Genomic DNA, 59,023 nt, shown 5'->3' on the forward strand with positions numbered 1-59,023 from the left:
GGCGAAATCCCAGGAAGAACTTAGATTTACCCTATGGGAGGTTGCTCACCACTATTTTCCAAAGATTTTGGAGTTGACTTGAGTGAGGAGGATCAAGACTTAACCGAAGATCCACCTCTAGATCGTAATGCAAGGCGAGGATGCGAATTGCGATGGATGCATATAGTGATGGGGAGCCATTGGTCCCAGCAGAGGGTCACGGGCCCGAGCCTCGGTACATGAGCCTCCTCCTCGCCCGGCCGTGCATGCGGCCTCTTCATCCAAGATCGCTCCTAGTGGGTCGACATTGATAGGATTCTTGCAGCTTTGGGCCGGATGAGCACCAAGATGGCTCAGGGGTTTGAAGGAGTGAACACTAGGCTCGATACATCGACGACGCATGGAGAGCTTCGAGCAGCAGATGGAGGACTTGCACTCCTACCTCCATGATGAGGGCACAGAGGATGAGCCCAAGAGTGATGATGAGATGGAGCAAGAGACCTCCGTCCATTCCCACCATGCTCTTTATGGACTCCTAGCTATTTATCTTACCATGTAGTAAATTTTTTTCTTTTTCTTGGTTGTAAGAATTTGAAGTTTACTAGCTCAATTGAATTTTTGTAATCACTCATTTGGCTTATGGAAAATGTATTCACAAATAAACGAAGGAATATATCTATAAATATATACACATGTCTTTCCTTCCATCGTTGTGCCTATCATTTGCTATTGTCTTGGCTTTCACCCTAAACTAGTCTCCCTAGCATTCACACACATTCCAATTATGCAGTGTTGGAAGCTTTTACCTTAGCAACCTATTGTGGAGAGTAAATCACAAATCCGATAGATTGTGCCGTGCGAGCATCTCGCCCGATACCACGCGTCACGCCCTATTCCGCATAAGGAATATAATATCATATAAAGGGTGACTAGGACGACGCGTGTCATCCTACTAAATCGCCCGGATCACCGACACGTGTCCCAACGCATACCATAACCAATATTAACACAATATAATATTAGAATGCGAAAAGAGGAATATTACATTCCAAGGATCGTAGAGTATTGCGAAGCGTATAAATCGAATAGTTACAAGATGTTCAAAGGCTAGATGATAAATACAAGAATTAGTTACATTTCCAATGACCATCTAATAACTATCAAAAAACGGTATAATAGTAAGTATTTCACCATAGGCCTTAGCCTCAAAAGTAATCAAAAAGGGATCGAGTCCCGAATATCCTCACGGCCCGTAGGCACAATCATCGCAAGGACACCCGCCGCCATGTTCCTCAAACACGGCCTCCGGTTCCTCCTCACCGATCTCATCGTATCCCGAGGGCTGAACTCCAAGTCCCGCGAGATATCCGTCACCGCATCATAATCCAAAAGTGTGCGCACGAGGGGTTAGCTCCACGAGCTGAGGGGATGGGGATGCACAAACACGCAATTCACATAGTCCAATGATGCATGCACATGTTAAGTCCATTTTTCCACCTAACAAACAACTAAGTCAATGGAATATGCATCTGTGACAACTCTGAGACACTGTGGGTCACTTAACTTATCGCCACAATGAAACCTCAATTGTCACATGGGACCTACGCCGATCGAAGCCTCCAAGACCACTCAGTGGCACCCCGATAACCAATACTACCATGATCGGCCTCTCCCACCTCCACGTAATCCGTGTATCGATTACCCAACACCTAAACCCCTGTTGGTAAGGGTCGTAGCATAAAGGTGTGAAATCCTAGCCACAATATACTACATGCAAGTCCTATCGCCCCGAGAGGTAATCCGGCGCATCAACTTTTCATCCGGTTTAGTGCCCGATTACAAGACGGCACGGCGCATACGATTCAACATGACATTCAACAAAATTTCTTCATAAATGTATATAGTGTTCGGGTTCTATGACCTGCACCCACCGCACCGAGACCCATCAAGGTACCACATTACCAATCAACATTATAACAATTGTATATAAGAGTATGCAATATGCGCAAACATGCTTATTAATTATAATGATTACATAATATATAATGCAATAATAATAACAAGCCCAAACGACCAAACCCACTCACAACGTATACGCCAAGCACCAAGATTATCGTTGTCGCCTCGATCAAGCAATAAGCCACAAAAGTGAATATATTAACCTATACAAAGAGTGAAATAAGGTTAAACGAACGAAGGGAAAGGATCCCCAAAAGGTCTCCCATAAACACTTAAGTATAAGGTTTCGAAACAAAGTGGTTGCAGGAGTGGTTTCATGCCAAAACTCGCAACCACATGTAAATCCTAGGAAACCGGGGTTCGGGACAGCTTTAGTCAAGGTCGGATGCGATGTGGTTTCGTAAAACTGAAACCGAGTGTAAACCGAGCTTCACAGGGCTCGTGACAATTTTAGTCAAGGTCGGATGCGGATGTGGTTTTAAAACTGAAATCGAGTGTAAATCCGACCTTCACAGGGGCTCGTGGACAATTTTGGTCAAGGTCGGATGGATGTGGTTTTAAAACTGAAACCAGTGTAAATCCGACCTTCACGTAATCCTTCTCGGAAGGTAATTTCAGGTGGTTTCTTGCAGTGCGAAACCACATGTAAACCCTCACACCTTCAGGTCCAAAATCCGAAGGATTTCCCTCCAAGGACCCCATTTTCAAGTGGTTTTAAAGCACAAGAACTTCTAGGGAACTCCAAGCTCATTAGGGTCCAACCTTAAATCTCTCAAATGGCAACGAGAACCCTTACATTAGAGCTCATAATGGAGTGAAATAACTCCACCATAGCTTGGGCTTTAATGCTCCATCGACTCCCTAGGTTCCAAGAGAGATCTAGGTCAATCTCTCCCATTACCCAACCCCTTTTAAAATCCAAAATAGAAGAAGGAAGAAGCTTCAATAGCTTACCTACCCCCAAGATGAGAGAGCTCCACGATTTATGGCCCAAGAGATGGGGTCTCCACCTTCCTCCAAGCCTCTTCACCTTCCTCTTCCTCTTTCTCTCCTCTTTCTCTCCTCCACGATTTAGGGTAGAAGAGAATGATGAAGGAGAAGTAATGTTCTCTCTCTCCTCATGGACTCATTTATAATAAATGGGTATTTGGGTACCTCTAGACAAATGGGTCATGAGGCCTAATGGGTCAACCCATTAGCCCTATGTGGGTAAGTGGATGGAATAACCCATCATTGGGTCAATAGGTTAAATGGGCCCGCCCACAACCTTAATTAGGGAAAAGCCCATTCTTAGATGGGTTCATAAGAGATGGGTATAAGTCCCCAATGTACTTCCTAAAGGTACGGGACCCGAACTTAAATTATTCCCTTCTCTCATGAAATAGCTCGAGCGGTTCAAGCCCGGACCCGCACTTCGAGGTTACCAAGGGAAGAATAATTAATAAGTCTTGAGGCTAGAACTTACTTTTCCCCGTCATGGTTTATTACCCATGACCCGAACAACTTCGCCACGGCAATGCTAAGCTCATCACCGAACGAATTATCCAACCGAGGTGACGGTCCAGGATGCTCTCTCCGAACTCCTCGCTTCCCGGCTGGTACTTGGAGGGTAGTCGACGAAGTCGCCACAACGAACTTTCCCCACCGGCGTTGAGGAATCTTTCCTCCACAGCAAACCGCGCCGTGGTCAACGATTTTGTAGCTAGGTTTGACCATCATGGAGAACAGGTCACCAGCATACATGGCAGCGGTATCTACACGTCACGAGAAGAAATGATATTTAATTATATCCCGAGGTACGGGTATAACAGGGATCCCCTTATTATGATCAGAAACAAATATGGGGGGATCCAACAATATATTCTTCACTCAACATGGACTATTCGATCTCTCTCCATCCAGAACATACGCTCCCTCCTCTGTTCCTGTTCACAACTAAAACTAGCATGCTTACCTCTCCTGAACCCTAAACCCATCTTCCACAAACCCTCTCAGAGACCCAGATCAAACACCCTTATTAATCACAAGTTTGGGATCCATTTTTTTATTTTATTTTATTTTATATTAATTATCATCAAGATATTTATCTTCTTTTTTGTTTATCATGTTTCATATTGTTATTAATTATTGATATGAGGTTCCCAGATCAACACTGAGAGGGGTTGAATCAGGGTCTAAAAATTCTTTCCACTTTTTGCTTCCAACCGTGCAACATTAAATGACATGTTAGCCTGAACTCAACTGCTTCCCACTAAGCTTGGTTGTGCAAATAAATACACACAATTCACATGCACACCTGCAGTGCAACCACTATGTGGCCAGGCATACTAGGTGTGCACCCCATCCTGCAGAACACAACATTTCTAAACAGATACAGAATAGAACACAAGATATACGTGGTTCGGCAAATTGCCTACATCCACGGAGTAATACCCTAACCAGAGTTTTGTATTTACTCAACACAGATTGTGAATTCAACTGCAACGACAGTTTGGGTGATGCAACACCTGCTTCCACCTAAGCACCCACTCAGGCTAGGGCACCTACCCTTCTTCCAGTCAAGCACCCACTTAACTGGTTACAATATATATGAATCAATAACAAAGTAAATGTAAGTCTCACCCCCTTACAACATATGCCATAGATTTATCAACAATATTCAATCTATGCAAAAATACAAAAGAACTTGCAAGTTTCGAAGTTATCCCCTTGACAATAGCACTTTGAGTGACTTCACAGAGATCTCCAGGTATCGCTGGAATCTTCAATTGACCTCACGATAGAGGAGACTTGAATCTTCAAGTATACTAGCATCCGTTCTTGTTTCCAGTTGATCTTTGAAAAGCTTCAAAACAACATCACCACTCAACAATCAATAATCTTGAGCTCTTCTTCTTCAATGGAGCACCACCACACACATCCTCTCTTCAATGAGCCTTCAAAACCATGCTCATCATGATTCATGGATTGATTTCAATGCATTCTTTAAAGGGAGGAGAGCTTCCACTAAAAGAATCTGAATTTTTCAATGAATAATCCCCTTCTCCTTTCGTTACAGACAGATAGATCTCTTCAAAATGAGAACACTACAATTTTGATGGATCAAAACGGCCATCGAATGAGGAGGTTATTGTATTTTTATTTTGACTAATGAGACGCTTTAGAATAGAATCTTTTGCACCTATGTATAGTGAGCTAGGGATGCATAGAATCAAAGGACCATGAGGATGTACAGATAAGTCATGATGACAACCATTAGATTGGCATTGGAAGATATGGCACAATAAAGTGCATCAATAAAATAAATATTTGGCCAATGGGAGCATCGGATCTGGAATCGCAATTGATACTTTGTAAGAAGAGGGCTTGACAAGTTTGCTCCTTGGGTCAGATGACCTTTTGTCATCTCTTATCATTCTTGTCATCGTTCAGCATAAAAACTGCACAGCCATAGATGATGTCGCCCAAGGAGGAATAGATGTTAGGCTCTTGATTTTGAATTTCACAAAAAAGAGGGTGCGACAAGCAAACTGAAGCTAGCATTTGAAATCTCCAATTTTGTTTCAATGTACGTGCCTAGCACAAGATCCATTCACTTTGCTTAGGTTTTAAAGAAAAGCAACGGAGCACATGGTGCTTGACTTTGGAAATTGGAATGTTGAATGGCCATTTAATACACCAATTTTTGGTAATTGCGAATAGACCTCTCACCTCATCTTCTAAGGCTTTTGTAGACCAAAGTTTTAATAAATTACAATAAAAAACCCCTGAGATACAAAAAGACTCAAAACGATCACAGAAGCTCCATAAAGAAATGGAAGCCAAAATTTGGCTAAGTATAGGAAGCCCTTTAAACTATGGACTTCAAAAGTATAGCAAATGCTGCCCCTTTAAGCAATGGACTTCAAAAGTGTAGCAAATGCTCCAATTGTTTTCTTCATCTACCTACACCTTTACCAGATCACATCATCTAAACCATTTCACTACCTGACCACCTGGCTGCCACCTCAGCCAGGTTAGGCATCCTTTGTGAGGTCCATAATATGTGGGATCCACCACCCAATTTCTCTCTCCAAATTACCATATTACCCATGAGTGATGCAAAAGGACTAAAATGTCCCTGAATACTTCCAAAACCTCCCAAAAAAACCTACGAACATGTTAGCACTTGGTTGCCAACAATGACAACCCATTACCACTCCTGCCAATAGACCAACAATCTCCCCCTTTGGAATTGTTGGCAACAACCATAAGTGTACTCTCAACAACCTCAAGTTTACTCTCTCTCTCTCCCTTTGACAACAAATACAAAGGGTAACTGAACTCCCCCTACAGGAAAGCTCTCCCTACATAGACTCAACCATAGGAGTGCCCACCGCATCTTCCTATCCTATGGAGAGTTGGTGTTCTATGCCCTCTTTCACCTACTCCCCATACACCTATACCTTCTACTGTGTAAGTCTTCTCTCCTTTGGAGTCACAATTCCAAGCCTTTCTCTTAGTCTCTCAAAACTATCTTTGGGAAGCGGCTTTGTGAAGATATCAGCCACTTGGTCTTCCGTGAGAACAAAATTCTAACCTCACTTCACCTTCCATTACCTTTTCTTTTAGAAAATGATATCTGATGTCAATATTCTTGGTCCTTGAATGCTGCATCGGATTCTTAGAGATGTTGATTGCACTCATGTTGTCACATTTGATAACCACATGTTCATCACTTTGAATGCCAAAATCAGAAATTTGTCTCTTCATCCAAATCACCTGAGTACAACTGGATGCAGTTGCTATGTACTCAGCCTCTGCTGTAGATAATGAGACTGAGTCCTGCTTCTTACTGTGCCAAGCAACCAAACTCTTCCCCAGGTAGAATGCGCGCACCTCCACTAGTGCTCTTCCTATTATTAATTAGATGGAATGGTGTGAGGATCGAGAGTGGTAGTTAGTTAGGGTAGTTATTATGTAGGAGGGTTTATCCTTATTTGTGGGATGATGGCACAGCATGCAGGCCCGGTCCCAAGGCTGACTCGGGATTCGTAACTCGGTGTTGAAAACCCCGGTTTTTATGTTTTTTGTATTTTTGGTCTCGGAAAGGTCAAGCATTTTCTTGATCGTTATCATATATATATTTTTTTTTAATTCTGTTAATTATTTAATCCATTATGTGATCTCTAGGATTAAGGTTATGGAATTCGATTTGTACACCGACACCCTGTTGTTGTTGTTGTTGTTGTTGCAGGAGTTTATGATGGCTGGTAACATTGCTGACTCGGCTGATACTCCTACTAACAACACCCATAGGCCAAAAGAGAAGCCGTACATATGGGTGAACATGTTATTTTTCAGTTTAGGATTTATATTGGTTGTTGTGATAGTGTTCCTCAGTTATTTGGATTTGACCAGTAATAGATAGGTATACATTTGCTTTTGAACCTAGATAGAACGCCTAATCCAGGAAACGCCTGAGGAAGTAAGCAGCTGATTAAAGAGAAACTAACTGGTGGTGAGGACCTCGAAACAAACTCTGCTGCAATATATATATTGTATCTTCATTTTTATTGTTTTTCTGAGTTGGGGGTGGGGATGTGATGATATATGTTCAACCAAATTTTAACCATTGAGGAGGAAAAGAACAATGTTGATTTTACCTACCTGCAGGGATAATTACTTTTACCACTTTGTGTAGTAGTTAATTACCTTTGGGGTTTGTAGTGTTTACTCTGATGGTTTTGTTTTAAAAAAAAAAAAAAAAAAAAGGAGAAAAAATTATCAAACTCTTGTTATTGATATCCATCTGGTTGTAATTCCAACATCAACATGGTTAGTAAAAAAGGGATATATAGTTTAAAGGATATATAATAACCCTTAATTAGAGAGCAGTTGCGGGCTTGCGGCCAAAGGAACCAAATACCCAACATTAAAATAAATCCATCACTCAACTTCATTAATAATCTCTTCCTTTATTTGGGAATAGGAACGGACAATACAAAGGACATCACATGAAGAATCATCTACCTGGTCAATTTGGTCCATGGTATTCTCTGTGGATTTAGTATAAAACCAACCAGACAAACACTACTTAGTGGCTAGCAGTACATATTGAACAGTGAAGGGGGCAATGTGTTAGAATTAATAAAATTATGGAGACTTTGTTAGATTTGTTAGTAAATGCTTTTAAAATTCATAATGGGTGAATGATATCATGGATTAATTAAGGGGTTCCATTTCTTTTCCTTGATCTCATGAGAAGGAAAATATGGGGGCAAAATAACAAAAAATAATGATATAACTCAACTTTCGGCCCATTTCTTTAGAAGAAGAAGAAGAAGAAGAAGTTCTACAAATTTAGTTTCTGTATCAATTGAAATAAGTATATTAATGTTTGTATGCAAAGTGTACATTCAAATAAAGATATCAACATATAATTTTGAACAATCCAAAGTTGATTATAAATTCATAGGTAATGCATATCTAATGTCTCAAATGCCTTAAAGAGCATTTCAGAGATGTTATTTTAAGTGAAAGCATTTTGTGCATCCAAATAAGCATATTTAATGCCCTTTTTGATTCGCTATGGTCAACGGATGTAATCTTCTCAATGAGATTCACATAAACAAATGCAAAAAATGGACAACATTGGATGACCCTACAAGTAAGTGGCTTATTATTATTGTGGTTAATTTGCCTTGTTGCTGCAGGATTTTCCTTCAGAGTCCATATTACTCAAACATAAAGATTTTATCAGATAAAAACAAGTTCTAACTAACCAAGAGAATGTATTGATGTCGGCAGTCTCATGGCGACCTGTCAATCTTCTCTCATTACCCTCTCCATAGGCCGAGATATGCTCCTTGGCTCCTTGTGTCACAGACCCAGCTTCTCAATACCCTTCTTTATCACTTCAATTCCACCATCCTTTCTCATTGACTTTGTGCTGATCAAAGTGAAATTCACAAACAAAATCAAGAAAATTCACTCAGAATTAAAAATAAATCTACACTTATACAAGCAGAACATTTGGAGCTAGCACATTCCTGTACACAAAATGGAAAAAATCATTTACTTGTAGTTAGTATGTGCACCAGCACCATTCCAGTCTCCCTAATTATCATATTGACAATTAAGATCAGAATCAACAATAAAACAATGGAATCAATGCCCAAATGAAAGGTGGGTTATGGTTGGATAAAGATATGACACACAAACACAGAGAGAGAATTCAAATCAAATGACTTCTTAAAACTCTGCCAAGGTCTCAAACACAAAAACTGCCGACAAATATCAGTTCTTGAATAGGTTAAAAACTTTTAATTTTCTCAGAGTAGGAAAAGAATCTCTATGGTGGTTGAAGAACACAAAAGGCAGTGATTATCTATGGTGTTAACATTTTAAAGAAGATAAAAGCTAGACCTTGATTGGTTTTGGGTCAAATGAAAGAACAACTCCTGTAATTTTGTGATCCTCTGTTTTACAAAGCAAGTAGGAAAATATAAAAAAAAAAAATTAGAAAAAACACAGAATCATTGATAAAAAGAAAAATATTAGTGCACTTATTTAACAAACCTCGAAAAGGTAGCAAACCATCCATAATCCATAGTTGATCACCAGAAGAAATCCCAAGAATTGATCCAACTTGGAATTCCCACTGTTCAAGCCAACATATACCACGGTTATGCATAAATTTACAGGACAAATTGAAGTTTTGAAATACAAAGCAAGTATAAGCTCCACGCATTTTATAAAGAAAAGATTAACCTGTCCAGGCATGACTTCACCATTGATTCCACTGATGCTAATTCCAGCATAGAGGCATGCTTTTTAGTGGGCATTCACAATGTCTCTCCCAAATGCTTTGTCAGCTCCGGTAACACAGTAGTAAGGTCCCTACACACAATCAACAAAAGCTTATGCTGGGCATTACAATTAATAATACCCAAATGAACTGAAAACCCATAAACCCAATTGCAACAGGAACAGGAACACCATGTAGTTGACCTCTGCCTAACTCTAGTTATATTGAATTTAATGAGCTCAACAGTTTGATTACAAATTCAGAAGTTAAATTACCCTGCTTGTAGATTCACCCTGAAAGTCTAATGAACTAAAACTTGAGTAGCTGAACAACTTGAACTATTTCAAAGAATAGAGTAGTTCACATATTGAAACTTGATGTTCAGGGAAGCCACCAACTGGCCATCCAAGGGCCACTGAACATCCTTTTTGTAGAATAAGGCAACAGTTAGGTGCTATAGAATTTTAAACCTAGTATCAAAGTTCCATCTAATAACCATTCAGTTTTCTCAGAATTCTTTTAAACCATTAGAATAGGTAGGTTCAACTGGTTCTCTATTTTGACTCTTTTTTCTGCTAATTTAAGTGTTTTGGTGTGGGATAATCTAAAGGGGGGTGAATAGGTTACCACTAGTAAAATGTTATCCTTTTAAAATTTTCTTTGAATTAAAACAAGATAGAGAGAGAAATTGCGCAAATAGAGGACACACAGAATTTATAGTGGTTCGGCTAAACTAGCCTACGTCCATTCCTCTCAACCTTGAGAGAATTTTACTAGTTACTTCATTTCAGTACAGTAGGTGGGAAGAACACCTTTACAATCTTTTTCCACGGGCTAAGAGGATCCCAATCTTTTAAGGATAAGAGGATCCTTGCAAAACCTAAATACAGTCTAGGTTAATGCAACAATGCTTTATAAACTCAAAAGTATAAACTAATACAAAGAGAATAAAGGTAAAAGTTACCTAGGCAAGGAATGTGATGTGTACTCCTTGCAAGTGCCAAATGATGTAAATGAAATGCTAGCACAATGCAAACCTTCTTTAAGACTTGTTGCTTAGAGTAAGTAGAAGTGAAGGTCTTTTAAGCTTTAGAGTCAATCTTGATTGATGTAGATGTAGACAAGTAAACTCCAATGATGAGAGCAATTAATCACTTTTCACCTTTCTCAAAAGTTGTATTTTGGACTGTAGTTGATTGGTGAAAAGGTCTGACATGTTCTCTATTTATAGGCTCATTAATGGCCTTTAGAACATGTGCAAAATGTGCTCTAACGGATCTATTTTTTACCAATCCGGTCGGCCGGATCATAGCCGTTAAAAACTAGCCATTTGAAGGCTGAAATGGCATCCGGTCGATGTTCGGCCGACCAGATCATCGTCCCACTTGATCCGGTCGACCGGATCACTTATGGGAACGTACCCGAAAGCCCACTGTGAGATCCGGTCGATGTGTACCCTGAGATCCGGTCGACCGGATGCTCAGACCAGATCACAGTCAATGCATGATTGCAGCAGTTTGACTGCGGGGATTGGTCCGAGACTTTCTCCAACTAATTTTACCATATTCTAAGGTCATAGGGGGTTCATTTATAACCTCCTAAGGTCCCTAAAAGATGCACATGCTTATTTCATTAATTTTATGTAAATGCAATTACAAGCATGCAGGGTGAGTGTTCTACGTATATGTACATGAGCATCTTTGATCTTGATGAAGGTCTTGGTCTCTTTCTTCGAGAGATGTTCTTCAATCTTCAAAAGATCTTCCAAGATCTTCTTTTCTTGAAGAACTTAGCATGCCTTTGATATCTTGATCTTTAAGGCTTTATCTGAACATCTTTACTTCGTACTATATGTCTTCTATTGCTTTGACTTTATTAGCCCTGTTAACATATAGACAATACACAAGACCTTGTCTAATATGTTTATTATCATCAAAACAATTATGGAGATGGGGTAAGATTCCCCAACATTTTGGGAGCTGGTCTTAACTGGAAAAAATGGGGTTGAAACTAAAGTTCAGCTAAGAGGGGAAAAAGAGACACGATTGTTGATAACATAGACAATATTCCCGTTGTTTCAATTGGTTTGGATATTGGCATCATTATCGAGTTCTTGCCAGTTGACTCCAGAACCGAAAATTGTTAGGAAAATACAGAAATAGACAAATATTAGCAACAACATTACTTTAAGTCATACTACTATCCATTTCAATGTCGCATGTCATGGAATATGGTCAAAGGGAGCACTTGATATCTTTTCTCTTAGAAGCATTGCAGCTGAGCATCAAACCAATAAATATTGGCTAAGGCAGGGCCTAAAGTATGTGCAAGCTAGTATGAACTTGCAGCAGTACAAAGGATTAAGGGAAAGATCCACCAGTTGATGCATCCCATATGTAAAGTAGACGCCACTGCCTAAGAGTTCGGCCTGAGAAGGAGGAACAATGTGTTAAACTTATAAAAGTTCAACAGTTCAGCACATAAAGGTTCATCATGTCCACTTGGAGAGGACTTTCTGACCAAAACACTAAAACTAAAATAATGCACCAGCAACTGTGGATCATGGAGCTATGCATCATGTTATTCCCAAATTAGAGAAGGGAAGCGCAGTAGTTCAGTTGATTACAAGTTAATAGCTAATCCAAAATCAGAAAGGCTACGATAAAGGAAACCATCAAGTATTCCTCGAAATGAGAAACAAAAAACCTAAAAGTGATGAAACCCACAACAAGCCACAGGTCGAAGACTTGGATGAAGCAATGGAAATTGTTCCCAAGCCACCATTTGTCTTCACTATTCTATTCAAAGCAAAGACATTACAAAATTCATGGCAAGTTTGTGAAGTAGCAAAGAGTTTTTACAGCTTCTAGAGCCATATATTTGTATAACAAAATAGATATTAAGGCTACAGACTTAAGAAGTATAATGATATGAGGTTGTATGATGAAATAAGAGATAAAAGACATTCCAATATGAGGTTGTCTTCAACCTCACATCCGTGAACCAGGGCAGAAAACCAGGAAGACTACGATGGAGAGAACTCTCCCACCTGGTATTGGATTGGACTGAAATTTTAGTGGCAGATTCCCAACTCAATGTCTTGTTTAACTAACCCAACAAACATCCAAATCTGAAGTCCAACAGTCAATAAGAAGTTTCTGAGATCAGGCTTGGCGATAACTGAAGAACCAGTTTGAACTCAAAGAGATATCTCACAGCAGGATTCGTTTTAGTAAGTAAGGCTCTGAGGCTTGAGTCATTTAGGTTCAAGATACTCACTCCCAGAATCGTATAGAGAAACGAAGCGATATGAGAGAGATCAAAATCAAAGAAGGGGACTTCTGGTCCGTTCGAACAGGTTACAATAACAGTAAAAGTAAATAAAGGAATAAAAGAAGCCATACAGGAGAGTAGTAGTGGAAAGGAAAAGGAGGAGGAGCAAAGAAGGAATAGGGAAAGTTTGTCATACCTGAAGGAAGGCAAAGAGAGAGAGAGAGAAGAAAGGGAAAACAGCCATCACTGCTTGTGCCACACAGGCAAGAACCAAATAAACTCAATTCATAATTCAAACCCACTAAATTGATGGTACATGCTGATATAAATAAAGGAAAAGAATGCAAAGAAAATGGAAGTTTCCTAATCGTAATCTAAAACTAAAATAAAAGCAAAATCAAACTCTATCTCCTACTTATCCTACTTTCTATAAAAGTAAAGATCACAAGATAACCCAAAATAAATAAATAAACCATAAATATCCTACTGGACCAAAAACTAATTTGGACCTGGTTCATCTCAGGTTGGACTTCCAAACGAGTTTGGGCCGGTCCACTGAAGCGCTATTGCATCAGACAAACTCCGAAATCCTCTTTGTTCCTCTGAGACTGAAACACAAAAACAAAGAAAGAGACAACTCCTGAGAGAGAGATTTTGAAGTTAAGCAAGGGAAAGGTGTATAGTTTTTACGGGATAAAATAGAGGAGACTACAAATTAACAACAAAAAATAAAAGTCATGATGACAGGTGGGAAAAAGATTGGAGGGAGACAGGAGAGAGATGCAGAGAGAGGTTTGTTCACCTATCTGGTGGTACAATGATCTCAACTCTGTTTTGATACAATCTTTTAAAAATCTACAGATGAGGAACAAAAAGAACTAATCTGTTTTGCCATTGCATGGAGAGAGAGAGAGACCTTACCAGAAACTCCCATTTGAACTTGATTGCGCCAACGGAGAGAGCAGAGGACAACAAAATCTAAGAGTAGACGACAATTAGATCTTTTTGGTTCTTGTCGCATATGTGCAAAACATTGAGATCATCAGGAGTGTGTCAAGCACGAAAGTTCTGGTTATCTTTCAAAGACTCTGGTTCCTGTGGCACACGTTTGAGTGTGTCAGGCAAAGATCAAAATTACAAGGGAACACTTTACGGCCAAATCAGGGTTAAATTTTACCAAAGCCTAATCCGGAAAATGTTTCGTTGCCTGTAAATTTTCATGTTACCAAATAGTGGAAATTTTGGTTTTACAGTAAAATTTGTTTTTCCGGCTATTTTAAACCGAAACAAATAGAGCCTCACAGGAAAATGGTCCTCTTTCTCCAAGGATGTTGAAGATAACATCAAAAGGCACATGAAAACTTCAATGTACCACAAAAAAGAATTAAATAAGAAAAAATCAATCACAATTCAGTGAAGGGCTTATATACATGTTTGTACCCTTGTACGTACCTGTTCATGAATGGCTCTTTCGCATAAGATGGGAATATCTGCCACTGTCCTTGGATAAAGTTTGAGGTAGATTCCGCAATCAGTATACTGCAGCTTTTAGCCCCACTAGAGAATCTGATACCAGCTCCTGTGGAAGTATCATGGCATTAAGTGTAAATGGTAAGGATACAACAGAATGCTCTTCTTTTTTTTCCAACCACCCCTCCCCCTTTTTATAGATTACAATTGAATGCTTCATTTACCATTTGCAATTTTAACAGGCTTAGCTTGGCAGAAGCATACTGTGAGGATTTGGTGTTGGGATGGTCAATGGAATTGCCCTCCGTCCTAGCATGATCGATCACCATAACAAGAAGGCAGCTTCATCTAAAGTTCCAATTTATGCAGTTTCAAGATTCAAAACAGAACCATGCCTAAATCAGGATCAAAATTTTACACTGGGACCTGGGCTAAGGATGCTCCCTAAACTATTGTACACATCAAAGTTTGGAGCTTTCAAGGTGATTTTACTAGTTGACCAGCTCATAGCATTAGATTTGCTTTTGATTCATTTTAATATTGCTTGATCATCTGCAGTTCTGCACATAAGAAATGACGACCAGATGTAGAATTAGTTCCCTCCATTCTGATGAACTAGTCGAATGGTTAAAGGTTTAAAATCTCTTTTGTATAATTTGGGAATGTTAGATGTCTGATATTATTTTTCTTTTGACTCTAGCAGCTCAAATCTTGTTAGATGTTTCAACTTTCAGAAAAATCCTTGATATACTGTGGGAGTCTGATGTAGGACATTGTGATGACTGACCACTATAATTCCAAGAGGTTCTCCTTAAAAGGTTTGAGGATGAGAGACAAAGTGGTGATGTCAGATTTGGAAACAGCCTGGTTGATCTCATGGCTAAAGAGAGAGAAGTGAAAGCCTCTTTAAAAGGACAATCCCCTTTAGTTAGTCGAATGTGACGGAAGGTAAAGCACTTTTTTTTTAATTTAACGGTAAGGCACTTTTATTGTTTCAAGCTTCTTGAACTGTGCAGATTTAATTATTCTTAACTCATCTCAACTCAATTAGACCCTATTCCAACTATTCGTGCTAGCTACACAAATCCTGTTACATCTTCTGTTAAGTCACAAGCTGTCGAGCCTTTTCTCTCAAGAACAAGCCATTTTCTTCATTAAAATAAAAGTAGCTGCAAGTTTAGAACAACTAAACACCTGAAAGGGATAACTTTACTTGTAACTGATCAATAGATGCATAGTGTGGTACCCCAATTGGAAGCCTCTACATGCTTCAGATGAGTAGCAGAAATTTTTCTTTCCTGTCTCCAATTCAGACAAGTTACTGTTATAATCCAAAAGTATGCAAAATCCTTCCTTTCTTCATGCACTTTTCCTACTCAACTGATGCTTAACATGTTGATTATTACCTAGAATTAAAGTAAAGTAATAATAGGGAATTACCAAAACTTCAAGCTTCACATGTTATGTACCTCGGTTTCTAGACCTCATATATTTAAATCATAATTACAAATAGATAGAAAGAAGCTATTTTAAGATCAACAGCACCAGGGGGTGCAAAAATTAGAAAGGATAGGTCAGGTAAGGAGCCAATATAAGCCCTAATCTAAAAGCAGAGCAGTCAATAGTAAGTGTTTGATTTTTAAACAATTGTTCATGGACCTGTACTACACCAGGAAGTTTTTGCACTATGAAGCAGATAAAATTACCCAGAAATGGTTTTTTCCCCTTCATAAAATAGGCATTTATTTCTTAATATTTAGCTAATAATCAAGAATTTAAACCTAATCCTAAAACTAAATCTAACGCCAATGCAGGATCTCTAGCTTACTGGAAGCCAATTGACAGTTAGGTCTGCCAACTCCAAACCCAACCCCCACCCCCCCCCCCCCAAAAAAAAAAAAAGTCCAAGTTAAAATGGGATAATAAAATGATTCTAAGCTCACCCTTTAGTATTCCTTTACCCATCATGAGCCCTGTATTGTATAGCAGTGATATTTTGCAGGCCTTCCTTTACCTGTTCAATAAAATCTTCATATGATGAATGAACATCTGAAAAGGATATATCAACTTACTTAGTGTTCAAACACAAACAGGCGAAACAATCCGATTCAAATCTTTTAAATGTTTCAGATGATTCATTTCCGCTTTTCCACCCCCATCCCCCAAAATCCACCAACAGAAAAAGAAGAGGAAGCTCAAAAAAGTTAACAGGAGGAGTTGCCGCATGCTTAGAAAAAATTTTAGTGGTGCCGCTCCAGACCTACACTGGAAGAGATAAAATAATACAAAAGAAAATTAAATTTTGAGACCCAATGCGATTATTAGTTAGAAGGATCCCAGAGCAAAAGCATCATAAAGGGTAGAAGAGGATGCAACAGCTACTAATCAAGCAATCCCTAAACTATATCCCACTGCAGGGGGCCGGGGGAATCATAAATAAGGGAGATTTAAGAAAAATTGGCTTAGTTCTATCGGTTAGTCTCGCCTCATGAAAATGTATGACAAATAAAAGAAAGACCACATACTTTACAGAGATATGACCATTGTAATAGCCGTACTGTTAAACTTCTGTGAAGTTTGGAATGAGCATAAGCCAGCACAGGCCATAATTGAACCAGGGTAACAATAAATAAGTGCCTCCTTGTGAGGTCATGAAAAAAGAATCTTCTACTTGTACACAACCCTCCATCTAAATTCTTTAACATATCCCTCAAGTTTCGAGCGAAGATGGATATAGTGCCCCTTCTGTACCATTTGTTCTATCACTTTATAAGCTTCATCCACCTTTCCAGCATTCCGCAGATTAGCTACTAGAGTTCTGTAAACAATGAAATTTGGATTGCAACCTCTAGATTCCATTTCATCCAGTATTGCATATGCCTCTTCAAACTTCTGGGCCATGCAAAGACCACGTATCATGGAATTGTATGTATAGGCATTCGGTAGCTGCCCTTTGACAATCATCTCATCAAACATTTTTTGTGCATTCTCAAGCTCCCCGGCAACAATGTATCCAGTGATCATGACCGTGTAACACACCACATCTGGCATGTACCCTTTCCTCACCATCTCATCAAAAAAATACCGGCAGGCAACCAAATTTCCAGCCCGACTCAGCCCATCCATCAATGTGGTGAAATGGAGAATGTTTGGCTCACAACCAACTTCTTTCATGTGATTTAATAGCTTAAGAGCTGCACAAGGTTTGTCATCTTTCCCAAGCACATGAAGTAAGATGTTGTATGTGTGGAAATCTGGGGAAAGCCCACTTCTAAGCATATCGTCAAGCACTGTCTGGAACTCATTAAACTTTCCCAGTCTATACTTCGCACATAAAAGTATATTGTAAGTTAGAACATCAGGAGAATGCTTATCAACAAGCATTTGCTGGTACAACCACTCAATCAAATTGTATTGGTTCACTGCCAGAAGAGAATGTAGAATTGCATTGTAGGAGTGCTTGAATGGCCTATAACTAAATGTCTTTGATTTGATGAACCTCTCCACTAATCTCCTTCTCATACCTGCCTCACTGAAAGTACATATTAAGATGTTAAATGTTCTGGCAGTAGTTGGCAACCCATCTTCAGTCATCTGATCAACTAATCTCCCAATTGCCTTCCACTCCTGGCAATTTGCAAAGATACTCATAAGCAAATGGTAGGTGTTCGAGGTGTGGCTATAGTTACTTTGCAGACTGGCCCATATGAAGAACTTGTAACTCAACTTTGCGCAGCGATTCTTATTTGTATGATTTATAATTTTCAAAATCCTTTTAAGAACTTCTCTGACAAGGAAAGTTGACACTCTAAGTTGCAACTCATCCAGAGCCGATCTAACGTCAAAACCCGGCTCATCTTGGTGGAGAATATCCATAATTCTATCAGCATCTAACCTGACATTCTTGAAAATTTTCTGCTGAGGGGACAAGTCTTCCTGAGAACCATTTTCCTCACTGTCATGAATATCAAAACCCGGCTCATCTTGGTGGAGAATATCCATAATTCTATCAGCATCCAACCTGACATCCTTGAAAATTTTCTGCTGAGGGGACAAATCTTCCTGAGAACCATTTTCGTCATTGTCATGAATTCCTGCAATGGACATTTCGGGGAGCGTCTCAGTAGGATCCTTTTGCAGAGTCGAATCAAAATCCAGTCTTGGACCACCTCCCTTTGAGAAACCATCACAAACTTCACACCCTATGTCACTGCCACCGTCTCTGAAGCTACTGTCACACAGAGACCGTGAAATATAGCGAAAATAGGAAATGCTCCGAGTGACCCTCTGACCGAATAGAACCGTATATTTCATTGTGAGTATTATTCAAGCATTCAGAGATCTTCATCGTCTCTTTAACTCTGCAGTCATTAAGGAATCCACAAAAAACACTAATCCCAGATCGATGTACACAAATACAGAGAGCTTCGTAGGTCTCGTTTGCCATCCAATGAGTTGAGAAATTCCCATAAAAAAAGGAAAAACCTGAAACTCGGAAAGCTTTTCGTTTGAACAGCACGTTCATAGGATAATAAACTTGTCTGGGATGAATAATAAAAGAATTAATTTCATTCTACACGAGATGAATTTGTGTAACTCCGAGTACAATCTTCACTGTAAAACATCCACTTAGTAATGGAATTGCGAATAACCCTATTCCGCTGAAATCGTAAAGAACAAAGGCAAATAACAATTGCACTTAGAAGGGTTCAGAATATCGAATATCGAATATCACCGCAACTATTAGAGTTTTGGTGATAAGGGTTCAGACTGCACTTTAGAGAACGTACCCGGTTTGGCTGATTGCAGGTTCGTTGAGGCTCCTTAACGCCATAACTCACAAGTTCTGTCCCTCTCAGACACCACAAGATCTCCCTTTCTCGCCGGGAAGGATCTGTGCAAGACCCTCTCAACTGGCGGCAACCTTACACGAACAGTCGAACTACACTGCGCACCTACAAACCCAGGTCAACTTCTGTAGCTTCGGATTGTATCGGGTCTCCATATAAACGACCCGCGACCCGATATGGGCAGTTACTCTTGATCATACCTCCATAGACCGTAGTAAAGAAATGAAAAGGTCCAAGGTGGCTGTCAAGGATTAGGGGAGGGGAAGAGGCGAGGGAGATCGCCGCGCCACTTGGACCAGGCGGAGGAGGGTTGGTTTTCTGTGGTTGGCCATCAAGGTATCAAAATCGGAATCAGGGGTTGAATCGATGCCTGTCAATTTGATCCAGATCAAAATCAATCCCAAAAACTTTAGAATCGGCTTTTAGATCTAAAAACTCAGTGAACAGGTGACCAAAAACCTAGAATCAACCATGTGGAATCGGTGGGAATGGGAATTGGGATCAGTCATGGGCGATTTTGATCAAAATCAGCCAATTCGATTGATCCGATTTCAATTTTTTGAAACGATGTTGTCTAGTATAGAGAAAAAAGGGAAGTCGCACAAAAGATCGACATAAGAATAGATAACCTGACCGAGGAATTTGGAAACAAAAAAGATAGTATAAAATAACAAAAAAAATAGAACCAGTGGTAACAAACCGAATTTTATTCTTTTTTATGGTCTCAATAATAAAAACAGAGAAAGAGAGAAACATAAGTGTTATCATGGAAGCTTTTAAGGTCATTATCCACAAAAAAAAAGTTCTTGGAGCCAAATCCATAAAATGAAATCTCATAACTTAAATACAAGTCAAAATCAGGCCTAAGAATATTTTAAGTCCATTTGACCAAAAAGAATAAGTTATTAGACCCAAACCCAAACCTAGGCTCAAATTACACTGCACCAGCCCAATGCATGTGTGTGAAAAGCACCTAGGACTAGGGATGTAAACAGATCGAATTCGGCTCGTATAGTGCTATATTCACTTCCGCATTCGATTAGCTTTCGGATGGATTCGAATAGTGCTAAATGGATACGGACACGTATACAGATCGGATATTTTATCCATTTACATGTAAATATAGCTTATCCGTTTAGCTTTCGGATGGATTCGGATAGTGCTAAATGGATACGGACACGAATTCGGAAACGGATTTCGACTATTCATTTACATCCCTACCTAGGACCAACATCGAACATGAAAAAAGAGAGATAGAAAACACGAGTATTGTCGTGCAGGGATTTTAAGTCCATTATCCAAGAAGAATAAGTAATTGGAGCCAGACCCACAAATGACTTCAATATAAGTCAAATCAGGTCTAAGAACACTTTTAAGTCAATTGTTCAAAAAAAATAAGTTATTGGATCCAGACCCAGGCCCAGGCCCACATTACACTACACCGACGTTGTGTGTGTGTGAAAAGCACCCAGGACTAACATCGAACATGGGAGAGGAGAGATACCTCTTAAGGAACCCTACACTTTTCGAACACAGAAGAAGAGAGAGATACCTCTTAAGGAACCCTACACTTATATTCTTGTAAGTATATTATCATCTAAAAGGTTGTTCATGAGGTGATCAAAGGTGCAAACCTTGAAGCCAAAGAACATATGCAAGAGATAAAATGTTTCTTAAATATAATACAGGGGAAGCAGGCATGGTTGTGTCCCCTCTCACAAAAAGTTGGAAAAGTCATAAACCCCCACCCATTAATTAATGCCTTGAAACTCCCACACTCACATACACGGCTTACACAGTTGTGTATGAAAACTTTGCCCAATACATTTTGAAACTTTAACAAAACACATTAATACAACACAATTCGATTCCTCTACTTCCGCCTGCCCTATTGTTCCTATTGTCTCCCCCACACACATGTAAGGCAGAATGTACCGCCTTACCCCTGCCCGAGCGCCTTGCCTGAGCAGGGATAAGGTGGTACTTTCTGCCACACTTATGTGTGGGGATGCATGGCAATACCGGGCAGGCGGAAATACAGGAATCGGATCCAATACAACATACCTCAATCTAAAAAAGTGGATTGTTGGGACAGAATTAACCTATTTTTTCAATCCCACCAATTCGGATGGGAATCGAATTGGAATCGATTGGGGAGCCAAACTTGTGCCCAATTTTGAGTTCTTGAACCTGGAGGTAATTTGTGTTTGAAAATCAAAACAAAGTATGGAGGTTCTATTTGACAATTTCCTTAATTCCATACTGTAAGAAACTGATCTCATGGACGCCTAATGAACTATTTCTCCATTTTTTAGATGAACAAGAAGGTTTATACATGAAATCCTTCCATTTATTCTATCCCAAAAAAAAAAAATCCTTCCCTTTAGATTTAATAAAAAAATGTTTCCAATCACATTTTTCTTCTTTCATCCCAAGAAAAAAAAAAAACACATTTTTCTTCCATATGGTTAACTTTTCTTGGATTTAGGCATACTATCTTGTTGAAATTTTCAATTTTAAGTGATTATGGTAACAAGTCGCCACTTGGTGGTCACTGGTTGATGAGATGCATCCACATGTTGGGGGTAGGGGTAAGTGATCAATGTGCACCACCTTGTGTATAAGCAGCAGCACGGCAGGACGGACAGCCCGTAGGAGATCTAGATCCATATTCATACGGTTTGTGTGTGTCAATCAGGAATATTCTGAGTAATTGGGGTAGGTTACAACTTCCAACCAGTTTCAGTCCCAAAGCCAATGTAGACACCGTAAACGATATATTAACGAGATGATCTGTTCCAAACTTACATTTCCTAAATTGTATACACCACCAGTTACAATCAATTCACAACACACAGATTATTTGAAAAAAAAAACACTAAAACAGCGTTCTTTCCCGTCAGTTGCTGGACTCGTTAAGCTTATGACGTTCCTTTGAAACTATCCATCATTCTCTTCCCATCCTCGTTGTTTGAGCTCATTCCCTCCGGCGTGTTATCGTCGTTATCAGATCCCACTCGCCTAACGACCTCGGGTGGCTGAGTCATATTCTCCTGCCTCCGCAACACCTTCTTTGACTCCTCCCCCTCGCGCTTATGCAATGCCTCCGATATGACCTCAGAGAGCGCTTTATCTTCATCACTTGGTCTCAGCTTCTGCGCCATGTATTCCTTCATTGATACCCCCTTGTCAGTTACTCCGACATCCTTGTTATCTGTTTCCGTTTCTGTCCCCTGCATCTTTGACACCACCACACTTCCAGCCTCCGCAACTGTCTTGTACACTGGGGCTAATTTCTCGGTCACCGTCTCAGCAACCTTACGGCCATATTCACTTATTGTGCCTGATTGACTCGCATCTCCGCCTTCTGCCGCATCATCGTTTCCCCCATAGCCAAGCTTTGAAGCGGCTACGTTTTTAGCAGATATTGCTTTCTCTGAAATCATAGACGTAACCGCAGAAATCTTCTCGCTATAATTGCTCTGATTTGGTTGTTCCTGGACATTACTGCCCTGTGAATAATTGTCCGGTTCGCCGGCATTGAAGCTTTTCGGAACTGCTTGGAGATTTTCTTCAGTGGTTTGGGTTATAATGGGAGGTAAATCTGAGGAAAACTGATCGTAAATTTCGGTGGATGACCACTCCGGTTTATGTTCACCTGGTTCATTGGAAATTTCCATCTTTCCGAACGAACTAACCAAGGGGGTGACCCCTGCTTCTTTGCCACCTGCGATTCACATTAACAGAGAGATCATTAGTTCCATGATCGGAATACAGTAAAATTAGTTCTATTGGATATGATTCTCTCTTTTCCAGAATCCACTTTACCTGTGCCTGTAGGATCAGTAGCTTTGGTCTGATAATTTCCAGGATCAGATGGTTCAAACAGTTCCTTCCGTGCCTGAGGATCTTTCTCCAAGGGTGGAAACTGCGATATAGGACCCAAACCAGCCCCGGATTGCTCCAACTTATTCTCACGCGGGGTCAGGACGATCTGAGTCACTGTTGACTCGTATACTGCAAATCCGAGTGAGAATCGTTTTAGATAAATTAAGCGAGTATTGACTTTTTTCCTCTCAATCAATCAAAGCACAAAGGAATATCTATTACCGTAAATACCGGTAGCAGAGCACATACTCGGTGCTCCTTGAACATCCGGGTCTTGGTCGAATTCTTCTTCTTCTTCATCGTCTTCTTCTACCTCTGGATGATCATGATCGTGTCCGTGGCCATGCTTCTTAATACCAAGGGTGTCCTTTAACTTCTTAGCCGTAGCCTTCACCTTCTGTAAAACTGATTTCTTCTCATGATTTTCATCTTCTCCTTCAATAACTGCAACAAATTAACAAAGAAATGAGTGAGCACTCAACATTACTAGAATCTGAGGACGGTGGTTTCTCACCGGTATGGAGACCTGTGCGGTGTGGGTGGTCTTCTTCGTAAGTGTGTCGGTGAGCCGGTGGCAGTTGAGAATCCATCTTGAGCGCCAAAGCTTCAAGCCTTCAACAATGAACACGCAGAGAAACCTTTCTCTAGTATAATGTAGAGATGTAGAGTGTAGATGCACTACTTCGGTCAGTTGCAAAGAGTATAAAATCGAGAGACTCTGCAGGAGGATGGGGATAAACGCCATGGTTTTAAAAAGGAAGCGCAGAGGCACATTGTTCTTGCCACCTTGTATCTATTCTTGAACAAGAGACACGTGTAGGATAACTTTAAACGTGTCACTTCCTTACACGTAGAACCCTTTAAGCTCCATACGTGTCATGGATCATCATGCATGGAGGTCCAGTAACTTCCTTTTACAGTTTTACATCGATTACGGTTAAAGTAACTAATTTTTGAAGGTCTAAGTTTCCCTCCATCCATAGATGCCCCGGTTCACTCACCATCCTAGACATGGTTTTAGTGCACGGTATCGGAATGGGTATCGGCAACACATAAAATCGATACGATATCGATATGGTATCGGCTTGGATTGGTTGTATCAGACAAAATTGCCTTTGAATTTTCTAAAAAAATGAGTTTTCTAACCATTTTATCCCTTATCCATACCGTGCTATCGATACGATATCAGCACGATATCGGTATCGGTGACTAGTAAAATCGATACAATACCGATACTTAGAACCATGATCCTGGGGTTCACAAACTCCTCCTAGGATTTGGTACGTTTCAAAATACCCTCTAGATATCCTCTCCCACCTGTGATGATGAGCAGAAATTCGGTCCTTTCTTTAAAATGAAATGGCAAAAAAAAAAATGTACAAGGCAGGGATGAGTCCGGATCCTCTCGATGTACCTTCAAAGTATCCGAAGGTAGCAATGTGGAAACCTAATTATCCTTAACTTGAAGTCTCATTTCTCTCCCACTCATTCATTCGGATCCGGCTCCCCTTTAGGACGTGTTTGGTTGAAGGTGTCGTAAGAGTCGGATTCTTAAATTGGATCGAATTCTTAAGAATCTGGTTCATGTGGATTTGGATTCTGATAAAAAACCTGTTTGGTTACCCAAAATCTCTTAGGTGGAATCCAACTGAAAAACTGTTTGGTTGCTCCGGTTCTGTCAGGTGGAATCCGGCTGAATCCATATGTAATACTGTTTGGTTACCCTGAGTCTGTCAATTGAATTCTACTTGAATTTTGTCTGGAAAAATATTTTAATTGGTGTTATGTTACTCCAACAAAGCAAAACTCATAGTACGGGCATTTTCAAACAACAAAGATCTCTACATATGGTAAAAAAATCCATATCCATTTAATTTAAGTACATACATATAAATTTTTTGTGAAATTTCAAAGATGCCATTAAATTTGGGTTCTTGTGTGGCTTAGTGTCATAACTGCTATGAACAGTTGAATAAAAAGGGCCTTGGTGGATTCGAACCACCATCCCTGGAACATGCGCATGTTCCAAGTGCTCTACCAATTTGAGCTAAAGACCCACCAAGTGGAGCTTGGAATTTACAAATAACTAAAATAAAAGAAAAAACTAACAAAAAACTTGGAGATTCATGGAGAGAACCAGCAAATTATATTGGTTAAAGACTCATCTTATACTCAAAGGCTAAAAACTTACTGGTAAGGTGTAGTTTCTGACTTTCAGCTTCCCCAATGAATTAGAAGAAGACAATAGATGTGATAACAGGGGAATGAGACAGTAGTAGAATGCAGAGTGAAAGCAGTAATTTGGAGACACAGAATAAAATCAAGATTTAGTAGAAATCAAATAGAACAAAATCAGATTGATAGATCAAGCTGAAACTAAAATCAAGTTCATTAATTTGGAGACAGAATACATGCTGAAAATCTCAATTCAGTCCAAGGGTCAGATCAGAAATTAAGAGCTAATCCTAGTGGAGCTAGGAGAGGGGTAAAAAACAGTAAATTCAAACTCAAAATAGAAATCAGAGTACAGAAACAATACGAGCAATCAATTCTGATTAGTGGTCATAAAAATCAGCAAAAATAGATTATTAGAACAGGTAAATCGACTCAGTATTCAGATGCACAGAATAGTAAGTAATGTATAAGGGCAGAATAGGAATACTGAATTAGAACCAGATCAGCAGGTCTGATCAATTCTCATTGAGTTCCTCCTTTAGGAGTTGTTCAAAAATTAGAGGAAAGGGTATCCACCCAACCTGAACCTCAACCTTTAAGGAGGGAGTGTGTGGTAATTGATGCTTGCCAGGAGATCTCAGAAAAATTAGAGGGAAAGCATGGTTTGAGCTTCTTATGCTTTCAAGTTCCATTGAAGCAATGATTCTTGAGCTTCTGAAAAGCAGAACAGAGGCAAGTTACTGTCATCAGTTGCACCATCCATAGAACCCATGATTGCACTATCTAAACATGATTCAAGGGAGTTAGGAGCAAATCTCAGATAAGGCATATGTGTTTTTTTTTTTTGCCCCTAATGAATTTCCAATAAAGTAAAGTCTCAAAGGAGGATTTATATTTTGGGATTTGTTTTAAGCTTCTAGCTACAAAACATCTTACTCTTAAGTTTGTTTGCAATATCAACATTATTCAATCGGTTGGTTCTTTGAATCATGGTGGCTTTAGGAGTATTTTTATTTTTGAACCCTTCACTCCTACTAAAGCAAAAGACTTCTAAGACATAATAGTCAATTAGAAATTCCTAATAAAAAATTTATATAACAAAACTGACTGGGTTTCCTAGTTCAAGTCATAACTAGAAGAAAAAAAAGACAATGGAGCCTATGCACAAATACTCCATATAAAGTAGCAGATAGAAAATATGAAGAAGCTGTCGAAATACAGACAAATAAATGCTTAACTGCAGATAACAAATGTATAACATGTCCTCCATACAAATCACGGGTAATACCCCTCAGCAGTAGTATACTATGACACCATGATGAAGAAAATCAAGCCAGAGAACAATAACCCAGCAATAGAACAAAAACAGATAAGGAGAGAGAGAAGAATAGAGAAGAGGTCCCCTTCTTTTGCAATGCAACCTCAACAACACCCACAACAACAAATGCAGCGAGAGCCAAAGCCAGACGAAGATAGGAGCAGTAGCAGTAATAGCAAAGGAAACAACTCAAGATACGAGAGAGAAGAAATATGCCATACCAGCCTTAATCCAAGATCCACTGGAGATGATTGAAGGTACCCTATTGAACTTCGTAGAACCTGAAATGGAGAAAAATAGTAGTCACCAATCAATAATTCCAATTTTTTTTAAAAAACCTTAACTACATAGACATCGAGAGAGAGACAGAGACAAAAAACGAGAATGACAGAGAGGGACAGAGCAGAGAAGAACTTGCGCTTGGAGTTTCAAAACCACCCCTAAATACAATCGAACTTCCTAGAACCTGAAATGGAAAGAAAAATCGGTTAGCAGAGAGAGAAAGAGGGTCGTGAGAAAGAAGACCAGAGAGAGAAAGAGAAACACAGTTTCCAGTTGAACCCCAAAACAGATCAACAACCGGAGACACACAAAAAATCCCATATAAATCAAATAAAGGATATGAAAAAAAATCCGCTTCGATCAAACCATCAGCATTGCGAGAGCAGAATAACCCCAGAAACAAAGATGAAGATGAACCACATCCAAAACAACACATCAGAGAAAAAAATAGAAGAAAGACAGAGAACCCATCTCATCAATCCATTATAAAGAGAAACAGAAACCAGAAAACACATCCATAAAGATCAAAAACAAACAAAATGAAATCAAGATAATAGAGACAGATACATGAAGAAATACAAAGACAGAGAAGCCTTTTACCTTGTCGATGTAGACGATGCTCACGATGGCTGAAGAGCAGAGAGGCCGGAGACGAGATGGCTGAAGACGATATGGCTGAAGACCAGATGGCTGAAGACGAAAGTTGCAGAGACTACTTCGTCTTCGGTTTGGAGAAAAACGAGAAGGCTGATGAGAGAAACCTAGTATCGACTTCCTTCTTTCAATCTCGATAAAGTTGGAGTCCACAAGATTCCACCCCTATATATATGAGGGTTTGGAGATACGCAATCTACTATTATCGCACACGAGCTAACGTTCAGCTAACGTTCAGTTGCACGTACGTGCAGAAGAACCGAACTCTCTTCCTTCCACAACTCTACCCCGGCATTGGCATTGTACAGAGTTATAGACGACCAAGAAGGCAAGAACCCTTAGTTGCCCTAGGATCCAGATCTTCTATGGTGCGCTGCCAGTAGCCGGTCTGAGCGGCACAGACACATGGGTGCGTGCAATGATCACCTCACCCCCACTCAGGTAAGACGATCATTATATGCACCTATGTGTTTGCGCCGCTCAGGCCGCTACAGGCAGCGTGCTGTCGAGAATCTAAATTGCCCTAAGTTGTCCTTATAACGGTTCCACGTACGAAAAGGTAAAATTTCGAATCGGGACTCATGTTCCCACGTGGAGGTGGGAAAGCAACGAGAGTGTCGAGCGTATACAGCGCAACACTATTTAAAGCGATCGGGCGGTAACTTGTAAATGGTCTGCACTCTGCAGTTTCTTTCTCTGTTTCTTCCTCATTTGCTAATTCTGGTTCGACGAATAAATCGAAGAACCAGAGCTTCTGCTTCAGAGAACAGACATTGATGAAAACATTCGCACTCGTTTTCTTAACATCGATTACTTCTACCACGCTTTGATACAGACCTTGATAACCTCAACTCTATCCATCTGTCAATAACTCATTTCCCTCCTTCGAACATCTGCAAGGGTGAAGAAAGTTGTTGTTTCGATTCAGTTTTGAGGATTTCTCTAGAAATCGACAGAATTCTGGTAGAGAATACTCTCACGATTCTTTTCCGGTGTTCTTCCTCACACCATTGACGTTGAAAATGGACAAATTCCTGTTACTCGGATTCAAAATGCATACTCCGATGAACCGAATAACGATGAAAACCGGAGAAATTCCACAGCTGCAGCTACTGTGGTTCAATTTGACAAGGTAAAATAGCGTTAAGTCAAACGTACTGGTGCTGCAGCTATTTTTCTGCTGGTGATCTCTCTTCCAACGTCTGAGTTCTTCTTTTGGTGTTCTATCATAAAGCTTAGAAAACACAGCAAAGGAGGGGGAAAAAATCCTGATTTCAAACTAATGAGATTCATTGAGTGCATTGTTTATTTAGCTGTTCATGTTTATTGCTTCAAATTCTGTCCTTGACACTTCATAGTTGATATTGCTCGTTAAAATTTACTTGTACGAGGAATAGTCCTGTTTCATTGACGAATGCAATACTGATAAGCCTAGAAACTTAGAATACGAACTTCGAGATATTAAAATTGAAGGGATTAGAAAAAAAAAAACGATTTCCTAAAAGGAAGGAATAGATAGCACGTAGAGACTTCCAAACAATGTGGAGAGGTTATAACAAGGGAGTCACATGACCTGAAGAAATTAATGTTAGTAGACTAAACAGTCATTTCGTCCTGTGACTGACTGCCTGACCCAACCAAATCCGGATATTTTCTAGACTAGACCTTCGGGGTTTTGTTAGGGTTCATACATGCACTCATCTTTATACAGGAAAACACTGTTGGTTGAGCATAACAATTTGCTTGGTTGCTTAGGTTACAAACTGTAATTCCACCATGTTGGTTCAAAACCAGTCCTCACTACTTACCTGCCACTAACTCACTAATCACCACTCTTCCTTACTCTAAACAGAATACAGGTCAGGTCTGTGACCTGATCAAATGAATTATAAATTCTCTAATATCCTTTCAATTTTCTAAGTCAATTCTTAATAGTTCCATTTCTTTAATGATTGGTTATAAGATTGGAGAAGCAGCCTTTGGTAACTGGTCACAGTCATTGCAACAAGTTATTGGTAGTTTCTGAATGCCTTGAAATAAAAGTATTTCAATCTATTGTAACTTTAGGTCAACAGTGCCATCAGATTTTAGCATAATGTGTTTAATCAGAAAAACTTTAATCTATAAGATTTTCCCCTTCTCTTTGGTTATAAGGTTGAATTCATTTTGACCTGAAACTGTCCCTCTCCTTCCCCCCCCCCCCCCTCATCACTCCAAGGATATGGTTGACTAAAAACCTGGAACTAAATTTATTACCCTTGTGAGGTTTCAAAATCAGTGTCTTCAGTTGATGATATTCATTCAGAGTTTCCTTTGGAGCAAAGGAGTTCTTGTCTTGTGGAAGATGCTGGTTTTGTTCTGGACTATTCTGGCAAATTTCCTCACTTGAAAAAGAATAGGTCAGCTTGGAGTTTTACACAGGCCCATCCGTGGTAGAACTTCGTTTAACACTTGAAAATACTGGAGACCAGATCTGGACCCAAATTCTGACCTAGCGGTTGACAGCAAGGACCTTTTGGGATATTTGGACATTGATCTTTTAGAGTGTCTTTCAGGACTGTCTGTTGGAGCTGTGTCTTGAACCTGAATTGACATGTCTTGACTTGGCCCTAGAAATGGAATTTATATGCATACAAAATACTAAAGATATTATTCATCCCAAAAAAAAAAAAAATGCTAAAGATATTAAAGGCTTTTGAGTGATGCATATACAGATGCCAGGTTGCGATTCTTTATCCGTGGTATCCCAGTTCATTTTCAGGAGGTTGAAATCCTTTAGTTGGAATCCTTTCAATCTTTTGAAGTCTTTGCTAGTTCACACACAACAAATGGAGCTGGAATAGGTGACCAGATGCTCAAAGAAGATATGCACTCTGTTTGGAATTTTTATAAATCAATTGTTAGCAATGAACTTGCACTGGTTGATGATAAATTCAAACCATTGCTGATGCCTTGCTATCTGATGTCAAAGATATACATTCACTGTTCGGCCCTTGAAGAAATTCTAAGTTGACCTGAAACCACTTCCTCCATCTGCATCTGATGGGATATATTCAAATTGGCATCTTTTGGAGGGAGAAATATGGAACTTGGAGGAGATGGACACCTACAATACTGAATCTGAGCTGAAATATTTTAATAATGGAATGGTGGGAATAGATTTTGTTTTCTGGGAGTAAGCACTGGGTGTGTCCAGTCTTTCAGAAAGCAAGGAAATATTGGTTGAGGCTACTGGTGGTCCTCAAAGTCAGTTGTCAAAAGGTAGTCAAAAGCCGGGAAAAGGAGCAGCTGTTCCTGAGACTATCACTGAGAAGGTTACAAGGTTGTTTGAATCTATATCACAATCCAATGATCTTGATTTTTTCCTAAATCCCCAATAGGCAACTGCAAGAAGTGGTGAACCTGCAGGCAAGGAGAAACCTGGTGGCTAAGCCAAATTTCCTGTTGTTTCTTCCAGCAGTCCAACAGCAATATGAGCTTCTGTTGAAGTGAAACTGCAGAAATGGGACATTGAGGTCCATCAAATTAGGCTGAGCTGAACATATTGTGAGCTTTGTTGACAACTTCCAAAAGAGCTACCTACCAATCTTAAAAAATGTAAGTGGATTTGAAAAAGAAATGTTGGCCATTCTCGGTTGTGGATAATTTCAACTTTCTAAGCATACAAAAACAGAATCTGATGGATTGGATTAAGAATATATGTGCAAGAAAAACAACAATGGCTTGTGGAGATGAACAAACTATCTCCTATGGTGATCTCAATTCCTCCCCCTTCTCCAAGCACATGACCTTTTCGGTTATGTTGATGGGAGCTTTCCATGCCCACCTCAAACTCTTCCACCACAACCGACCCTATCCAAAATCCTGCATACAACTCCTGGAGGCGCCAAGACCAAATTATCCTGTCATGGATAATTTCATCCCTAACCGAGCATTCAATGGCACACATTATAGGTGCCTCATCTTCTAATTCTGCCTGGATCACATTGGAGCGCATATATGCTTCGCATTCACAGGCCCATGTGATGCAGCTTAAGTACCAGCTACTGCAAGTCAAAAAAGGAGACTCCTCCATGTCTGAATACCTTCAAAAAATCAAGGAAATTGTTGCAAATCTTGCTGCCGCTGCACAACCCATCTCAGAACCAGATATAGTCCTTAGTATTCTCAAAGGACTTGGGCCAGACTATGAAAATTTTGCAACGGCGGTGACTACCAGGATCGATCCTTTATCTCTTGATGATTTCACTGGTCTCCTTCTAAACCAGGAAATTCTCAAGGAACAGAGAACACCTCTTATTGAGCTTCCCACAGTTGAAGCCAATGTCGCTGCCACGGGGTCACTCAACCCCTCATCTGGTGCTCCTACCCCGAAGAACAACAACTCCACTCAAGGCCGCGGATACTACAGAGGCCGTGGCTACAACAACAGAGGCCGTGGCCATTACTATCAGAACAACCGAACCTCGGTCTGTCAGATCTGCCAGAAGGGCAATCACTCAGCAATATCTTGCTACAACCGTTTTAACCCAAGCTATAAGGCACAACCAGTGCCAACTCAAGCAGACTCGCCCACTGCTCTCCTTGCAACACCATCTTCTCAATATGATTCAGCTTGGTACCCTGATTCAGGAGCCACACACCATCTCACCTCTGATCTTGGAAACATGCAACTCAATGCCCCCTATACTGGGTCTGATCAAGTAAAAGTTGGTAATGGCGCAGGTTTGAAAATCCATCACACTGGCACTTCACTTCTTTCCACTCCCTCTCACCTTTTTCAACTCAAAGATGTGTTATATATTCCTCAAATTATAAAAATTTTACCCTCTGTTAGTAAGTTCACATCTGACAACAATGTTGCGTTAGAGTTTAACCCTTCTTGTTGTTATGTGAAGGACCCACGAATGGGGAAAACTCTACTCTGCGGTATGCTTAAAGATGGCCTCTACCGGCTTCCATCTGCTCTCAATTCGCTGCCTTCTTCATCCAATAAACAGCCTAGCGTGTACGTAGGTGAAAGAGTTTCCAAATCCATTTGGCATGACCGTCTAGGCCATTCATCCATGAAGTGCCTTGAATCTATCATCACTCACTCCCACTTGCCAACCAGTGCTGCTGCTGCAAATAATTCAATTTGTTTTTCTTGTCAAATGGGGAAATCCCATAAGTTGCCATTTTCCTTAAGTAATTCGGTTGCCACTACTCCTTTTCAATTAAGTCACTCGGACATATGGGGTCCAGTTCCAATATCCTCAATACAAGGATATCCCTTTATTGATGATTTTAGTAGGTATACCTGGATTTTTCCTATTGTCAGGCGTTCAGATGCTTTATCAGTGTTCACCAATTTTCACAAATTTGTGACAAATTTCTTCAATAGCAAAATAAAAATGTTCCAATCTGATGGAGTCAAAGAGTACCAATTCTTTGATCATTATTTCCAACAACATGGAATAATGCATAGATACTCATGTCCACATACATCTGAACAAAATAGGAGAGCAGAGCGTAAGCATCGCCATGTGGATGAAACTGGCTTGACCTTACTGGCTCGTGCCTCTGTCCCCATGAAACATTGGGTGTCTGCTTTTGAAATTGCAACCTACTTGATAAATAGGTTACCTACACCATTGTTGCAAAATAGGTCTCCCTTTCAGGTACTATTTAATTAAGAACCTGATTATACAATGCTGCACACTTATGGGTGTGCCTGCTACCCATGGCTTCGACCATACAACAAGCACAAGTTCCAATTTCAGTCAGCTCAATGCATTTTTCTTGGTTACAGCACCTCACACAAAGGCTACAAGTGCTTGGATCCAACCATTGGGTGTACTTACATTTCAAGGCATGTCACATTCGATGAGTCTGTATTTCCATTTGAAAAATCATGTAAATCTAAAAATTTATGCCCAACCCCCCAAAATCCCCTCTCCACTATCATCAATACTGGCAAAGTAATATACCCATGTTCCCCACCCTAATCTCAACTCACCACCCATGAAACAAATCAATTAGTGGAAGTCCCCATTCCCCAAACCAGGCCAACATCAACCCCAACACCCCTACCCCTGCCTACATCAAACCAACCCATAACATTACCTTTAACCGAACCAGCACCAGCCTTGATTCAAAATGAACCGGCCTTTCCCTTACCTCCGTCCGACCCACCTCTTCCCTTGGTCCAACCAGAACCATCTCCATCCTTAGCTCTTCCTGAACCAGCCCTACCTAGCTCCAATCTACCATCACATCTAATGGTTACTCGACTAAGGGGTGGTGTCACTAAACCTGTAACCAAACTCAACCTTCTTGCTACAAGACATCCGATTCCTCAAGCCTTACTTGCCACCATTAAGGACAAAGAGGAAGAACCAACTTCATATACATTGGCCAGTAAAGACCCCAAATGGCGTGCAGCCATGAATGATGAGTTCGATGCTCTAATGCGCAATGGGACATGGAAATTGATCCCTCCAAATCCCTCCCTTAATATTGTTGGTAACAAGTGGGTTTTTCGCATTAAGAGAAATGCTGATGGGTCAATTTCCCGTTATAGAGCCTGATTGGTTGCAAAGGGCTTTCACCAACAAGAGGGCATCGATTATTTTGAGACTTTCAGCCCTGTTGTCAAGCCCACTACAATCCGAACAGTTCTTTCCCTTGCAGTCACTAACAAGTGGGTTCTTCAACAACTTGATGTCAAAAATGCCTTTTTAAATGGGGCATTACAAGAACAAGTCTACATGAGCCAGCCTCAAGGGTTTGTTGACCCAGATTACCCAAATCATATATGCCATCTCCAGCGTGCCTTGTATGGGCTGAAACAAGCACCCAGAGCATGGGCCCAAAGACTTGGTTCGTTTCTAGTCACTCTTGGATTCAAAGCCTCACAGGAAGACATATCCTTATATGTGCGACAGTTGCCTGGTACTACAGTTTATATCTTGATATATGTTGATGATATAATAATCACGGGGTCAAACTCAACGGCTGTTCAGGATATCATCAGGAGCCTTGGCAAAGAATTTGCAATTACAGACCTTGGGAATCTTCATTTTTTCCTTGGCATAGAGTCTTTGCGCACTCCTACTGGTCTCTACTTGACACAAACCAAGTACACTCTTGACCTGTTAAAAAAGGCTGATATGGAGGCTGCCAAACCCATGCCCACTCCTAGCTCTACAACGGCTCTCAGTCGAAATAGTTGCACACCATTTTCTGATGCAACCCTCTATAGAAGCACAGTTGGCGCACTCCAATACTTGACATTGACTAGACCAGATATTGCCTTCTCCGTCAACAAAGTCTGTCAGTTCATGCATTGCCCCACAAATGAACATTGGGCAGCTGTCAAGAGGATCTTACGTTATTTGAAGGGAACTATTAACCACGGCATCCATCTCAAGGCTGCATCTCCCATCCAGCTAACTGGGTATACAGATGCAGATTGGGCTGGATGCCCTGATGATCGTCAATCGACGAGTTGCTTCTGCATTTATCTGGGTCATAATTCAATCTCATGGAGCTCCAAGAAGCAACACACAGTGGCCAGATCCTCCACAGAATCAGAATATAAGGGCGTTGCAAACGCACCAGCAGAATTGATCTGGATAACTCAACTACTAAGTGACCTTGGCATTTCCTCACCTACACCAATACTGTACTGTGACAACATTGGGGTCACTTATCTTGCGGCAAACCCTCTATTCCATGCATGAACAAAACACATAGAGATAGATTATCATTTTGTTCGTGAACAGGTAGCTGCAAAGCGTCGCTATATACGCTTTCTCCCAAGTCAAGACCAGGTTGCTGATATTATGACCAAAGGCTTACCAACACCAAGATTCAATGCTCTAAGAGACAAGCTCACCGTCACCAATGGGCCGATTCGCTTGCGGGAGGGTATTAACGTAACCACCTCAAATTCAAATTCAAATTTGAATTACAACGGTGGAGGCTCAAATTCAAATTCAAATTTGAATTACAATGGTGGAGGCTAATTAAGTCCACAAAATTCTCTCCTCTTTACTCTCTTGGTCATTAAGATAATCCTTGTAACAAATCCTATCCTAATCTCTACATGTATTTCAAATTTTCAAATTTTCAAATTGTAGACAGCATATACAATTATAAATACAAAGTCTCCTATCAAAGCCAAGATACGGAGAATTCAATCACTTGCTATTCTATCTATATGCAATCAAACAGATAGCTTGTTACTTAACTTTTATGTCATCCATACAACTCGCTTCTATGCAGAAAGCTTATGTAGAAGCATCAAATACTTGAGGTGCAGATTAAGCTTCCTCCAGTCCTTGATTCAAGATGCTTACCTGAAAGCTGATAATGAAATAACCAGAATCACACCCATCCCTGTCAGTTATCCAGGACATTTTGAGGTTAAAAACTTCTCAAAGTGGTTCAAAAGTATTAATTATTGCTGAGCAAGTATTTTGGTGCCCATTGAAGAGACTGTTGACTGCCGGGTTATTATTTCATGAATTACAGGATATTCATACTCATGCTGATCAATTGGATGCCTGGGACAGTAACGAGTTTACAAAGATCATGATGGATGCCATGCTGCACTCAGATTGCTTATTAACATCCCATGAGTGAGTCTTGCATACTCTATGCAGATGTTAATTTTCTGTGAGATCCATGGGCATGACTTGTTTATTTTTTCTAATTTTATATATACAGTAAGTATTACATTGGTTCTATTCCCATTATTGTACAAATAGCTCTAACCATTCTGCTTATTTTGTAACAATAGCTGCCTAGCGCAGTTGGTGAGCTTTGGTGCACTTCATGCCCATGCTCACCAGGAGGTCTCGAGTTCAAGCCTCCTGGCTGTTACCTCCCCCCTCCCCCCCCCCAACCCACCCACCCCCCACCAAAAAAAAATCTGCTTCTTTTGTAACTCTAGAAAGAGCAACCTTCTCTAGGCCATAGTTAGTGGATTTTTCTCTAGTTTGTCAATTTGAGATCTGGTTTCCACTTGTGAAGAAGTTCCCCAACTAAACATGTATCTTTCACATTCAAAAATGAATCTTAGAATTGCAGGTTTCTCTGGGGCATGGTTGAATCTTGAACTGTCATTCACCATGAGGCTGTGGAATTGATAAAAACTTGTCAACCAGAAGAAAATTTTCTGTTACTACAAAATTCCAGCATGGTTTATGTTGAAATAACAGGTTTGGAAACCTTGGAAGAGGAAATGGGACCAAATTATGTCCAAGGGACAGTCTTCAAAGATTTGTAGACCACTCTATTTACAATTGTTTTTTCTTCCATAGACTTATGAAACAATCTTGACAGATTCCAATCATTGTTCTATAGAATATAGATACAAAAAAGTTACTACACACCAAATCATGCTGCTTTTTGGAGATGATATTGAAACTGCTTGAATTTGCATTATGTGAACACCTACATTCAATGGTATTGACCTCTCCTTCAAGGTTTTAGGAGATTTACATTGTTGAATCTTGCTTGAAAGATGCAGAACTCATTTCCATGATAGGATTAAGATAAATATAACCTTAGACCATTCCCTCACACCCCCCCCCCCCCAAAAAAAAAAAAATCGATAGATTATATAGATAATATCTTCCCTTGAAAGTGGTGAATTTGAGATGCTGAATGATGGGACTGGACTATGCGCTGTCTATAATAGATCATTACCACAAGTAATGTAGGAATTAACATTAGGAGTAGCAAGGAAGGAGTTTAGAAGATGCACTTCCTTGCTGCGGCCTATGGATGGTAGACTGCATAACTGCTCCATAACATCACAAACGTTTCTTGTAAGTTGCTCATGAAGATATCATGAATGAAGTGGCTGCTTTTTGTTTGAGTGGCCAGTAGTAATCTTGAAGCAAGCTTTAGATAAGAGATGATCCCTAGCAAGGTTTAAAAATTGTCAAGTTTCAAAATTTTACACATTGCTTAAGGAGGTTGTAATCAACTCAAAACTAAGTTGAGCTAGTTCAATTGGTCCAGAGGTGTATTAATTTCAATTTCCCAAATAAAATTTGAGGGTTTCCATGATTGAGAAACTTTTACGAATGTCAAGCAAGACAACAATATGGTCCTGCTAGTACTAGGTGAACATAACCCCCTTGGAGTTACTTATGGAACCTTGCCCATGTTGGATTGTTAAATTTTAAGTTTAAATGTTGTATCCATTCTATATTGGGAACTCAAATCGTAGGGCTTCTGGTTGAAGGGTAGGAAAATTTGTCTTTATGCATATTCGAGGATATGAAATACCTGATATGGTTGCTACGTATTTTACTATGCCATACTTTTATTAGTTGTTTGTGTAACCATCCGTTATTGTTTCCGAAATAAATATATCATGGTCGCTTTTTCTTTTTTATTTGTTATTATGTCCAAGTTCTGTTTCTTGTTAATGAGTTTTTATGCAGGAATGTTTCTGCATCACTTCCATTCAACAAATTCAGCATAATCTTGGAATATGAAGGTTCATACAGCTCATTAAGAATATTTTCTATTTCTCCTAAGTTTTTTGGTTTGCCTCTTCATTTCTCGAAGGTGGAATTGGAGGATTTTAGTGTTTCCAAAGAACTCTGTAAAGGTTTCTACGTATTGCAGAATGATTTTCCAATGGTAATGTTCTTTCCTTATGCATGGGACATATTGGATGACATAAAACCTTGCTGTTTCATGATCAAAGCTTGGGTATTCTTGAACTGAACACTCTTCTATGTTGTATTCCTCTGTAACATGTTCCATTTACTTAATTGAATATTTTGCAGAGAATGAATTTGTATAGTTAATAAATAGGATGCTGTTTACTAGAAGAGGGTGCAGTTCAAAATTCCAAACCTTACAACAACAACAACTCAGCCTTATCCCAACTAAATGGGGTCGGCTAGAATACCATAACCTTGGTGAACATATATCATACTACCGTGAGTTGATTTTTAATAAAATCTGAGGGGCCAGCCCGGATCCCAGATAATATTCGGGTTAAAAAATATATATAGAAATATAAATGTAACTATATATATAAATATAAATATAACTATATATATATATATAACTATATATATAAATATAAATATAACTATATATATCTGATTATGGTATTGTACAGTAGTATGATATATATATATCATACTACTGTACAATACCATAATCAGAACATAATAATAACAATACAAATTATACAGATAACGGAATCAATATGTGGGTGGTATCAAGTACATTCTGAAAACAGGTTGGCAGAATTGAGAAGAAATTTAGTTTTTCCCATGTAAATTTTATTTTATTTTTTTTCATTTTTTACTTACTCGGATCTGTAAGTCATGTCTGTACTAATGAGATGTTGTCACCGAGCTATACCATGTGTCCTATCAAGTTTTCTGCCTACAATGTCTTTTAGTTGATGTGTACGGAACTATTTTTTATCTTTTTTGCCATTCTTTTTATGATTGTTGTTTTTATTCAGATTTTAAATACATTAAAATCCATCCACATATAGGAATCTGCATTCTGTAAGGATAGGTAAGTGGAACTGTGGGAGTGAGAGCATGTTTATCTTCTTAGACATACAATGCCTATAACATTCTAGAGAAGGAAGAAGGGAAAGCTACTTTTGCAGGGATGTCAACAATAGAAGGGGGAACTGCAAGAAATGCGGTTCAAAAGCAATGGGAGTACTGAGTAATGAAGAGATAGGCCAATAGGGTAAAAGGGTGTTGGATGGAGCAGAAGTGGTTCTTTAAAAAGATAACTGCAAGTTATAACTCTTCGCAGAATTTCAATTGTATATATGTTTAAAAATTAAAATGTTTGTACTTTGTGCTGTAACAACTGTGTTTTTTTTTTGGTCTCTGCGTGTGTCTGTTTGGGGGAGGAGGGTTTTGGTTTTTCAGATCTACTTTGTCCTAGTTCAACAAACCAAATATGCAAAAATAAAAAATGCATGCGTAGAAAGTAATCACCTTTGCCGTACTTTATGTTCAGAATCCATGCACTAAAATTTGGGTTTTCGTCTCGATTCCTCTAGCGTAATAGTTCTCACAACTTCATTTGTTCATGTTCTTTTTGACATCTAGCTATTCCTTTTACAATACTTCTATAGTTTTTTCCCCCCTTTAACTTATTCATGGTAAGGCTCAAGGATCAATTAGACCTGTCCAATATGCAATATGAAGTGGATCATCAATCCACTGTATCCAATATACTGGCACTGTTATAAAATATACTGACACTTTTTATGCTTGAGGAAGAGATTTTTCAATCAATCTCAACCCTTTATGGGTGCATCAAGGACTAGTGGTAAATTGGTTTGAAGAACAACTAGACTCTGAACCTCAGATACGGCTTATTATGTAGAAGATTGCAGCAAGCCTACATCAGTTCCTAGAGTGCCGTTTGCAATGGAATCCAAGCAGATAACTCAGTCACACCTTATCCTGATATAGTCATTATTGTGAATGCACAAAATTTTGATAAAGAAATGCTTATATTGCGGAGAAGGGATTCTTGCAATGGAGAAACAGGGACTGTCAAACATAACTGTCATTGGCACCAGGGCATCTCCTCCTGTATATGCCTAATCACTCATCCATAAGCAATTCAAATAGATACAGACTCAATTTTTGCACTGGTGAGCCGATTGTGTTTGTAAACTCGCTTGTCTTTATACTGGTGATTCTAATTCTAATTACTGTTCCATAAAACATGTCCTTAACCCTGTCAATTACTTGAGCCTACTTTACTGAAATCTAGTAGATGATCTCTATCAAATCATGTAAAATTCACTGGTTCAAATAAAGAAGGCTCTCTCTTCTCAAAAGATACTCACATTCTTCATGGCTCTACAGCATTGACTCAGCACATGTATCAGTGCCAATACATGTAAATGATTTCACTCTAGCTGCAACTATAATTGCTTTTCCTATTCATACAAAATGGGAAAAATGCATGCAAGTGTCCTGTAATATGACCATGCTTGTTAGTGCCAGACATATTTGTTGGGTACATCCAGAAATGAAAATGGGTGTACCCATTTACATAGATTTGGTGCTTCATCTACTATCTTGAACTCCTAAATCTCTTTTTGCATTTGAGTTCATCATCTTTGATGTGATATTTCAGGTCTATCTTTCAGATCTCCAAGTGATGTAGGCAGCTTTCTTGCTGACATAATGGACTTATCAGATGCACTCAATGCTTCTGCAGCTAGCCTGGGATTATATTTACTACTCTTTTGCTCATATTCATCTGAATTAACGAATGAAATCATTTTGAGCTGCATCATGTATGCCACTAAGTTAAATAAAGGCCTATATCCGAAAATGTTTGAATAGAAACCCTTGCAGAGCCATTCCTTACCAGCTTTCCCTCAATTAATCCACTCTCAGCTTATGCAATTCTGTCTTTGGGAGGCAATCTTGTTGAGTTTTGTTGATTGGTCACATGATTGCAGAATTCAGGCTCTTTGGAAGTATCATGACCCTAATGGAAACCTTGTACTATTTAGTGCACTGTGTAGATATGGTGAACAAGAGGAATCCAAATCTGGAATGACAGAATGTTCATCTTCAGTATGTTCTGCTCCAGACTCAGGAAACAGTCACTGTAAAACTGAGTGTGATAGGAAAAGGAGAAGATACAAGACAGATGTTTACACACTTCCAATGCCTGTGGAGGAGTTGCTTTTTTGATCCACCATATCAATCTACAAATGGCAGCCTGAAGCCTTCTAGAGTGGCCCAGACACATCAGTCACATGTCTCCTCCATAGGTCCTGAGATATTAGATATCGTTGAAGGGTCCAGTTTGTCTCTAAGAGATCAATGTTTGACCAGAAAAAGGGTTTGAATATTGCAATGGGAAATGATTCGGACTGGAATTGTAATAACTTTGAGAATTTGCATGGGGGCTTTAAACGTGAAGTTATTGACCTCAGTAATAGTTCATTAATTGCGGACGACTTCTCCATTGCAAACACTACAAATTTCTCAACAAGAGAGCGAGATATGAGATGCAATCCTACACCAGAAAATTCTACAGTTTCAAGAACACCATTATTTGGCACGAAAGATTTCCTTCCTTCCCAACATCCTTAGAAATCAATTCTGGCTGAGAAAGCCGGAGTTCCCTAAAGGATCAAATTCAAAAATTGGAGGGAAACATTTGTGTACAGCTGGGTATAGACGCCAACAAGGATACATTATCATTGAGATGCCAAAGAGAATTCTTGAAAAGGAGAACAGAAGGGATCAATTGGCGATGTCAACGACCTATTATTTCCAGAAAAAAAAAAAAAACCCCACTCTAGAATGTTATTCATTCATCACAACTGCAACGGCAGTCACCCTTCCTTAACAGAATGAAGGAAAAGAGCAAGATCCACAAACAGTCCCTTCCATGCGACCCTACCATCTCTTATTTTGGGTATTCTGGGAATGTACAGAAAGTAGCCAAGAGAAAAGTTCATCTATCCTTAATGGTTTCAGTTACCAAGGATGCAACTAACTGACGAAAATAATCAAACAGAAGCAGCAGATGATACTCACACAACCAAGTTCACCCAAGAATGAGAAGGCATCAGTCTCACTTCTTCCAATATGGACTCCCACTGATACGAAAGCTAGACAGGTCCGTCCAGTGGAATTCCCTTTAAGCTTATGGATAGTTTCTTGAGTTTTCACTCAAATTTCTCCACTAAACCAACTGCAGACTCTCTCTTTTGTGAGGAATGGAAATGAAACACAAAGTAAGCTGATTTGGAGTGATCCAAATGTCCATCATCTGAGGAAAATATTATGGAATGAACCATGAGATGGGAGAAATGCTTCATGCGATCCGGTATAGCTCCTCAATCTCAAAAAGTTGCATTGCAGATCATTTTAATGAATGCTAGTTAATGTTACAAAACTATAGTAGAGTCAATTGTCTTTATCATCAGCCTGGAGCAGGTTTCTGGTGTGTACCTCAACCAACAATGATTCCACAGAATTGGTGACAGCCAGAAAAAATAGCAGCTACATTTATGTCAGCTCACTCTTACAATTATGCTCCAACACATCAGTAACCCTGCTCAACTAATGTGAATTAGACTTGGATTATATCTTAAATCTGTACTAGTCATTAATGACTCAGCTTTGTACTGAAATATTTGTGTAAAAAATTATTATGAGATTCAAATCAAGTACCCCAAACCGAGACAATGCAACCAAAAATGATAGGTTAACCAAAAGGTGATGCAGAGTTACGGAACAGAAGGCTGACATTTGTTCATATGTATCCTTATGCATAAAAAATTAATGAAAAATAAATTCAGAATTTTTTGCCTGGCTAGGTAATGAATCTTGCAGATATTGAAACAGTATGAACTAACAACTATGGTTTTAGCCCTTCGCAGTTCTGTAGTCCGTCTAACTTTGTCCTGTTCATCCATATTTTTAACATCTTAAAAGTTGTAGGAACAACTGGCCTCTTTAGTTCTTGTGATTTTAAATGACACTTTATCAAGGTACTTGCAAATCTATATTTTCTCAAGCTGACAAGAATACTCTCATGGTGACAATAATTTATGAATGAGAACACATGTTACATGAAAAACTCCAATGGCATTTCTGAAACTGGATCTGCCACCTGAGCACATTTAACTACCCTAGAAAACTGCTTCATAGTTTGGAGCTTTGCACAAAGGGGGGACTTGAACAGAATACTCACAAAGAAAGAATGTAGATACATATTAATGAATATACATGTAAATTTTTTTTTCTTTCTGATAGCCGTTGGATGGCATTGTGAAGCTTGATCTTTCACTTTGAAAACCTAGCTCTTCACCTATACATAATCCAATTTATTGAATGCTAATTAGTTCTTCTTAGCATTCTTAAGGTTGCGTACTGTCATTACAAGCTGTTGCCTTTCACCCTCCACCTCAGCAAACTTAAGACTTATCTCTGAGTATCTTTCCTGCATTTCTTTCAGCTCCCCTTCCATAGATTGGTTCCTCTCCTTCAGTAATGCCATTTCACTTATCAATTCAGCAAGCTTCTCTTGATCCCTATTATGGGTAGGGGCAACTTGCAGTTCTTTCTCTGATGAAGTTCTGTTGTTGCTGTAGAGCCAAAAAGAAATAGCCAAATAGCTTGCCATCAGATGTTCTTAACAAGATCGTTTTCCATAGATAATAATACTTTGGAGCAAAGGTACAGTAAACTCAAATTAGAGGAATCTAAATTGTAGTTGGCCAACTGGTACCTGATGAAAGGTTTTTCAGAGCCATTTTGGTCAGACATGTACACATTAGCGCTCATATTGGCGTTCAACAAATTTTCTGCCAAGCCTGTTCCTCCTTCAGACTTACTAGCATTTGCATTTGTCTTCTCGGCATCTTTGGCTTCCTGCATTTTGAAGATGAAACATTGCTGGAGTTATTGAAAAGTGTATATATGCATGTATGTAAACTCTAGATGTAACGACCCAGCCCCTCTCTTGGCATGATATTGTCCGCTTTGGTCCAATGGGCCTCATGGCTTTAAAATGCGTCATACCAATTAGATGGGGCTGCTCTTTATCAATAGCTCGGGATCTCCTCCCTAGCCGATGTGGGACTAAGTCTGCACTCCCTCACCGATCTCCCAAACCCCCTGGTACTAACCCGTCTCTTGGTAGGTACCCCTCAACGATCTCCCAGGCGGACCGGTACAATGCTATCTTCTTGGGTGTCACACTACACATCAGTGATTGGACCCATATAAGATCGAGGACGATTTACATTGCAGACACCAACTGTGAAAGAATCCGACTGTTTGTGTCAGACCATTTATAAACCTTGCCAAAATATTTGTGATGGAACAATTGGATGCCACCCTTTTTTTCCCCGTGTGAAAAGGTAATTAGTTGACTGCAATGTTATGCCGTTATCTTAAGATTAACAGGTCAATTGTGCATCTGAAAGATTGATATATGCTTGGTATGCCTTTTGCATCCCAAAAACTTCTTCAAACAATGTTTATCCAAAGTTGCCAAACAGAAATTACGCGGTACAAATTTCTAACATTCTCAATAGACATTAGTTGCAAAAGCACATCAATAATGCAACAAAATCAAGTGAAAGTAGGCTAGATCTACTAGATAGAAAATAAATAACAAATCAAGTAGGCTGGACTTTGCTTTACACCTATTTTTCTTGTAAACCTACTTGTTTTGTAATTATTGTTTTAATCTAGTAGATCTAAGAGATGCCCCTGAAAAAAAACGTTACTTACCTTTTGGTATTGTTCTTCACAGAAACCTGTACCGTGCTGGCTGAGCTCTTCCATCCTGCTTTCTAGTTCTTCAATTTTGTTACACAGATCCTTGTCCCTCTCTAAAAATGAATTGGTCGACTTTTCTAAAGCAGCTTCTTTTTGCTTTATCTGTCCCTGTGAGATGTACTAACACTGTCAGTTCAGTTCTTTTAATCATATAGCTTTGGCAAGATCAGTGAGAAACATAACTAGACGACAATTGCTATGAAACAACCCAGATTTTGTAGTAATGCAGAGAATGATCAGACTATAAATATATGTTATGAAAAAAGGATTATCTTCCTTTTTTTTGTTTTTGGTGATCTCCCACCTTTATCCTTTACTAACTTGATATTTATGTAGTCTTACAGACTTGGATCTTTCTTCATGCATTACAAGTTCTATGAAATATTTTATGGAATACACTTTATATGGTTGTTTACTCACCTCGAGTAATTTGATTTTCTCACGCAAATTAGCAACCTCCTTAGATCCACGGGAAATGGGAGCTGATTTATTGTTCCTTGAAGTCGGTTTGGGTCCATCTGATGGCAGAACTCGTCCACTGTTTTCTTTGAGCTTCTTTTCGATAACAGTAACGGCATCCTCCTCCTTCCTTAGATCAGCCCTTAAATGAAATATCTGTTTCCTAAGGTTCTCTTTCTCTAGCTCCTCCTCAGACAAGGTATGTTTCAAGTCATTATACTGAGCTCTAAGGTTCTCTACTTCTGATTGTAGAAATCTGACCATTTTCTCTTTTTCGTCTTTGAGACACTTCATATTATCCAACTCTTCCAGTGTTTTCTCTGCTTCCTTTGTCAATGAAGCTAGTCTCCTCTGCAGTTCGTCTCTTTCCACATTTCCTTTTTGTACTAACATCTCTGCTTTGTTGATTGATGTCTTCATTTGTTCCATCTCAGCTCTCAATTCTTCTAGATGCTCTGCCTGTTTTGTGAGGGTATTGTGCTCTCTCGTCAGCCTCTCTATCTCAGTTCTGAGATTTGTGATTTCCCTCGTGAAAGCATTGGATCTTTCTTCCTCGTGCTTCTTTTGATGTTCAAGCTTTGTGGATGTATATTCTAGTTGCAACTGCATCTGGTCTGCTTCTTCTGTCTTCACATCCACTTGTTTTGAAAGCTGTACCAGTTTTGCTTCAGATTCATCTTTAACCAATCCTAGCTCTTCATTAGCGTTGTCAAGCATTTCTTTCAGATTTTCTTTCTGCAGACGCAGTTCACTAGCTTCTTTCAGAGCTTTCATTGCCAGCTTCTCATTTGCATCAAATGTAGATGCCATTTGTATGGATAGCCGTCTAAATTCTTCTTGAAGCCGCTCTGCTGTGTTAGCATTATTCCATCTTGTCTTCCTTAAAGCTTCCTCTGCTCGGATGGCCCTTTGTTCCTGCTCAACTTTGGCACGTGTCACGGATTCCAGATCAGCTTCAAATCCTTCCGCCTGCTTCTCAAGTTCTTCCTCCAGTGTCTTGATCTGGGATTCCAGTTCATTTATGGTAGCCAGACAAGTTGAAAATTCTTGTGTCTGCATCTTGAGTTCTTTCTCCAAATTTTCAACCTGGGATTCAAGTTCATTCATAGTGATGAAAGAGGCTGGGCAATCATATTGCATCTTCAATTGTTCTTGCAGTTGACTTTGCTCTAGCTTTGAAAAGATATCATGGTTTTCTTGTTTCAAAATCTCATAATCCAGGGCAAGTTGTTCCATTTGCATCTCTAGCTCATCTCTATCTCTCCTGTAGACCTCTATGTCACTGTACAGGTCTATAATCTTTTGCTCAAGCAAATATGCTTCCTTGACATTATCATGCTCTCTAACTAGTATTTCCAGTTCCCGTTGATCTTCATCCTCATCCATTTCCTTTCTGGAGATTTCTTGCAACTTTTCTTCTTTCTCACTGGTTGCCACCTTGTTAGGAAGATGGGATATTTCCATATTTTTCTGCTCTAACATCTCATCTAGGTCTCGCACAGCAAGAAGCAACTCAGAGTTAGACTCTTGTGTCTTTTGTAGTTGCAAACGAAGATTCGCATTCAGGTCTTTCTCATAATTCAGCTCTTGTCTGATCTCTTCCAGAAGAGCCCTTGGGTCCTCACTGTCAAACTGCAATCTGCTTGAAGCTTTCGCTGTTTCAAAACGTTTCTTTGAGGAATTGAGTTGCTCACATTCTCTTCTAAGTTCTTCCCTCTCCTCTTTGAGGCTAACAACTTCTCGCGAGAGTTCCTGCCCCCTTTTGCTCTCCTTCACAATCTGCTTTCTGAGAGTCTGTAATTCCAGCTCTGAAAGTTCTGCCTGCCTTGCCAAAACTACCAGTTCACCTTTGAGCTTTTCAATGGAGATATCTGATCCCTGTGATGATCCTTCTTTCAAAAGGATGTCTTCGGAACTTGTTGAGCCATCTAAACTTCCATCCGGAGCAGAACACACTGACCACTCTGTGTTTGACCTTCGGTGCTCTTGGTTGTCAGCATTTAATATTGGCTTCTGAGGCTCAGAGCTGTGGCTGAGAGATGACAGCATGCTGGTAGGATCCTGATGGCCGTTGTTATTCCTCAACCCTAGTTCTCGTGGGGTATTTCGTCCAGAGCTGCTCTCTGAACCTGACCCTGACGTGGCATCAGAGCTCAAAATTGCCCTGATATTTCCCTTGGATTCTGTATTCTGGGATGTGGTCTTACTGAAAGGCCCATCCTGTAGACAAATTTAGAATGAATATTAGGAACTACAATCATAAAACCCAAATGTCATCGTTGCAAAGGTCATTTGGTTTGAAATATGTACAATGAAATGTTTTATTCTCCACAATTATATGTATAACATGCTAGAAAGGTGCTATGGGATGGGGAAAACATTTGAAAAATTCACTTCCAGAGAAGATGAGATGAGACCTTACTTCAGTGGAATTATTTATTCTGCATTCATCAGTATCACCATTCATTATCTGGCTTCTTAAGCTCCTGTCTTGGACCACATCTCCATTTTCTTCAACCTCTCTGCAACAGTGCTCGTAACAAAATAAGATAAAATGATAATCCAAGTCATATAGACTTGAAATTAACAAATAAATGAATTCTTTCATTATTTATCTTCACCTTTGATCACTTGTTCCATGCATTCTTTGAATTGTAACCTGTCTCAATAATTATAATTACTAAATTAGGAATCTCTGTAGCCAGTTAAGGTTAAATTAAATAATGAAATGTAATTTCCTCTGTTACATTGGCAAAAAAAAGTTATCAAATTCTTTCTTCATTTTTCTCCCTTCTTATAATATAATTTGTCGGGAACAGTCACAAAAATTATGAATTAAAACATACTCAAACTCACTTCTACCGAAAAGAAAAGAAGATCATACAACACAGAGAGAGAGAGAGAGAGAGCTAACATGCAGAACTGCGCCAGTGTTCGAAGTTTTAAGGGGCAAGGAAACAGATGAAGGTTTGATTGCTTCTGCGTACTCTGCAAAATCGAGGGAGACTTCCCCCAGAAGACCAGCTTTTGATGACCCCTGTGAGAGAGTGCACGTAATTAGATCATAATAACAAGATTCGTCAAAGAGTACGAAACGAGGGCCGGAGCTGAAAGATCATACATTTGTAACAAGAAACTGGTAAATTTTCTCGCTAAGTTTTCCTGATTTTGGGTCCTGAACAAATTTTGTTGTTTCATAGATTGGATTTTCCCAGCGACAGGTTCCGTCCTTAATTGCCACCTTCTCCAGCCTCACTGTCGGTTTCCCAACGTCCACAGGTACCAATGATACCATCAAAGTTTCCCATCCCAACTGAGGAACCTGAAAGAATGAGAGAAATCAAACAAGAAATGATCAGAACCTCCGAAGTTCTCTAAGTCAAAATACCCAATCACTTTTCCCTGCATTATCGACTCTGGGCTATCCCCTTTTCTCGATAATAAACTAAACTGAATTAAAATATCCAAATTCCGTTTTACAGTTTCCAGCGAATGAAAACTAAACAAGAATTAACCTTTTGTCATATAAAAACCATACCTGAGTCGCCTGAAACTGGAGTTTGAATACAGCTCTGATCTTGTTCTTCTCGCTCCTCCATCTCGCAGACTTGAACATCTTCGCTCGCCGCCTCAGTTAGGCATTTCCCTGTCAAATCGAAGCTTCTGGTCTCTCAACCAGAATATCTTCAGTTGGGGTTTTACTTCTCCAGGTTTCCTACTACAAATGCCGGACAACAACCATTGTTCTGCAATGAATTTTCAGTACTTTTGAAACCTCACTCAGATGAAATTTAGTTTAGTTTAGTTTAGTTTCTCCTCAAATGTGAAATAGAAAATTGAGTAGAACGAGTTATTGAAGCTTTGTCAGTTCAACCTCGTTATGTTAATGAAGAGAGCAGGTGAACAGCAGAGTTTGAGCACGAGAGAATTAATTGATAATTGATCATTGGAAGTGTAGGTAGATAGATACTTCTAAGAGTACTGGATGAGGTTCAAGAATCGATTCACAGATACCCATGGAATGTGAAGATGGATTGGAGAGTAGAAACTTGGAAGAGAGCATATTTCAATCAGATCTGACCAGCTCTTGGTGTTTTTTTCCCCTTTGCAACAGTCGGATTTGACGGTAGCGAATCCAAGTCGAATCAAAATATAAAAATTAAAAAAAAAAAATGAAGGAGAAGCTTCTCTCCAATAATTTTATGAATTTAAAATCCGATTAAATAAAAGGGGTTTAAAAGTAACGTCGTAACGTCTGCGACTCTGCAGAGTGCGGGTTGCTTGTGCAATGGGGAGACTTAAGCATTTCCTTGAAATGACATAAATAACCTTCTAATTCTAACATATTCCTACGGTCTCTCAGCCGTCCTAATCCGCTGGAGCGGGTCCGTTGTAGATTTGATAGAAAATTTCACAGAAAAATAACCTGTATCCAGAGTTCGTTTTCTTTTTCTCTCCTGGTGTTACTAATAGAAGTAACCAGTACTACTGAATCAGGGTTTAAAATCTCAGAATTGGGATCGGGATCAATCCTGGCTGATTCTGATCAAATGGATCTAATCAGAATCAGTCCAAAAATGCCCTAAGTAGTTTCTCTATAGGGATCAGTTAAGCCGGATAAGCCCGGCCAGAATAGGTATTAAAATAGGTCGATCCAATCCTGAATTTTAAAACATTGTAATGAATTGAATTTGAAGGTTCACGTAACTCTATGAGGTTGGATCAGATTCTCGTATGAGAACCATTCTCGTATGTCAGATGACGCATAGATGGAATCTAAGAGGGTGAATGAATTCCATCTGTGCACCATCTGATGGGCGCATGAGAACCTGAACCTGAACCATTCTCTAAATCTATTTGACCCATTCTCTCAACTGAATTGAGGTCCTTAGGTTCTTGTGTTCATCTTCTTTATCAGACCATTATGTTCAAGATTATCTATTCATAAATTTTCATGAAAACAATTTTACTGTTTCACAGAAGAATCTGGGGATTATTAAGTTGTTGTACAATGTGAAACAAAGGCTTGGCCCAAATTTGCTACTTCATTGAAGAATCTGGGGGATTGTTATTTTGTCCTACAATGTGAGACACAGACAAAGGATGGCCCAAATTAAAACCCCTTCTTCTCATGAGCACCGTTCCTCGTCAATCGTCATGTTCCATTATAGCAATGCATTCCTGCCTTGTCCCCACTTAGTCAACTCAACTTGCTCTATAATTATGTGATTTCACAAATTTTTATTATTATTGATTAGGTCGATTTGTGCATGTTGCCAAACCTAAATCTTTGAATAATGTATACCTACCGATTAGTTGTGCTTTTTGAGGGGTTTGGGTAATTGACCACTTCGACCTTAAAGGCAATTACCAAATGGGTTGCCATGCCAACCTGAACCACGGGAGAAAAATTGGAAGGTTTCCGGGTGAGCCCAAGGAAGGATTTCTTTAGGTGGCTTGTGGATGACTGCAAATACTGAGATTTTTAACTTGGTTTTACTTTTTCGATTCTATTTACTTAAGAGGGAATTATTTATTTTTATAATTTAAGGTGTTAAATAATTTGAAATTTTATAAATTTTTTTTAATCTTATAATATATTTTTCTTAAGAAAGGGATAAACATGCTGTTAACTTTTTATAAGCTAATGACATACACCAATCACAAGGCTGGACATAAGAGGGCAAATGAGTCTTTTTCAGAAGGAAAAAATAGATGATGAGTTGCTTAGTCTTCTCCTGAAAGACAGGATTGCTTGCAATGTAGATAGTTGGTTTTTATCACAAAACATCTTCATGAACTGAGTGAGTGCGATTGGGGATCCCAACTCATAAAGAAAAGATTTTAAGTACATCAACTCAGTTGCAGTTTGTGTCATGGCCCTATACTGAGCCTTTGCATTGGATCTTGCAACTGTAGTTTGTTTTTTGATCCATCAAGTCATAAGGTTACCTCTTGAATGCCACATATCGGGGGGTGTCCGACGTTTTCCTTTTTTCGTGTAATGGCATCAAAATATTGTCATTTTATATGAGTATTTGAAAATTATATGAGACAACGACATCAATTGAAAATAACATGACGATAAGTTATTCAAATAATGTTGAAAATTCTTTTTTAAAGTATGAATATTTTTTTTAAATGATGACTTTGATGTGTCATTCAACAGCCCCTTTGATGGAATATATCTGCGTGGGACTCCTTTGTAACGCGGCACAGCGTGCAACGCACATCCAATGATCTGCAACACACGGGCATGCAGCCAAACAACCCACATTAATGGCCGGTAAAAATCTATCTAAAAAAATTACTTCATTAGAATGAAGAATAGTTAAAAAGGAATTTACTAGAAAATAGTTACCTACATACTATGAGAAGGGTTGAATCTGAAATTAGCTCCAAGTGAATCATTGATGTAGGGAACTACAAAGATTTGACATCGAAATCAGCGAATTGGTAACAACGTGTTTTGGAGGTCCATAAATTGGACTCTGTTTCAAAGATCAGAGTATTATCCTTACTAAACTGCGCCTCAGTAAAATGGTACAGAATAGAGTCCGCGTCCCTTGCACTCACTCCCGTGTTTGGTGTTTCCCTTTTCATATCATTGGAAAAGCAATTTTTAATCACAAAATTCTTCTCAACGGCTTAAGCCAACTCCAAATTGAATAAAATTTTCCTATAATAGTAAAGAGGTAGAGAATGCAACTTGGTCGTGTGCGGCACATGGTTTCTATATCTAAAAACATGGTTGTGTGAAATGATCGTTGCATTTCTGTCTTTCTACGGGTGCGATGACCATTTTACATGGTTCTGTGTTTAGGAACAGGAATCACGTGCTGCACATGACCAAGTAGCGTTCTTCTCCCCTAATAATTAATAAATTTATTTGTTAACATCTTATTTCCGTGCTCGAGGAAGTGAATAGTTTTTATATTCTAAATTGATCCACTATGTGGCAGTATACCATCCTTAGAAGACAGGACCAGATGTTTTAATCATGAATTCTCAATTGAGCTGGTCCCACATTTTAATTTTTTTGGCACGAAAACCCCTGCAAGTGGGGCGATATATTAGGACCCGGAGGACAAAAAGGAAAATACAATATTGAGGAGGTCTTCTGGAAATGAAGATTTCCACAAACCCAAATAAGGGTAGCACAACGCCCACTTAGAGATATTGTGGGCACAGACATTGTCATCTCTACCTACAAAAGAGAAGATCTTCCGGAGAAAATTTGGTTTGAATTTTGCTCAGAAAACAACAACCATATGTCTTGCTGATTGATTATCTTCTATTCAAGTCTCAATGTAAAAGAGAATCTCTTCATTTGACCCTGTAATTGAATTGTAAAAGGTGAATTGAATGTCATTATTAACTCTCACCCCTTTATTCTATGAGGTCGAAAACACCCTTCTCTAATCCAATCAAAGGGTTAGATCCCATGGTTTCACCATGGCTGGAGAGGAACTAAATCCTATATATAATGTTTATCCCAAAAATAAATAAATGTTTATTTCATTATTTGAGGGTGCATACTAATTTTGTAGTATTTGCAGTCATATTATGTATGCTCCCTTTCCTCTTCTAGTTCAGGTTCTGCTCTTCTATGAATTCTCTTTCAGTCTTTCCTGTTAATGAAGCTCATTAATGAGATGATTTTCTTGATACGTTATTGCATATAGCTAATCTCATAAACCTCCCTTGTAGCTAGTCTAATTTGCTTTGGCAAAAGGTAGATGTTTGACTGTGAAAGACTGTGTTGGCTGCCATTATTAATAAAACCAAGGAATAGAAAAAATGTCCACTAGCAAGTCAACAAGTGGTCCCCAGGCATTAAAAAATGGTAAGGTAGGGAATGTGTCTTCTTAATGTGATTAAACACACTTGGAATTCATATAGGTTTCAATAAGGAAGGACTCCCTTTTTCTATATAAGACAGTAAACCATAGGGTAAATCTAGATATCTCTGCTTGATATCTTAAGCATATCAAATATAAGTGCTTGTGTCCCAAGTTCAAGAAAACTTACATCTTACTTGTGGCTTCTTTAACCTAGTTAAAATTAAAGGGAAATTTTTTTTTTTTTCGGGGTGCAAAAGCCCCCAAAACCCCCTCATGGAGTGGGAAGGGGGAAATCATGTTGTAACTAGGGGTATCAAAACTTAGTCTGAATCGGAAAAACCGAGTTGAACCAATCGAAATCGAATTAAATTGAAACCGATATGAGTTTATTGGATCATGTTTTGGTCTAGGGTTTTATGACACTGAAATCGATAAGACACCAAATCGAACTTAAAAAACCGGACTAAGACCAAAATAACCTGATAATAAATGGATAACTAACAACCCAAAATTTATATAAAAAAACACTATTTTCTATACTAAGTAATATATTTGCATGATATATTATATCGATATCGTATTGGTTTCGTAGGTGACGGATATCATGTACTAAAACCATGGGTGAAACTTGAGAGTGGGTCCAACTGTAAGGGGGGGGGGGGTTGAGGTGGTTGTTGTTCCTTGGTCCTTTACTTGGCTTTAAAGATTCTCATGCGTTGGTCGTGAGAGGTGGCTCCAACCATATAGTATTAATCCATTTAACTATGTGACCCTGAAACGTGGGGGTGCAGGCTTGCTGCCAACAACAATGAAAGGAAAACAGTGACAATACGCAATCACCCAACCAAACTAGGGCCCCGTCAGTTTAGGTTTTTTTTTTTTTTGAAAAAACAATGGTTGAGGCGCTGTCAGTCAGGAGGAATCTCAAGTCTGAACTGCCGCTTCCCTTCCCTCACTTTTTTAAAAGATTTTTTTTCTTTAACTACCAACCCAACTGCCCTAGTGAATTGGTTTCCAAGCTTGGTGTCGGACACAAAGGAGTGAGAGAGTGAGCCCCCACCTCCCTCAGTCCCTTTCTGTGGTCGCCTCTCTCCCCTCTCTTTACTATTCTTTGTCAAAAAGAAGAGCACTATTCTTTGTGAAGCTGTTTTCAACATGAAGTGTCAATGACCCACCAGATGGTCCTCGTCTTAGTAATGATCCTTTTGTAACATGATTTACTGTGGAGATATTCGAAATAATAGTTATAGTTGTCCATGTGCTTTCATATATTTACAAAGCTTTCTCTGTTGGGTTAAAATAAGGATGTAAATGGATCGAATTCGGTCTGATAGTGGTATTATTATATTTGTATTCGATTATATTCGGACAGATTCAAATAATATTTTATCAGTTTTTGGATAGATTTGGATAGTTTCTGGATAGTGATTTTTTTGAATATAGATTCTCCTAAATGGATATGAACACGGATCGAATACGAATTTTTGACTATCCATTGACATCTTTACGGTTTTTATGATGAGGGTTAGGGTTGAGACTTGAGAATTCAGCAACAATCCTTTCTTCTATTCTTCTTAGTCTTTGATTTTCTTACGTTTTTTATTTTTGATTTTATCTTGTATTTATTTTAATAGATATGTGATTTCATGTATCACTTTTTTTGCTTAAGGTCAGCAATGTATTGTTATGAAAATGAAAAAATGTAGTGTTACAAAGAGAACTGAAGGTTGAACCTAAAACCCCTCAAAGGGCGGGATTTACCGCTCAAAAGAGGATGTCAAGTGAATCTATAATTAGGCCGGCCAGTAACATCCCAAAATACAGCCTGAGTGATGAGAGGTGGGGGAGCTAGCCAAGTGCTTGAAATCTTGCTTTTAGCCAAATGATTTCATGTATCACATCATATAAAACAATATATATAAACCAATAGAAAGTCTAGAAAAAGAATCACATTATCTTAATTTATAAAATTATAAAAATAATATAACAAAATCCAATAAGGTAACTTAAAAGGATAGACAGAGAGAGAGATATATTTCAGATATTTTATTACCGTCGGATTGCTAAACAAATCGGATAATAATTGATCGAATAGGGGGATTATCATATTCGTATATATTTGATTAGTTTCAAATGGATTCGGATTCTCCTAAACTGATACGAACGTGGATCGAATACGGATTTCCGAATATCCGTTGACATCCTTAGGTTGAACCCTCCAACATGTAATCACTACATTCTATGTCTTTTTATTATCCTCTTTAAGTTATTTGTCCATATGTCTAATGTGTGAGGGAAATGCTGAAATATTGGAAGTAGAGTTATAAGTTGTGTTTGGTATGCATTCTAGTTTGATTTCGCATTCACAGATGATAAAAATAGTTCACCTGAGACTGCGAAATCGATCCAAAAGACATTCCAATAATGTATACCAAACGCAGCCATAATCTCCACTTTGATTTGTTCAAGTTCTTGGTCCCTTCTATACTGGAGAAGTTCTTTCCACTTAATGCCATAAGGTTTTGAATTGGCGTAAAGTTAAAACATACATATACTCTCCTTCATGTCCATAGAGTGTATACCTAATTAGTTGGGTGTAGGGAACCATTTGAGCCTCTACATGGAATGTCAGAAAATACTATATGAAATTTTTATACATGCAACTACTTTTTTTTTTTTATGATATACATGCAACGACTTTGTTTGTATCAAAGGTGGTGCAGTGGTAATTGCCAAGAATGTAAATAGCTAGGGACTATAGTGCAACACATTATGCATATATGGCCCAGATACCTTTTGAAAATGGTTTAATGGCCAACTGCCCCTACAAGTCACATGTCCCTAATCAATGGTTTTGCACCACTTAGTAACCCCACCCAAGCTCAACTACTTGAGCTATTCTGAGAGTTAATATGGCAAGGTGAGGGCCTGACCTGGCCACTAGTTTATACCCAACAAATCAAGTGGTGGCACCTCTTGTGGAGATATATACAAGCAATTAATAGATCACTTTTAGGATAAAGGCATTTTCCCAAAGTATAGTGGTTGAAGGCACTGAGAGTAAGGTTTGAGAATAGACGTGTGAGACAGAATGCCATTTTCATAGAAAGTGGGAACCCAGAGATATCAATGTTATATGTGATAGGAACTAGGAAGTATATGTAGAAGGTGGTGCTCATATTCACTACCAAACTGGCCCTTCACTTTTGACAACTTAATCCTTATGAGAGGGACCCCTAAGCCACTTCTTCATCATGGGTTCTCTTTTCGTATCTTACTGATCTTTCAGATCATTTGATCAGTAAACTATAACCTACTACGTTTCATCTTTCTCAAATTACAAAAGGTTATTGTCTTATAATTTATCTATCATCAAGAGATTCTGCCATGCATAGAAGGCAATTGTTATATAATCTATTTTAGTTTTAATAACCTAGTAATAGGAGAATGAAATGCATTGAGACTTCCTCATTGGTTGGGAATCAGCCAAAATTGATCAGGAATTGAATCTGCTTGAACCCTAGAAATCCTTCTTGGATCGGCGCCCAATTCCAATTCGATTGACCCAATTGCGATTTTATAAAAAAAATGTACTTACTAAAAGTACTGAATCCATTAATGCAAGCACCAAGAAATAGGAAGAAAATAAAAATCGAGTAAAGATGACATAGAGATTTAACGTGGTTCACAAATCAATATGATATACTACATCCACGGGCAAAGCTGAAGATGATTCACTATATAATGGAAGAATGGTACAATGGATATCTTTCAAGAACACCAAAAGTCGCGACAAAATTTCATTCTTTCACTTGTTATCTCAACAAGACGACATATAAATACTCTTCCAAGTTAGATCATGGCCCAAATCCTCCGCTACCATCGCAAACCTCACAAAAAAAATTTCCTTTAGATCTCCACCAAAAATGTCGAAATGGGGCAAACTTTGAAACAAATACAAGAATTCGAGACACACATAACAGAATCAATTATATACATCAAGAACTTGTAATTGAATTCAACCCAAGAGGATAAACCTTGACTCATAATAAAATTGTAATAAGAAGATAGAAAGGGATTAATTTTTAGATCAATTTGCTTAATTATTTTAGAGGCATAATGTAATGGAGAAGCAAAATCAAAAAACATGACGGTTGAAGTTCGGGGGGTTGAAGTTGACTGCACTAAGTTCTTCTTGGTAGAATGGTTCGATCTAGCAACCTAACTCTATTAGTCACGATAAGCAACTTAACCCTCACTAAATTAAATTAAATCTTCCTCACTACCTCTTATATAATAATAACTTAATTTGAAGTTATTTTTTAAAGTTGGAAAACCCCAAAGTTAGCCAATAAAGTAAACAAGATGATGAAGTTAGCCCATTTTTCTATGTCGCTGTTTCTTTACCTAAAGCTATCTTCCATCGGGTAAACGGACTGGATAATCCAAGTCCAAACCCGAATTTGAATCCAGACACATAGAGATATAGAATATTATCACCTCGTGTGTGCACAGCAAACAGCATACACATGGAATACAAAGAAGGGAGCATGCTCACGTGTGGTCATGTGGTCGACCCAACGAGACAATAGAGTCCCACTCCAAATGTCCAAATTCATCTCCATCTCTATTCTCCTCGATTGATGATTTGTTTTATGTTTCTCTCTCATCCCCACTTTTAAGTTTTAAGACTGTTGGTATGAATCTGATGCTCTCTAAGTCACCAAAAGAAGTGAGACCACATGCTAAGATCTCGCTATGTAAATAAAGATCACGTGCTATTAAAGCAAAAATCAGTAGACATCACGTGATTAAATATTCCACTTTGTGTGCCCTTTTTCTTTTACTACAGTAAAATCCTATTCTCACAATGTGATTTACCATTTAAAAAAAAAAAAAAAAAAAAAAAAAAACCCTATTTTGATTGTGATGATATGATTTTGACACGTTGCAAATGATGTGGCAGTCCATATCATGCCCACATTTACATTTTTTAACTTGAAACTGTTGCGGCTATGATGTCTTGTATTCCGTCATTTATATAAGTGGGTTGGTTTTGAAAGACCATTAAGAGGTGGAGGATTCAAAGGGTATTTCGTAAATTAGTTGTATAGAGTTTCACTACATATTTGTAGTGAGGGTTCTTTTTTTGTAATTGATTTGAAAGAAGTGTGAGGATGAGCGGCTATAACACTATTCTCCATTGATAGTAAAGTAGATCTCATTTTATCATATGGCGTAGGCAATGGGTGGGACAAGCTCTTCTATTCTGGTTTATGGCTTCTCTTGGCTATATGGTTCATCCGGGGGAGAGATCGAGCTTCAAGAAATAGTGAATGATCGTATCAATAACTTATCGAATCACGTAAATCCTTGTATTTGGTTGTGTGATTATCTGTTTGCGATTTACATTCTTTCTAGCATTGTTTTAGGTTCTTGTTTCCTATGGAAACTACTACCCTTTTGCCTTGTGGCTGAAGTTGTTGATATGATTGAACAAATTAGAATTATTTTAGGAGTAACTCTAGTGATTTGATTCAGATTAAAGGAGTTAAAAGAGCCAATTGTACACCTAAAATGATTCTAAGAGAAGTGGTGACGAAAGTACATAACCTAGGATTAGTAAAAAAATATTGTTTTGAATAAAGCTGATTAAAAAAATGATCTATATAGTTTTTAGTTTTTCTGGGTAGAAAAATGATCTATGTAGTTGACCCCATTAGTTAGGAACTTAGGATAAGATTGAGTTGAGGTGTTTG

The 59,023-nt window shown here is 38.9% G+C and overlaps 4 protein-coding genes and 1 long non-coding RNA gene across 8 annotated transcripts; 1 reads left to right on the plus strand and 4 right to left on the minus strand.

The window, feature by feature from the left end:
* Positions 1 to 8,802: 8,802 nt before the first annotated feature.
* Positions 8,803 to 9,400, minus strand: LOC122664861. Its single transcript, XR_006333388.1, has 3 exons — positions 9,346 to 9,400; positions 8,999 to 9,036; positions 8,803 to 8,869 (listed from the first exon to the last, which is right to left on the minus strand). It is a non-coding gene; the product is annotated as an uncharacterized LOC122664861 (long non-coding RNA).
* Positions 9,401 to 14,708: 5,308 nt separating this feature from the next.
* LOC122664860 (pentatricopeptide repeat-containing protein At3g60050-like) lies at positions 14,709 to 19,149 on the minus strand. Of its 4 annotated transcripts, XR_006333387.1 has the most exons (4): positions 18,437 to 19,148; positions 16,996 to 18,310; positions 14,963 to 15,030; positions 14,709 to 14,865 (listed from the first exon to the last, which is right to left on the minus strand). XR_006333387.1 is itself a non-coding variant. In XM_043860888.1 (2 exons), exons 1-2 carry the CDS (start codon positions 18,782 to 18,784, stop codon positions 17,138 to 17,140), a joined length of 1,521 nt encoding a protein of 506 aa, XP_043716823.1. In that variant the 5' UTR covers positions 18,785 to 19,149; the 3' UTR covers positions 16,849 to 17,137. The 4 variants fall into 4 exon arrangements, 2 of the variants coding, with proteins under 2 accessions (XP_043716823.1, XP_043716822.1); XR_006333386.1 differs by having other exon boundaries at positions 14,711 to 15,030; XM_043860888.1 differs by lacking the exons at positions 14,709 to 14,865; positions 14,963 to 15,030 and having other exon boundaries at positions 16,849 to 18,365; positions 18,492 to 19,149.
* Positions 19,150 to 22,241: 3,092 nt separating this feature from the next.
* LOC122665998 (low-temperature-induced 65 kDa protein-like) lies at positions 22,242 to 23,870 on the minus strand. Its single transcript, XM_043862115.1, has 4 exons — positions 23,723 to 23,870; positions 23,431 to 23,652; positions 23,149 to 23,385; positions 22,242 to 23,047 (listed from the first exon to the last, which is right to left on the minus strand). The coding sequence occupies exons 1-4, from the start codon at positions 23,796 to 23,798 to the stop codon at positions 22,242 to 22,244; spliced, it is 1,341 nt and encodes a 446-aa protein (XP_043718050.1). The 5' UTR covers positions 23,799 to 23,870.
* Positions 23,871 to 33,897: 10,027 nt separating this feature from the next.
* LOC122665999 (uncharacterized mitochondrial protein AtMg00820-like) lies at positions 33,898 to 34,206 on the plus strand. Its single transcript, XM_043862116.1, has one exon. The coding sequence runs from the start codon at positions 33,898 to 33,900 to the stop codon at positions 34,204 to 34,206; it is 309 nt and encodes a 102-aa protein (XP_043718051.1).
* Positions 34,207 to 43,191: 8,985 nt separating this feature from the next.
* On the minus strand, positions 43,192 to 49,553 carry LOC122664705 (ELKS/Rab6-interacting/CAST family member 1-like). Its single transcript, XM_043860651.1, has 9 exons — positions 48,959 to 49,553; positions 48,542 to 48,742; positions 48,335 to 48,457; positions 48,042 to 48,079; positions 47,843 to 47,942; positions 45,382 to 47,640; positions 44,914 to 45,069; positions 43,904 to 44,046; positions 43,192 to 43,760 (listed from the first exon to the last, which is right to left on the minus strand). The coding sequence occupies exons 1-9, from the start codon at positions 49,034 to 49,036 to the stop codon at positions 43,514 to 43,516; spliced, it is 3,345 nt and encodes a 1,114-aa protein (XP_043716586.1). The 5' UTR covers positions 49,037 to 49,553; the 3' UTR covers positions 43,192 to 43,513.
* Positions 49,554 to 59,023: the final 9,470 nt, after the last annotated feature.

The sequence above is a fragment of the Telopea speciosissima genome, chromosome 6 (assembly GCF_018873765.1).
Source record: "Telopea speciosissima isolate NSW1024214 ecotype Mountain lineage chromosome 6, Tspe_v1, whole genome shotgun sequence".
NCBI classification, from domain to species: Eukaryota; Viridiplantae; Streptophyta; class Magnoliopsida; order Proteales; family Proteaceae; genus Telopea; species Telopea speciosissima.

Excerpts from the sequence above, each read along its gene's own strand:
- LOC122664860 (XM_043860888.1), bottom strand. The coding sequence starts at position 18,784 with ATGAAATATACGGTTCTATTCGGTCAGAGGGTCACTCGGAGCATTTCC. Across the intron at positions 18,366-18,491 it reads AAAATTTTCAAGGATGTCAG|GTTAGATGCTGATAGAATTA; the intron begins GTTGGATGCTGA and ends CAAGAATGTCAG.
- LOC122665998 (XM_043862115.1), bottom strand. The coding sequence starts at position 23,798 with ATGGATTCTCAACTGCCACCGGCTCACCGACACACTTACGAAGAAGAC. Across the intron at positions 23,653-23,722 it reads CCGCACAGGTCTCCATACCG|TTATTGAAGGAGAAGATGAA; the intron begins GTGAGAAACCAC and ends AATTTGTTGCAG. Across the intron at positions 23,048-23,148 it reads TACTGATCCTACAGGCACAG|GTGGCAAAGAAGCAGGGGTC; the intron begins GTAAAGTGGATT and ends TGTGAATCGCAG.
- LOC122665999 (XM_043862116.1), top strand. The coding sequence starts at position 33,898 with ATGGTTACTCGACTAAGGGGTGGTGTCACTAAACCTGTAACCAAACTC.
- LOC122664705 (XM_043860651.1), bottom strand. The coding sequence starts at position 49,036 with ATGTTCAAGTCTGCGAGATGGAGGAGCGAGAAGAACAAGATCAGAGCT. Across the intron at positions 47,943-48,041 it reads CATGGAACAAGTGATCAAAG|AGAGGTTGAAGAAAATGGAG; the intron begins GTGAAGATAAAT and ends GCACTGTTGCAG. Across the intron at positions 43,761-43,903 it reads TCTGAAAAACCTTTCATCAG|CAACAACAGAACTTCATCAG; the intron begins GTACCAGTTGGC and ends TTGGCTCTACAG.